This window comes from Candoia aspera, chromosome 9 (assembly GCF_035149785.1).
Source record: "Candoia aspera isolate rCanAsp1 chromosome 9, rCanAsp1.hap2, whole genome shotgun sequence".
NCBI lineage: Eukaryota > Metazoa > Chordata > Lepidosauria > Squamata > Boidae > Candoia > Candoia aspera.
In genome coordinates this window covers 18,232,747-18,304,835 of record NC_086161.1, presented here as the reverse complement: position 1 = coordinate 18,304,835, position 72,089 = coordinate 18,232,747, and positions in this window count along the sequence as shown.

Here is a 72,089-nt window from a genome sequence, read left to right as displayed (position 1 = left end):
GCCGAATCAGCTCAACCAAGAGAGCCCCCTCTCTCTTCTTCGATCCCAGCTCCTACTCGCTGCAGGTGACCAACCTGGAGCTTTTACAGCCTCTCTTATCTCCCCCCACCCCCAAAAGTCCTTCCCCGATCAGGGACCAATCGGGGGACGCGGTGGGCGGCCAATGAGAAGCGATGCTCATTCAAGCACAGGACGCCTGGAACTCCGTAGGAAGAATATTTTCCAACCCATTAAAAGGACCTCTCCAAACGGAATCTAAAACCAAACAGACAGGCACACACGCACACGCACGTTAATTTTCAGTAATGTAAAAGAGAGAGCCGGAGTTTAGGGAGTTGGGTTCAAACGGTAGTCTATGCGTGTTCAAACTTCGTGCATTAGCTTCTGAATAAACCTGGGTTTACTCATGCACACCAGAAAATAGCAAGGAAAGGTGCAATCTTTTGTAAAAAGCATATGTGTTCTGAACAGGTGAAAATGGTAGGGGTTTAATAAGTACTCCCCCCCATATTAGGATGAAATTGGGGAATAAAGGCAATCCCATAAACAGGTATGGATGAAGGCAGCTTCCCATAAATCTTTAGGATCAGTGTTACTATCCTCTTCCTTTACACTCCCACTTTTATAAGTGATACAAATATATGTTAAATATCACTGTTTCCTACCCTGTTTCTAAGGGTGACAGGATTTATGAATAGCTTCCTTTGGGATGTTGGAAACTTAACAAATAGTTTCCCAGTGAAAATATTGGGTTGAAGCACTCTGGGGAGCTCCAGAGTCTTTTCAGTTTGGTGGACATTAGCCTGGTAGATACATGACCAGTGTCTGATGATTAGCAATTGATGGGGAGGTTGACAGTCATACCCTTTAGATCAGTGTTTCTCAACCTTGGCAACCTGAAGATGTGTGGACTTCAACTCCCAGAATTCAGTGCAATTTGACAATAACACACTATGCTGGCTAGGGAATTCTGGGAGATGAATTCTGGGAGATGAACATCTTCAAGTTGGCAAGGTTGAGACACACTGCTGTAGATGTTTGGATAGAGCTCCTGGAATCACTTGCCATTGCCTACACTGGCTTGGGTTAATGGGAGTTGAGATCCAAAACATCAGGAGGGCATTTCATTTCTTGTCTCTGATGTGGACAGTTCCCCCTTGCTATTCAGCCCATGATAGCCATTCATTTTCCTTGAGCAAACTATTTCTTCATATTGCAGTGATCTGTCAATGAACATGTATATGTGGAATGTGAGAACAGAATCCACAAAGATATATATTCTTTTCCCTAGAAGATACAGCGTGGTCATTCTTTTTGTGGTAACACATCTGTAGTGGCCTATGAACCATGACTTGATTTTGCAGACATCAAGTGGAAGCAGGTATGTATGAAGCAGCCTTGTGTTACTTCCCACAAAGAACTGATCTGCATGCTACAGCTCCTATATTTAGGCTGCCCTAAATATTTGTGTGCAGAGGCAGCTCAGTTCCATGGAGAAACTTCCTACCAACAATAAGTACTACTGGAAGCTAATCTACAAAGTCAGGGGAAGGATTTTTGCTCAGGAGTGCAACAAATATAATGGATGTACTATGTCCTGGGCTCAATCTCTGGCTAGGGAGCTGGAAAAGATCACTGTATGGAACCCTAAAAAACTGCTGCAGACAGTGCTAAACTAGATGGACAAATTAAGAACAGAAGACATCAAAAGAACCTTGCTAGGTCAAGCCAAGGATTCATTTAGTACCTAGTAGACAACCACAATGGGACATTCAGAATGCCCACAGGTGTCAGCAAGATAAGCAAGACTTTCTTGATACGAAGTAACTTCTCACATTCCCCTTATTAATGATTACCTTCCCCAGCCATGATCCTCCATAAGTTTTGGACACAATACCCATCATCCCTAGTCCTTGTCTGAAGATGTTTGCTAAGGGGGATGGCTGAGGGGGGATAGGCAGGTTGAGGAATGCTATATTAAGCAAAGTTTATGTTCAGGTGGAAAGAAAACATGTATGACTATCACCAGCCCTTGTTCCTCTTTCACTGTTGAGCTCTAAAGATTTGTAGCAAATTCCATTTGTAGCAGCAGGCTTTCCTAAATCAAAAATATGGATGTGCTATATCCAATATATGACTTAGTTGTATTCTTTACAATTGCAATATTCATGTAATTGTTCCAACCCAAGAGTGGAGAAGAGAGTAATGAAGGATCTGACTAAACCATATATAGTTCTTTTAAAAAAGTAATTATGTAGAGCAATGATCCTCTTTATTGCATGGGTAGAGTATAGTAAAGACTACATTTAGGAGAAATGAACCAACTTTGTGGACACCTGTTTGTAAGGCCAGTTGCTCAAGGCTTCTTTTCTTGGTACTGGTAAGGATGATCTCAGGAGAGCTTGAGGTAGACAGGGTTCTGCAAAGCTGTGTGGACAGATTGGTGTATCAGGCATGAAGAAGTCTGTATAAATCATCTGACAGATTAATAGCTAGTAAATTACAAACAAATAGACAAACAACCTAAATTGGGAGGTAGGTGTGGCATCTCCATCCCAGCTTTATAGAAATTCCAGGGTGGGTAGAAGTGTCACACAGTTAGCTTTAGTGTTATTTCTTATTTAGTTTTCCTAGCAATGACAAGTTAATAAATTATCCCCTGCAATTTAGGAAGGAAGAAGGGTAAACCAATGAGAACCCCCTCCCTCCAGATGACAGTGATGAATAATATCTTCCAAGATGGAACAGTAGCATTTCCATTTTTGTAACCAAAACCATACTCTGCTTCTAACTCTGGTTATCCTATAGATACATAGAGATAAAACTACCATAACTGACACTCGACTTAATGTAGTAGGAGTCCCTGCTGGAGAAATGATGAAGACAGACCTTCTCACACACGGACTGGCCACCTCATCCCTAAATAAGTTCAGGAATCCCCTATTTATCTGAAGTTTAATGGAAGCTTCAATCATCTCTTTTGCTTCTTAGGGCCATGAAAAGGGGTCTAAAGGTCACATTTGGGGGCTACAGGATGACTATCCCCGCCTTTTAGACTAGGGGGTGACCATAGGTGTCCATCTGTAACCACAATGACACCAAAATGACAAAAGGGTATTGTAGGGTCATGACATGTCCACTCCTTTGTGCTGGCATCGTAATGTACACAAATATATAGGGGGTAGAGTTTCTATCTGAAGTCATGACACATGTTTTATACTTTGCCTCCTCCTTGTTCCCTTCCTGCAGATGTCTATGGGGTGACATTAATTAAAAGGCTTCTTGTAAAGGTGAAAAATTGAGTCTGCTGTCTTCCTAATTCCATCTCTGATCCATATCGAGCCATATTTTCTTAAAGACCATTTTAATAAATAAAAAGAAATGAGATGAACAGATTAAAGCATAAAATTAGATACTTCAGAACAAAGAAACCAGCAAATTAATGTGGAGATTTCTCCCCCAACCTATTTATTGGAGCCTTGGAGTTCTTGATGGATAATTTCCACATGCCATTAACAGCTGTGAAATTGGTGTCATTCTTAAAGGTTAAAATAAAAACCCAACTTCTCAGCTGAGCTGCCAAACATTTCTTTGTCAGATCACCAGTCAGAGAGTTCTGAATCAGTAATATTCTTTCATCCTTCCATTTAAGTGTATGGTACTTAGGCAGATGGTAGCACAAACACCACCTCTTGCTTTCTTTTTCCAAAACTATTTGGAAACTATTTTTCTCAATTTGGGGGAATAGTGTGTGTTGTCAGTAACATCACGCTTTGGATGTAATGGTCTTATTTGGGGGTCTTTGTGGACTTCAAAGTGTGGTAAGCTGGCTCTGGTGGGTTTAGGGGCCCTTCAATCTGGTGAATAGGGCCCTTCTGAACAATGGCCCCAAAATATGGATCTGAAGTCACCACGAGGTGTTTCCTCATGCTATGTCAGTTTCATCTAATGAAATTGCTGAAATTTGTCTTGCAATTTCTCAACAGTTTCTTCCCCTTTAAACAAGAACAAGAACTACCACCACAACAAAAACCTTGTTCTCAGAATGCTTGGTTCTGATAAATCTTGGTGGTTCTTTGAGATTTTTTAATCATTGGAAGGAGCAGTGAAAGCCACTCCTCAAACTGGAATGGTTGTTTTCTGTGATCCATCCATCCAACCATCCATCCATCCATCCATCCATCCATCCTTCTGAAGATTTCCTAGCCTCCCCACATCTCCCAATTTAAAAACTTCCTAGGAAGGAGATTTCTTATGCTGTCTGCTCCAACTTCAGACCATGGCCAAGTGGTCACTAAGTCAGAAACACCACATTCCACCCATGAGAATTTTACTGAACTTCTGCTTGGAAAGGATTCAGAAATACTCTTCCATCCAGCTAAATGAGAATTAGTTATAAAAAAGAAAAAGAAGCAGCAGCATTTTTTCTGCATGGCATTCATTTCATTCATTGCTGATTTTAGAATTTTTTTGGGTGGGAGGGCTAAATTTGAGCAAGCATAGATCTACTCGTCTCCGTTTCTGTTGCCCCCCGCAGACTCTTTCTCTAAAGGCAATCCACAGCCCCAGAATGTTAGCCCTTTAAGGTAGTCCAGACAAGAAGCACAGCTATGATTACTAGCTCTATCTTTATTGTCAGGTTACATGAACAGAATCTTGCAAGACTGAAAGTACTTCTCCCCTCCTTTCCTTTCACTCTCCGGAAAACTAGGGTGGGTCCCTTCTGAAATGCTTCCCACACCCTTTTTCCTTCTGTGGGCTGAGATATCCTTTACATGCCAGTTTTCCAGTCTGCGGCTCTTCCTCTTGTCACCCAAGGTCATTCCCACATACTGTTACACCCAGAAGGAGAGGGTAAGACATGCAGAGCAGATACATCCTTTTTCTAGGTGAACCAGTTATATAATAACATATAGCTGTGGGTGGATTCTAATGGACTCCTTTTTCTATATTTGGCGCTAAGGAATGAGCTAAGGACCTTGACTGGACTGAGAAGCATTGGAGATCAGAAAGAAAATGCTGAAGATTAGACTGCTCTTTGTGGGAAAGGTTGTCAAAGAGTGGCAGCTACACATGAGACTCCATGATTTCTTTCTCTCCATTCTTCTCTCTGTTAGTGGAGATAAAATATAGAAATTAATGCTAACCCAGATGCTAATCATCATAATAAAAGTTATGTAAAATATCCTAAGCTGGAAATGGGCATGGCCGATGATGCTGTGTGTCATGTGAGCTTGATTTGGAAGGGATGATTGGGAGATTGCAAAGGGTGGAATTGGTTCCTTTGGTCTCTGCAAGGCCCTGGACCCACCTGCCATCATACCTTTTTAAAAAATGGGTGAACCGTTTTGGCCTGTCCACTATAGAGTGTTCTGAAGGCTGCAAAACAGGTACAGAGGCATTATGTAATCTGTGAACCTCCCCTAGTACTAATATTTCAATTACTATTGAAATATTAGTTTTCATCACAAGCACACAATCTAATGGATATAATAGAAAAGGAAAAGAGAAAGAGAAAGAGGAGGGGAGAGAAAATCAAGCACTGGGACAGTGATTCCTTTTTTGGCCAATAGAAAGGGCCAAATCAATTTCAACAGGGCTTCATTTTGCAAGGAAGAGGTGTAGGAAATGGTTTATCTGTAGCTGCTGCTTCTCCAGTAAATGTCTGGAGCTGGTTTTCCCTGTGCTATGACACTGTATTGTTCTTGGGAAGCAGCAAGATTTATCCTTCCAGAGGCCTAGGGTCTGCTGGGCAAAGGATGAGTCCTAAAGTGTGCTGTCTTTTTGCTCCTCAGCTCCAAGGCAACATCAGAAATGTGACATGACTGATTAAATCTCATTTTCGTTTGATCATTTCCCTCTGTTTCCAAACCCAGGTTGTTATCTAGCCAAAACAGCACCTCTCTCATATAAGAGACTTGTGAAAATTCCAGTTTTTGCAGAAAGACACTGCTTTAGACAGCAACATGGCATTGCAGTATAGAAACCGTTTTTTAAAATCACCCAAATACTTGTTTCCCAAATATTTTAGGACATCATCCTTAAATTATTTTTTAACTAAATTAGCAATTCACCCAGCCCACCAGTTCATTGTTTCCACAGTAAATCTTTAAGAGTGGAAAGGGAAATCAAAAGTAGAATTTTCCAAAAGGACAAACACCATCTGAATCCTTCTCTCGCTATTCAATATGAAGATGGAAACACTCTTGAGACAGTGATTACAGAAATAATGGCAGAAGGTCACCATTGCAGGGTATGGCCAGAACAAAGATGGAACAATGCAGAAGATTTCTCAGAAAATAGTCTGAATATTCATAGCTAGAACTGGCTCGAAGTGCTTTGGAATATTTCTGAACAGGTTTTGAATAAATGACTTTTTTCCTATGTTGTATAGGAAGGCTGGGAACTTGGCTGATGAGATTCAGACAAAGCAAGAAACTGAATGTTCAGTGTTCTCAGTGGGAGGATGAAGCGAATAGAAGGCCATCTTACTGATATCCAGGGGACCTAGAAATAGATAACTTGAGTTGGATTATTGCTGCCATTGGTGCTATTCATACTTAGATTTATTAAAGCTAAAAAGATGAGTTCTCCTTGGAGCTGAACTTGACTTCTGATTGCTTCAAGGACATACACAGGCAGTTTTCTTGGCTTGCCATTGTGTTCTTCTAGAACAGTTTTTGACTTCCCAGTCTAGCCTACAGCCTAACATTCCCTATAGTCTCCCATGCAAGGACCCACCGGGCCTGACCTTGCTTAGCCCCTCAGCTCAGATAGAGTCAGCCAGATGCTGCTTCAGAGTCTTATTAATGCTAAGTCATTATATCATTAATGATGGAATTATTACAGTATTAATAAGAATGCTCCTGGGTTCCTGCTACGTGAGATAATGCTCCTGGGCTAATCCTGTCCAGTGCATATTAGCAAGCCAGCTGGAACTGGAACAGCAAAATGCCATGATGTGGCTCCATTTTAGAAAGTGGTGTTTTAAAGAAAGAAAGACTATAGCTGCAACCACTGTTTGCCTTCCTATAAACCCATCAGTCTCCTAAAACTTCATAGTTGCTTTTTTTCACTGAAAGTAAAAGACCAGAGAGAAATGGTAGGTTGTTTTTGGTGCAGTAAATTCTTTTGATTTATGCACAAACAAGCCCACACCCAGGGGTTTCAGATCTCATTAGGAGAGCCCAGTCCAAGATTCCATCAGGTGTTTTGATGGAATTGACTCTTTAAGTTGAATTGGGTCACCCTGTCAATTGACAGCATTGAATGAAATGAGAAATTTCAAATATTTTGACCCTTCTCTGTGTGTTTGCACAAACATCTTTTCTTCTGACTCAAGCCAACCGCAGTAATCAATGTGATTCAACCATTCAAAGGCACCAGATTAAACTTTTCAATGCAGGGTTTCAAGAGCAAAGCTTGACTGGAACGACATCCAAACCCTTTAGCTCCTCTTTCTTTTGCCTGCTTGGTGTGATGGGCAGCTTGTTCCCCTCTTCTGTGTAGGAAGTCCTGCTTCCAATGGTCCCTTGTTTTGATAACAGTTAAACATTTCATTATTATAAATTATTATTAAATTTATATTTTGCCTGACTCCCAACAAGTGGCCAGTCCAGTATCAGACTGTGCTTCTTGGATTACACGAGAACTAACTCTCACAGTAGGTGGCTTTAGCAGGACAGAAGGATGGTTAGAGGTCAAGTTCGTTGCATTTCAGATGAGATCTAGTTGATTAGTTGCTTCTGTATTTTTATGTGGCTGCATTTGCCTTGCCTGCTTTCCCTGTTTATACCACATTTCTGTAGCTGAGGTGAAGAAATTTGCAGCCTGGGTATGTGTGTTACATCTTCCTCCAGGGCCTGCTCCCTTGCTGTAAATATGGTGGAAGGAAAAGAGGTAGGTCTTCTAAAAGAAGGAGACATTTGGCTGTAATGGCTGCTACTTATATCTTCTGTCCTTACCAGTAATTTAGGGAGTCAGGCCAGGCTAACGCAAGTTGATCTTGCTCTAATTGAATGCCAAGTTGGTCTGTAATGAAAATAATAACATTTATAACAATTGAGAGCCAGTGTGTATAGTGGTGAAGGTGCTGGACTAGGAGAGGAAAGACCAGTTTCTAATCCCTCCTTAGCTATGGCAGCTCCGTGACAGACTCAAGGTCAGTCTCTCCTTCTCAGACCCATCCCCAGAATGGAGAAGTGGTGAAGATGGTGGACTATGATTGGGGAGACCTAGGTTCAACTCCCACCTACCCACCCCTCAGCACCAAAAACTCCCTGGGTGACTTTGATTCTTCTTTCTCAGTCCAATCTACTACACAGGATTGTTATTGAAAGAAAAAAAAAATAGGAGAAGAGAGTGATATGTACAGCACCTTGGGCTCCTGAATGAGCTCAAATCTAAGATATGTTTAAATATACATATTTTGTGATATCTGTATACTACTAAAACTCTTGCGTCTGTTTGATACTTTGTAACCTTTAACTGGGTGAAACGGTGCATCATAGGGCAACAATTTTTGAACCAAGGTACCTCAAATGGGCTAACTTACAGAATGTGTCCAAATTCTGGGACTCATGACTCCCTTGGAATAGAAATTTGGCAAATTTTATAAAACATTTCATGACATAAAAATTATCATAAAACATAATACAAAATGTGGTCAACTCCTGATGTTTGACTGCTATACAGTTCAACACTGGCTACTCTCAAGGCAGATACATCACTCCCTGAATTTTTAAGAATGTTTCCAGTACATTGGAAGCTCTACCATTGTTGAAGGCATTGAGGAACCTAGTAAGCAAATGTCTCTGAAACAGTGACCCAACAGGTCATGGGTTGTCTAGTAATAGATTAAAGGGCTGGGTTGTTATGCATTATGGCAAGGCACAGTGGAGACAGGGATTTGGGGTCATTTATCACAAGCCCACTTACTTCCAACCAACCATCCTTGCCTTTTTTTTTGCTGTCTGGCCCTAGCACATCATTGAAAAGCTGAGTGTGTGCTCTGGTTTGAAAAAGAAAAAAAGATGTCTTCATAATTTCAGGCAGTACTTTCAAGCAACAGCTGTGACCCAAGGTGGTCCTTCCCCAGTCCTTCTCCTCTATCCCCTGCTCGAATATCTTACCCAACTAGACTTCACACCAGATCCCCTGAGCAGATCGATTGATTAGATCAGACTTCATTTTGCTTAAAAGCATCAGAAGGTAAGCTGGGGAGGAGAGCAAGAAGGGACGATGAGGATAAGGGAAGCTCTCAAATGGTTGTTCTCTGATTGTACCTGGAATCCAAGGAAAAAATGATGATTATGTCAAAAATAATAAACCTCCAAAAGTCTAATTGCAGATCAGCCTATAGATAGTTTGTTTCTTATATTATGAAGTTCCTTGCAGGCAGAGGCCGGTGCTATTTATTTATTTTTATAAAAACCCTTCTGTAAAGTGGCTTACAGATGAAAATAAATATTACTGTTGTTGATCGCATAGTCAGCCAGATGTTTAGACTGGATTTGGCTTTCTTGTCTGCCTATCAAGACCTTCTCAAGGACCTGGGATAGGCAGATGTTGTTTAATAATATTAAAGGTATCATCACAGGATGCATTGTTGTTGTTGTTGTTGTTGTTGTCATTGTTGTTATATTTTGGTTGCGACAATAGGCATTGTCCAGTTTCTCAGCTAGTCTTTCACACATTCCAATTGTGTAAAATCTTTTCCAGGCTATTTAACTTTTGGATCTGAAGTTGCATCCATTTTCTCTCTCCATTTTCAATTAAGAGCTAGCCTCCAGGCTACCAGGCTGCTGATTCACTCCTCTACAGTTATACAGCCATTGGCTCATAATAAAGAGCTTGTATTAATGTGATTCCTTAAATGCTCTGAGCTACATCACAGCCACAGTGGTGATTTTGCTTCCAAAAATCAAAAAAGCTTATTCCTTTGAGCCTCCAAAAGTCCCTTGGATCCTCATCAGAGGAACTTCATCAGAGAGTTTGAAAAGGAAAAAGCCGGATGGTTATGCCTTGAAAGTGGGCAGAAGTACTGAGTGAAAACCCACTGAAGGCAACAGGATCCTTGCTACTATTAAGAATGTGGAATTTGAACTGCAAAAATTGCTTTTGGTCTGCAAGTAAGAGGGTAAAGGCATATGCCGGTGCTTGAGTTATAAAGAAAAATTGGGGGCTTATTGTAAAATCTCATCTTCTGGCTGGCTGATCTCCAGCCATCACTGCCATGAAGCAAATCATGGTCTTCGCAGTAACTGAGATAGCAGGAGAAATGCTAGGGGGACATTTGGCCCCTTCAAGCCCCACCTGAGTTACAAGGAAGTTTCCCATATATGGGTTGCAAAAACCTAGACCAGGGTTCCCCAAAGTGGTCAATATTGACCCCCAAGGGTCGATGGGACTATCTAAGGTTATTATTATTATTATTTGTAGCACTGTTAGTTAAAGTAGTATGAGGGTTGATGAACAATCTGAAAGTTCACAAAGGGGTCAATGAGCTGAAGAGTTTGGGGACCCTGATCTAGACAGATAATGGGTGGCAATAAAAATGCATAGAAAAATCTAACACTTTGCAATCATCTAGTATTTGCAGCCCAGTGATGACTACTAATTATAATGCAGTTGAGAACATAGGGAGATGCTATATTCTGAGTCAGAGCATTCGTTCATGAGTTGCCCTTGTTCAATACTGGCTAGCAGAAGTTCCAGAGGTTTAGGTTACAGTTTTTTCAGCCCTACCAGGATCTCTGGGGACTGAACTTCAGCAATAAATTGCCTGCCTATTGAGCTTTTGAATGGGTCCTGTAGGTTGACAGCATCTGTTCTGACCAGGAATTTCTACCTGGCATCCTTAATCCTATGGGTCATCACTATTGTCTGAAGCAGCCTTTCTCAACCTTTTGACCCTGGAGGAACCCTTGAAATATTTTTCAGGCCTCAGGGAACCCCTGCACATTCAGGCTCAAATATAGACCAGAAGTTACAAAATTATTATTTATTTTATTATTTAAATTTATATCACCGCCCAACTCCCCCAGTGGGGGACTCTGGGCAGTTTACAATAAAATAATGATAAAAACATGTCAACCTGAGTTACAATCTAAAAATATAAATAGAATAATAAATATAAAATCCAAGCGGAGATGGAACCACAATCAATAAGGGGTGCTATGGCACCAGCCACCCCCAGGTGGAGCTGTCACCCTCCCCATCCCAAGCAAGGAGGCAGAACCCGGTCTTCAATTTCTTCCGGAAGTCTGGGAGCGAGGAGACCGGTCTCAACTCCAGGGGCAAGATATTCCAAAATTGCATTTGTTTCATGGGTAGGCCTGCATTAACAGTGTCCTTAAACGAAAAATAAAGAATGAAACTTACCTCTTTAATGAGAAGTTGCCCGAATTTGAAATACTTTTTTTAAAAATTGTGATCTTCCAGGGAACCCCTAGTGACCTCTCGCGGAACTCTAGAGTGCCACGGAACCCTGGTTGAGAAACCCTGGTATGAGGAGTCTCTAAATTCATAATGACCTCATGTGAAGCCATAACCCCGCTTGATTGTTCTTACCAATTGAAGCGAATATTTGTAGCTCGAGGTTGAACTGCGGAGTCCTTGGTGCTGTCTGAGCCTTGTTATTTTCTTGTGGATGTTTCATTGCCAGACTAGGCCACATCTTCAGTGCCAGATTGTTCTTAGCTTAGCGCTGTGTTTGATTCCACTCACTGTGGTTGTTTGCTGTGTGTAAATCAAGCTATTGTGTTTTGTTCAACAAATGATATCTAAAAATCTTGTTTAATTTCACCATACTGTGAGTAAAGGAGTTTTTCCTTTTGTCTATCCATGAAGTTATTTCCAATCAACTGAATTGGATAATACTAATTTCTAGGATTACAGGCATAAAAACATACATATCATGTTATATTCCCTCTTGAGGTAAGCCACATTAGGCAAGGTATGCGAAAGGAGTATGATTAAAAAAAGAAAAGAAAATGCAGTTAAATCTAATTTATACCCCCATCATTTACCTTTCCATATTTTTCTTTTCTTGCAAACCAACTTTGCTTCTGCTCCTCACATACCACTTCATATATTGTATATTTGTTCTTTAAATCTCTCACCTTTCCCTTTCTGAGGATCTCGTCAACTCTTAAGGATTACCTTGTGGTGATAATACTAGCAAATGGTAGCTATTTTTGTGTTCCATGGATAACTGTCCAGTGGCATTGTTCAGGGTGACTTGGTCTCTCCTGGGGCAAGGAAGGGCTGGAAGAATGACTCCAAGGACATTGGGAAACCATTCTAGGTACCTGTTCGGTAAAATTGCTCAGAATCTCCCTAAGTTAGACTCTGGCTGTGCTGGTCTTTTGGAATTAACTGAGGCACAATCTAACATGGTTACCCGGAAAAAGTTTTGTACCTGTTAATCCTGAGGAAATGGCCAGGCTCCTCAGTGCTATGAGTACAGCAACCTATGTATTAGATCCATATTTTCTTGGTTGGTTAAGGCCTTTTGGGAGAGAACATATGCTTGGAATCCAGGTGGTGGTAAATCCATTCTTGAGGGAGGCAGTTCCCCTGGCTCTAAAAGAGTCAGTGGTCTGTCCCCTCCTCAAGAAGCCATCTAGGTATTTTGAAAAGGTTGTACTTGTAAGTGATTTTTGGTGAGTCTGGGAGGCCCTGGAATAAAGAAGGCAATGGCAAACCACTTCTGAAAAACCTTGCCAAGAGAACTGCAGGCCATTTCTGAGAATTGGACACGATGGAACGGATTTTTTTTAAAAAGGCATATATAAAGATATGGGTATGGATAGGAAATCACTCAGGGAAATAATAAAAAATTCAGGCAAACATTCAGGTATATAAACTGTGAGCTATAGTTCAATGGGGGGGCTCATAATTGGCAAAATGAGGAAATGCACTCTTTTTTCCTGCCCGAGTATGCTGATATATTCAGATGGATATAGATATCTTTGAATAAAGTGACTGTAATTAAAAAAAAAGTCAATAAAATAAGAATACCAGGGAGCTACAGACAAAGTGCCTTCCTGCTATGATGTTAAGTAATCAACTTTGCTAATATACCTATATACCGCCTGAAGTCCCCTTTTCGGGAGAGATGGGCGGTGATAGAAATTTGAAACATAAATAAATAAATAAATAAAATAATATATTCTGGATTAGATATTCATTAGGCTGTATCACAACCCTGGCAGAAAAAATGTCTTCCCTTTCTCAGAGTCTGGCAAACAGTCTCTTACTTCTCCGATAGCCTTCCTGAGAATTTGGCAAACCGAAGGAGAGGAAATGTGAGCTTCCTCAGGCATTGTCATCAACCTGAAAGCAGTTTGACTGTTGCAAGCAAGGGAAACTTTTTTCTCCGGCTCACTGGCTAGAAAGTCATGGAAAAAAGTTTGGGGTGGGGGGTCATATAATCCTTCCTTCCACCAGGCCAAGTCTATGTGCTTCCTACGGCTTTGTCCAATCAAAGTATTAAATATCACGAGCAACCGAGCTTCAAAATGCTTTGTTGTTTTTGTTTAGGCAAATCTTTTCAGGCATAGCCGTTTCTAAAGAGAGAGACGAGAGAGAGAGGCTGTAAGAAGAGAAACCAGGAATGTATGCCTCCTTCATGAGAGCTAGGAGAGTGATTATGCTTGTTCCTGCTTTGGATGATCTGATGCAACTGCCATCTTGAGAACTGGTAACACTAGGAAAGATCGAGGGCCCTTAGTGGGTTAGCCCTAGGCTTAGGCAATGAGGTGAAAACAGATAAAAGTGAGGACTTTCTTGGTCATCTATCAGGATTTCTGCTTTGCCCAACTTTTAGTTTTGCATTACTGCCCTGAATGAGAACAAACTGCTGAAGGCAGGAGTAGGATCCCCAGACCTGAGTTGGAAAATCTAGATGACCATTAGATGGCAGCAACCACCCCCTTACTGGCCTCTAGTGATTGCCCAGTTTATTGGTAGCCCTGCTTTGGTTGGCCTATGCCTGTGTGCATGTTTCCATAACTCCTTTGCTGATGGACAGCGATCACCACTCGGTGAGATTATTGCTTTCCTCCCTATGGTTTATTTAATTAAGGTTTAGACATGCATGTTTGCCCAATGGATCCACTGTCCCTGCTGCCCTATTTAACTCCCATGATTATATCAGAGTAGAAAGAAGTCTTTTGCCTTATGTGAAGCAACAATGTCTTTAACATCTGCATGTACATGAGCAGTGTTTGCATAAAGGGGAGCTGCGCAGAAGCCCACACTCTGACTGGGATCACATCTTGTACTAAGCTATGATTTGCCTAACCAAGGCTTGTTGAATAAACTACTGTTGGGTGGAGTCAACTCATCAGAAAGGCTGACTTCCTAGAACACAGTAAGACAAAGGCAAGTGAGTCACTTTACAGCTTAATGTATTGTACGAACTAGTTCTCATGAATCTGGGAAAAAGAATAGAGGCTATGAATTTTTGGTATTTCCATCCTGAAAAGGATGGGGTGCAAAAGAGGTGAAAAAATCTTGTGTCTGAGCCAGGACAGCTGTGCCAATGAAGAGGACAGCCTTGGGTTGATTAAGATAAGTTGCATACTTAAACATCTGGAGGGCACATAGTTGCATGCTTCCTGCCTGTTTGTAACTATGCCTATGAGCATAAATCCTTTTTTTTTTGTCCTCTCTGCTTACTCTTAAAGTAAGGTGCACAGCCAGATAATACTAAGGAGGACATATATTAGGAGTTTTTTGAGCCACAGAACATATGCTTTTTTATTGGTGGTGGTCCAACATTTGTTATGAAAATGAAAATTATGATTCATTAATACTAACCCTTATTCCACATGTCTTCAAGTCCTGATTTTCCTCTTTTCCCCTAACCATTAGCTACCACTTCTTCCCAGACTCAAAGACTGATTTGGAGAATCTTAACTCCCACATCCCCCCTTCACAGCCCAGTTAAGATTTATTCTTGGCTGTTGGCTAGAAACCCCAACACAGATGCTGTGTTGCAGTGGTATATGGGTGCAATTCACAGTCTACAGTATCTGTTAGTGAGCTGTAAATCCTTTGTCTCCTTCAAGAAGAGTCAACCATTTCAACCCTCTCAACTGTCAGATCATCTCAGGTGACACATTGTAAGAGTCGCATTCGCCTCTCTACTTTGGCTGCCAGAAAAGCTGATCCAAGAGTGAAGAAAAGAATGTGGAAAGCCATGTTGCCTTTTGCCAGCAGCTAGGTTGGCTTAGGTGGGAAAGAGCACTCAAATCTGCCACCAAAAATGACCCCTGTGGTTTGAGCTTTGGTGTCCTACCAGCAAGAGTCGACACTGAAGAATTAAGAAGTGGAGGAGGGCAGCCCAGCTGTCTGGCTCTCTTAAGCCAAGAGATCAGATGTTCTTTGTCAGCATTTCTGTGGCAAGTCGCCTTGTGCCACATTGCCTCAGGCCTAAGTTCCCTGGAAAGTTGCTGCTCTGCTCCAGATTAAAACCAGGTATTTCAGGTTGCACAGCCCACTATTCCCATGCTAACTTTTTTAGGATTACCCACCTCCCCCTACTCTTGCTCAGGATATTTTTACTGGTTGAATTATTCTCATTGATACAGTAAATCACAGGCAGGGAACCATTTTGGGGCCAAGGTTCATACTAGGCATTTCAGAGGATGTACTTAGGTTTGCACTCTCTAAATTGGGTGGGACTGGTAGAGTAGGTGTGGCCCTATTAATAATGGGCAGGGCTAGGAATTTTTTTTTAAATCCAAGAAATACTTGCCCTTCCTCCCATATTTTTAGTTGTTTCAACTGACTTCCTGCTTTATCCTATATTCTTTGGCCTTGGCTATGAGTTCTTTCTTGGCCTCAACATGATTTATAACTTCTACTTCTGCTTCATCTGCTCATTTGTATTATCTATTGCAGGGCTATCTGTAATGCCAGGTGAAAATTGTAGGAAATATATAGGAGAATTTGCAATGGATTATGTTTTCTAATGAAGATACAGTCTTTGTTACATCAGTCAGGTGCTGATCAATGCTTATTTCAAGCCTTATTACTCTACCTTCTGAAAACCCACAATTACTCTTGTTCTTCCATTTTTACTTCCATTCTTTCTTAGGTAAAACTTCTCATTCCTACCGTCTCAGAGATTGTGTTTCTTTTTGTGCAATTCTACCAGGGCTTGTGCATTTTGACACCTTCTGGTCATAAGATGGTGCTGGAGAGCAAATTGCAAAATTGTTCCAATTAGAGTCTTTCACTCTTCGTGAAATTCAGTCTTAAACTGGAGATAAGTGTTGTTGTTTTTTTTTAAGAGAAGCACACATTGGATAGCAAAAAGTCAAATTCCATGAGGCAAACATATGATCTTTCTTCCTTTTCCCTATCTTTTTCCCTGTCTTAGAATCGGAGTCCAATAGAAGTGTGCCAATCAGCTATGATATGAGTTGAGTCTTCTAGATGATTCAAATAGCTGAACTGATGCCATTTGAACTGTGGATTTGGTTTTCAAAACTGCATCATTTGACACATGGAATCTTCAGACTGGGTTGAACCCATTCAGAGTTTTGATCGGAAGGTCGGTGGTTCGAAACCACATGGCGGGGTGAGCTCCCGTTGCTCGTCCCAGCTCCTGCTCACCTAGCAGTTCGAAAACATGCAAATGTGAGTAGATCAATAGGTACCGCTTCGGCGGGAAGGTAACGGCGTTCCGAGTCGTCATGCTGGCCACATGACCCGGAAGTGTCTATGACAACGCCGGCTCCAAGGCTTAGAAACGGAGATGAGCACCGCCCCCTAGAGTCGGACACGACTGGACTTTACGTCAAGGGAAACCTTTACCTTTACCTAAAAGCCCTTCCAGATTGTTGAATCAATTCAATTCAGGGACTGAGTCAGAATCTTTAAATGGTTTAATCAAGTCAATTCAATTAGGAAATCTAATTAAATGGAACCTGGAATCCCCATTTTGAAGCTTTCAGCAGCTTTAGAATTAAATGATGTCATTTCATATCTGCATCCTGTGCTGGGTTCACACAACAAGCAAAACCCAAAAAATGGATTAACAGTACACAGTTTGGTACTATGCTCAGAAGAAAGACACTAAATTACGTTTTAATGATGTGATTTGTGTAACATGCTAAGACAGTAGCTGGCTTTCCCCCAACACACTGAACTACAGCCTATGCATAGCACATTTACCTAATTTACTATGCTGTGTGAACCCTGCCAGGGTGTTCTTGTTTATCCTATATCATTTCATGCCGTTGATTTCAGCGAGTGGCCCAGGTAGATTGATCAAACAGCCCATCCTTGTTTAATTCACTGGTTTGGGACTCCTTCACTTCTACGTGGAGATGTGCGAGACTGCAAAAGGTTTAACTACAATATTTCTGTTTCTAGACTGGCAGATAAACTCAGAATTACGACCCCTTCACTTTAAAGGCGACTGCAAAGGTCATGGATTGGGTTGACTACCCTTGGCAGCTTTTCTGAGTTGTGGAAACTGGGTGGGGTCTCAATTGACTCCAGCTCATGCATGCAAAGCATCAATCCAGCTCCTTCTAATTTTGAACTACCAAGAGTTTTCCAAAACTACCATGGAAACATTTGACACTTAAAAAATAGAGAAGGGACTGAAAGCTTGTTTGGAAATGTGGTCAGTGCTGATAGCATATTTGGACATACTTCTGTTTCTTTTTCTCTCTGTCCCCAAGAATTCTGGGGATCCACTGGGTGTTTCAGATAGGCATCGGATTTGGTGGGATTTGACGGCTGTGTAATAAAGAGAGAAGACTCTTTCACAACAGGAGCAATGCCTTCCTAGCATGTGCATTATTCCAGCTATCTGGCACAGTTGCTTATTCAACCTGGAATGAGCAAAGAGTGTTATTTACTTTTTATTTACATATTTATTGTTTTATTTATTAGGCATGTAGAAGAATTTTGCTGAAGGCAAATGGATTCTCTGTCCTTTTTATTTTAATCGAGTGTGGCAAGCAAAGGAAATAAAAGGTTTGAAGCCAAGTTCTTTGAGGATAGGGTAACACTATCGAATAGACAGTTCTGTGTAGGAGACAAACCCAAATACTGGTGACCATCCCGATATTGCCAAACAACCATCCACAATTTCAGCATGCTAAATGTGACTCTGACTGGCTAATAAAAATTAATGCAATAAATGAGAAACAACAAAAGCCAAACACTTAAAATGGTTGTTGAAGAAACTCTAACAAATATGGAATCAAGTACTCTCCTGAGTCCCACACCCAGGAAAACCACCAGATCTTAATGGCTTTCTGAAAGTCCAGCAGGGTTGGGGCCGACCTCAGCTTGGGTGATATGCAATTCCCAGGGGCTGACACCATGGCTGAAAAGGCCCACTTCCCAGGTCCCACTAGATGGTGTTCTCTAATAGACAGGACCCAGAGCATGTACCTTCTACCAAACCTGATGGGATGGGTAGAAACAATTGGAGTAAGTTAGTCCTTCAACATTTCCTAAGTTGGTTGGGGTAATGAGAATCAGAGGCTATGGCCATATAAAATACTTAATTTTGTTACTGAATTAGCCCATTTGCCTGGATCATTCAATACCCTGAACCATAAACTAACCAAACTGACTAGATCAGCATTCTGTGCTAAGACATCAAAACTAATCAGGTCAGCATTAACCAAGCTTAGCTAACTCGGTGAATGAAGCTGGTTGATCTCTAAGTTATCTCATTAAGTGTTTCAAGTGAACACCACCATGTTGAGCAACATCTGAAGGCCCATTAGTTTTCCATCCTTGCTCAGCATACTTTTTTAGGAATATGACCCTGCAGCAGAATTCCGCCTTGGGCTTGCTGGTATAGAACTAGCTTTTTATGGAGAGTTTATGTTATCTAGCAAGTAGTGCCATTTGATAATTTCAGACCAGTGTTCTCAAACCATGGTAACCTTCCAGTTGAAAATACTTTATTTCTCAGAATGTTAAGTAATGGCCATACTGGATGGGGAATTCTCAGAGCTGAGAACTCATTTGAATCATCCTAATCTTGTCTACAGGGATAAACATTCAGTCTGCATTTGGAAATAATGTTATATTTTGTTGCCAAAAAAGGGTATGTGTATGTGTGTATAAATAAAAGTAACATCTGGAAGTACGGTAGCTGGTAGCTGCTCCCTAATGATATATTGGGCATTTTTCTGTGCAATGCTCATATTTGACATGTTTGTGTTTGTGTGGCAATGAGTTGATCTCCATTGGTCTATGGGTCAAGGACTTCCATCCTGAAATGCTACCTTGGCTATACAACTGTACAAAAGAGAACTACATATCTTCTAATGAGTTAGTGTACAATTACATTATATTTAAATGTTCATATATAAGGAAAATTCCAGGGTTGGAAGAGTATTAGGTGAAGCCCATTTCTCTGCATACTTTTTGTACTTTTTGTACTGCTTTGTTGTTAGCTGTCCTGTGTGCATCAACTTTTCATGTTCCCATTAGACAATCGTACCTGGCTGTTATCCTAAGTTAAAATCCTGTTTTTCATTCAAGAATCCCACATCGTTAACCAACAAAAGAGGTCCTTTGGTAGCAAAGCTTCCAAAGATCTCCAGAAGAGCATGCCACTTCTTCTGTGAATCTGGTGCTGTATGGAAAAATCCAAACCAGCAGCTATGCATTCTAAAAGGGAGCCTCAGCTACAAGTAGATAAATATTGTACGATGAAAAGATGTGTGTTAAATGAACATATATTAGCCAAGGGCAGAAAAAGTTGTCTGCATTTTTTACCTCAAGAGAATGGAAATTCTTCACAATTTCTTTCCAAGGAGAGGAGAATATTGGTAAAATTCTCAGGAAAGGAGTGTTTATTCTAGCCCTTACTTAGTGATGAGGTGGCCAAGGGATGAATGTGAATATCCTGTCTCTCATTGTACAGTCATCTCTCTAGCAATCTACAGCTGCAGCATCTACAGGATCTCACTCATTCTGATGACAGCAGCATCACAGCATCACACTGCAAGCTCTGCCCGTTGGGAGGTGTGTGCAATGCTATAACAGAGATAGCAAAGGGCTGGAGCAATGCAACAATACTGCTTTCAGCAGGCTGACCCCCTGTGCTGACAACACTGGTTTATGACCCCATAATTCCCCCACACTTCCATACATCTAAGGAAAGATATTGGGAGGGACCTTCTCCTGAAGGGTATGTGTGTGGGTGTGGGCCTTCTTGTTTTGCCTTCATTCAGACTTCATTAAATCCCAAGGCAAGACATGTTTCGGATTTGGGAGGTGTGGGCAGCCAAGGAGACTATTGCATTAATTGCGTTATTTCATTTTTATTTACTGCAGTTTATATGCCACTCAGTCCCATCCCCCCAGGCTCCATATGGAACAAGCAGTACAAAGAATGCAATAAAAACCATAACCTAACAATTATAACACAAGTTTCACAAAACAGCTAATAGTAGTAATGACAAAAACAACTTCCTGTTCGTTATCACAATGGGGAACACCATTCTCCATAACAACAGATCTCCTGCAGGGTGGGAAGGGAACCCAATGGGGCCTCAATCTTTCCAAAAGAGCCAAGTCTTAGTGGCTTTGCTAAAAGCCAACAGGACTGCTGCTGCTCTGACCGTAGGTGGAGCACTATTCCAAAGGAGTTAGGGTTAACATGAACCACGCTCCAGAGTAGCCTAACCCTAACCTTTCACCACCAGCAGCAATAAAATTAGCTGAAGAACACCATCAAGATAAATCTGAAAGAGAGTCTCAGGCATCCTGCAGGAGAAGAAAATTTTTGAGGAATTACAGTGCAAATTTCTGCATAGCATTTCTCTGGTAGCAATAGTACATTTGAAACTCATGTGTATAAAAGGAACTAGAATTATCCTCAGGGAGAAATCTGTAAGGGAATTATCCTATATCATGCGTGCAAATCATGCATGTTGTTTGGGGAAATAATACCTGGATTTGCAAGAATTGGAAGGGGGGGGGGAATTATGTTTTACACTTTTATTAAAAAAAGAATCTTATATTCAGCAGCCGTTTGCACAGCAAAATATAAAAAGCTGGTCCAGATTACCTTATTGCAGCTCTCATTAGTTTCAATAGGGTTGTACCATTTGGCAATGAGTAAATTTTGCCTCAATCCCACCACAGTTCTCCCCACGGCCAGCATCTGGAGTCCATGTGCTTCTTCTAATTGTACCCAGCCTTGAGTATTTGCACTCCTCCTCTGTCTATGTGCCATGTGCCGCTGTTTTCCAACTCTCAAGCGTGCCTAAATTATAAAACAAAGTTGCCTTTTCTCAGTGGTGCATAAAGCAGTTATTTATAGGCTTAAAAAACAACAAACCAAAGATGGTTATTTATTGCACAAAGACAGTGGAAAATTCTTTTGCTGGGGTAATTCCACAAAGGGTGGTGGGTTGGGGTTTTGTTTTGTTTTTTGGCTTCAATTAGTCTCATCATCTTTTATTCATTAAGACCTTAAGTTTAATTGATGTGAGTGTGTCGAGAAGACAGTCTCTCTTCTAACCAATGTCAGTGCACCAGATCTACTGCCGCCTTCACCTCTGAAATATTGATTAAACAAACAAAACAAGCCCAGCTAAGCTTGCCTTTTGTGATGCCCCAAGCCTTCCGCTGCAAACACTAGCTGATTTTGAATCAAAGACTGGAGCTGTGGATTTGTGGGTGTGTGGATTTGTGGGTGGCTGTGCCAATTACAGAGTGGGATGAATATTGTATGGTGGAAAGATGTCTGTCATCTTGTCTCTCTCTGTGTGTCTGTGTGTGTCTCTGTGTGTGTGTGTCTGTGTGAGGCAGAAGAATTCTCTTGCATTTTTTTCTGCTACCAATTCTCATCCACTCCAATGGAAGGAAACTTGGTCTCGTTTTTTCCCAAAGGAGAAGAGAATTTTGGTGAAATCTTCATAAATGGATAGTTGTGTGCAGGTAGTCCTCGCTTAACGACCACAATTGAGACCGGAATTTTGGTTGCTAAGTGAAGCAGTCATTAAGCTAATCCAACCCAATTTTATGACCTTTTTTGTGGCAGCCATTAAACGAATCACCATGGGCGTTAAGTGAATCACTGTGGGCGTTAAGTGAATCACGTGGTTCCCCATTGATTTTGCTTGCCAGAAGCCAGCTGGGAAGGTAGAAAATGGCGATCACATGACTACGGGACGCTGTAACGGTCATAAATGCAAACTGGTTGCCAAGCACCGAAATCATGATCATGTGACCGCAGGGATGCTGTGATGGTTTAAGTGTGAGGACTGGTCATAAGTGGGTTTTTCCAGCACTGTCATAAGTCTGAACCATCACTAAATGAATGGTTGTTAAGTGAGGTCTACCTGTATTTGCACGTATTTAATGATGAGGGGGCCAACAGGTAAATGAGAATATCGTCATTTCACTGCACAGTCTTTCCCTGCAGTGTGCAGCCTATCTGTCTCCCACACTTCTGTTATATTTCAGGGGAAGACATTAGAAAAGAATTTCTTTTATGGAGCTTTTTCAGACTGGGAAATGGGAGCAGCCAGGGAGGCTTCGAAGTGATGGAAAGTTGCATAATGAAAAATATTCCCCAGCAGTAGACACCTCTGCTGCCCCCAACATCTCCAGAGAAATTCTCAAGGACACTGGGAATAAAGTAGGAGTAGGAAACGGTTGGGAAATTTCAAAACAGATTGGGTTTAGTATTAATCAGCATTTGTTTAATTGGATAGCCATTGTCACACAGGGCCCTTTTGAACAAAGAAAGGGAACTCTGCAATGTATGAAAGTGGTTTCAACACGAAAGTAGCTCCAGAGTGGTTTACAAAATGAAAGTGGTTCCAAAATTTACAATGATTAAACTCTAAACATTCCTAGAGTCTTTATAGAGGTAAATTTAAGTAGTTTCAAAATTAGCCACAACCATAGCTAAGGAGGCAGCAGAGCAGACTGAAAACCAGAACTGGCAAGCAGGTAGACAGTCTCTAATATCTGTAATTTACCTTCCACAGGTAGAGCTTGAAGCATTTGAGTTCTTGGCTCTTTGTTAGCAGCAAAGCATCATCTTGTTGAAATGCTAAATTGTAATCAGAAAACGGAGAAATTTGCTCTTTACCTAGCTTTGATTTTTTTTTTTTATTCTGCCAGATTGGCAATCCACATTTGACTGTATCATCATTGGGCAGCTTCCTGAAGCAGGCAATTATATTGAGGAATTTCCTACTCTTCAGTAATTCCTCCAATGCCTTTGTATGCCTAACTCAGAGCTCTTCCTCATGGCTGTCTTCATGGGCATTCCTCCAGTTCTTGAGTCAGCAGAAAACGATGCTGGCATAATCGGTGCAGCCCTGATAGCTGAACTCTGTTTCAGTAACTAGACTGGAAAAGGTGCTGTCCTTTAATGCAGAACAAGTGAATGAATAACTTTATCGATTAGTCAAATGACCATATCAGAAAGTTGGGCATCAGCTGCTATAAGATATAAGATATAAAATATTTTAGCACAAAACTGCTAAAATACAGTAAAATTAGCTAAAATATACTATGGTAAGATAAAATACAATAAAATATGGTAGGGTGAAATAGCTTCAGCAAAGGATCGTTACCTTGTCGTGGTGCTGGAGCTTGAGCACCTCAATGATGCCATGAGCTAAACTGTGAAGGGCCACCCAAGACGGGAAGGTCATGACAGAGAGGTCAGACTAAATGCGATCCCTGGGGAAGGTAATGGCAACCCACCTCAGTATTCTTGCCGTGAAAACTAAATGGATCAGTACAACCAGAGATATGTCGGTATACCATCGGAAGATGAGACCCCCAGGTCGGAAGATGGTCAAAATGCTACTGGGGAGGAACAGAGGATGAGCTCAACTAGCCCCAGACGTGATGACGCAGCTAGCTCAAAGCCGAAAGGACGGTTAGCGGCCAACGGTGCTGGTGGTGAACGGCGAATCCGATGTTCTAAGGATCAACACACCATTGGAACCTGGAATGTAAGATCTATGAGCCAGGGCAAATTGGGTGTGGTTATTGGTGAGATCTCAAGATTCAAGATAGACATTTTGGGCGTCAGTGAACTGAAATGGACTGGAATGGGCCACTTCACATCAAATGACCACCAGATCTACTACTGTGGACAAGAGGACCACAGAAGAAATGGAGTAGCCTTCATAATTAATAGTAAAGTGGCTAAAGCAGTGCTTGGATACAATCCAAAAAACGATAGAATGATCTCAATTCGAATTCAGGGCAAGCCATCTAACATCACAGTGATCCAAATATACGCCCCAACCACAGATGCTGAAGAAGCTGAAGTAGAGCAGTTCTATGAGGATCTGCAGCACCTACTGGATGACACGCCTAAAAGAGATGTTATTTTCATCACGGGAGACTGGAATGCTAAGGTGGGCAGTCAAATGACACCTGGAATTACAGGTAAGCATGGCCTGGGAGAACAAAATGAAGCAGGACACAGGCTGATAGAATTTTGCCAAGACAACTCAATGTGCATAACAAACACCCTCTTCCAGCAACCTAAGAGACAGTTTATACATGGACTTCACCAGATGAACAACACCAAAATCAGATTGACTACATCCTTTGCTGCCAAAGGTGGCGGACATCTATACAGTCGGTAAAAACAAGACCTGGAGCTGACTGTAGTTCTGATCACGAACTTCTTCTTGCACAATTTCGGATCAGACTAAAGAGATTAGGGAAGACCCACAGATCAGCTAGATATGAGCTCACTAATATTCCTAAGGAATATGCAGTGGAGGTGAAGAATAGATTTAAGGGATTGGACTTAGTAGATAGGGTCCTGGAAGAACTATGAACAGAAGTCCGCAACATTGTTCAGGAGGTGGCAACAAAATACATCCCAAAGAAAGAGAAAACCAAGAAGGCAAAATGGCTGTCTGCTGAGACACTAGAAGTAGCCCAAGAAAGAAGGAAAGCAAAAGGCAACAGTGATAGGGGGAGATATGCCCAATTAAATGCAAAATTCCAGAGGTTAGCCAGAAGAGATAAGGAATTATTTTTAAACAAGCAATGCGCGGAAGTGGAAGAAGACAATAGAATAGGAAGGACAAGAGACCTCTTCCAGAAAATTAGAAACATTGGAGGTAAATTCCAGGCCAAAATGGGTATGATCAAAAACAAAGATGGCAAGGACCTAACAGAAGAAGAAGAGATCAAGAAAAGGTGACAAGAATATACAGAAGACCTGTATAGGAAGGATAACAATATCAGGGATAGCTTTGATGGTGTGGTCAGTGAGCTAGAGCCAGACACCCGGAGAGTGAGGTTGAATGGGCCTTAAGAAGCATTGCTAATAACAAGGCAGCAGGAGATGACGGCATCCCAGCTGAACTGTTCAAAATCTTGCGACATGATGTGGCCAAGGTAATGCATGCTATATGCCAGCAAATTTGGAAAACACAAGAATGGCCATCAGATTGGAAAAAATCAACTTATATCCCCATACCAAAAAAGGGAAACACTAAAGAATGTTCAAACTATCCAACAGTGGCACTGATTTCACATGCCAGTAAGGTAATGCTCAAGATCCTGCAAGGTAGACTTCAGCAATTCATGGAGCGAGAATTGCCAGATGTACAAGCTGGGTTTAGAAAAGGCAGAGGAACTAGGGACCAAATGGCCAATATCCACTGGATAATGGAAAAAGCCAGGGAGTTTCAGAAAAACATCTGAACATTCTGTTTTATTGACTATTCTAAACCCTTTGACTGTGTGGATCATAACAAATTGTGGCAAGTTCTTAGTGGTATGGGGATACCAAGTCATCTTGTATGCCTCCTGAAGAATCTGTATAACGACCAAGCAGCAACAGTAAGAACAGACCACGGAACAACCGACAGGTTTAAGATTGGGAAAGGAGTATGGCAGGGCTGTATACTCTCACCCCACCTATTCAACTTGTATGCAGAACACATCATGCGACATGCTGGGCTTGAGGAATCCAAGGCTGGAGTTAAAATCACTGGAAGAAACATTAACAATCTCAGATATGCAGATGATACCACTTTGATGGCTGAAAGCAAAGAGGAACTGAGGAGCCTTATGATGAAGGTGAAAGAAGAAAGTGCAAAAGCTGGCTTGCAGCTAAACCTCAAAAAAACCAAGATTATGGCAACCAGCTTGATTGATAACTGGCAAATAGAGGGAGAAAATGTAGAAGCAGTGAAAGACTTTGTATTTCTAGGTGCAAAGATTACTGCAGATGCTGACTGCAGTCAGGAAATCAGAAGACGCTTAATCCTTGGGAGAAGAGCAATGACCAATCTCGATAAAATAGTTAAGAGCAGAGACATCACACTGACAACAAAGGTCCGCATAGTTAAAGCGATGGTGTTCCCCATAGTAACATATGGCTGCGAGAGCTGGACCATAAGGAAGGCTGAGCGAAGGAAGATCGATGCTTTTGAACTGTGGTGTTGGAGGAGAATTCTGAGAGTGCCTTGGACTGCAAGAAGATCAAACCAGTCCATCCTCCAGGAAATTAAGCCAGACTGCTCACTTGAGGGAATTATATTAAAGGCCAAACTGAAATACTTTGGCCACATAATGAGAAGACAGGACACCCTGGAGAAGATGCTGATGCTAGGGAGAGTGGAGGGCAAAAGGAAGAGGGGCCGACCAAGGGCAAGGTAGATGGATGATATTCTAGAGGTGACGGACTCGTCCCTGGGGGAGCTGGGGGTGTTGACAACCGACAGGAAGCTCTGGCGTGGGCTGGTCCATGAAGTCACGAAGAGTCGGAAGCGACTGAACGAATAAACAACAAAAAAAACAAGGGTGAAATAGAGATAAAACTGTAAGATAAAATGCAAGATGTAATAAAACAAGTAATAACATACAGAAACATTGTGAGTTTAGATGCATTCATCACCTTTACATGCCACCCCAATGCGTTCTATGAATTGCGTTCTCAGTTGGACAGCCCTAACTAGAAACTTAACAGTTCTATTGACCACAGATGTATTTGTGCCCTGGAGGAAGTAACATAGTCTTTTGTTACGGTCCCAGTATGTGGTTCTGTCAATTAATGTCTGAAGGTACTGAGCCCTTGCTGGGGCATATAGTTGGCAGTTAAATAGGACATGTGCAATGCCTTCTACTTCGGATGCTCAACAAACACATGTCCTCTCAAGGTAAGGCACTTGGTGGAATCATCTGTATTTGACCATAGAATCTAGTTGCTCAAATCTTGCTCTAGTAAGAGCTATCCTATGGTATTGAGTCAGACAGTGAAGGACAGTGATTGGTGGATTACCATGGCTGTGTTTCTCCTCTCACAGTGTCACCAGCTGGTAAGAAATCAAAACGGTTAACTCTTCTCTTGAACAGGTAGTGGGGCAGGTTTAGGGTGATTGTGGGTGGGTGCCTGAGACAAAGGCTTTAGCCAGCTTTCAAGTTGCCTGAGTGACAGGTTGCTCATGTAGTGATGTTCCACACCAGTGACCTATCAAACATATGCCACATGCTCTTCTGGAACAATACGTCAACCTAGCAAGATCATGAAAGCAAGAACTATGCAGACTTTGCTGAGGTGTTTTGAATGCAAATCTCAGGGTAAATACAGGATCTCGAAAACTGCAAAGGGACTTCCCAACCTCATTTGTAATGAATTCATTAAAATGGAGTCTCTCTGAAAAAATTTGAAATGCTTCTTTCAAGGTTTCTAGCCACCTGGGCTGAGTTGCTGTTTGCAAGAGAAGCTGCCAACAGACAGCCCTTCTGTCTCTTGATTGCTTAGGTCTACTCTCCTTTCCATTACTTTCCCGGTCTCCCCACAATCTCTCACATAATGCTGGAATTCATGTCTCAAAATAGCTGAGCTGTCAGGTTGCCTGCATACAGTAGAGGAGGGGTGCAGATTTAATTGGGAAGAAGCTCTCTACCAGCACCCTGGAAGAGCTCCCTCCTGCTTCATTCCATGTACCATCAGCCTGTCAGCTAGACTATCTTCGCAGATAGATTTACTGCTCTTCCAGAAATGCACCAGACGCTTGTTCAGAACTAATGCAAGGAGCAGGTTGCTGGCTCCATGAAATTGTTGCAGGGAACATTGGGATCTCTCTTTCTCACCTTACTCCACTCCCCTCAGCTGGGCCTTTGACCAGTCACTGGGGAGAAAAGGAAAACAGCTGAAACTCTTCATCAATTTTACTCCAACTTCCAAATCAATAAGTGGTGGCAGGGAATAGCAATGTTGGTGGAGAGCGCCCAGAAGCAGCATACGGTGTATGAAAAATGATTTTGGGATAGACAAATGATACCACCCACCACAAAGAATAAAACCAGTAGGAAGTACATGAAACCTTTTGTTGGAAGAAGCCGTGGGAAGCCTATAATGTGCTCTTCTGGGACAGAACCAGCCGCACGTAGCTCACAGAACATGCATTTCTTTACTGGTTTAAATTGAGCTCCTTTGCAGCAGAGGACTGGTAGTCTCCTGAGAGTGGGGTTGACCTTGGTCAACCAGGAGGACATACAACAACTGAATGCAAACATTCGGCATCAACAAAAATGGGAAAACGAAGGTGTCTCAGTCATGATTATCAACAAACAGAGGAAAACTACAAGGGGAAGAAAGTGAGAAATCAAAGAAAAATTTTAAGGAAAGACTACTTAAGAGCAATTGCCGAAGAAATCTAATAGAGGCGAAGGAGGTTAAAAGAAGACAGAAAGCCTCTTCTGCAACAAATGGGATTATAGAATGTAAAACAAACATACATACAAACAACAGAAGAAGAGAGGGGATGCATTTAGGAGCCAAGTCTACTTGCAAGTGAGATATGAGAAACCAGGTGTCAAATAGGGAAACATCACATACTTTGGGCACATGACACAAGTGGATTAGAAAAAGCAATTATCCCTGGCAATGTTGAGGGACATAGAAGAAAGGTGAGGCACTGCAGATAATGTGGATGGATGTGATAAGGCAGATTCCTGGAATGTCCTTAAAAGACCTACAATATATTGCTGGAGATGCATCAAGATGGTGGCCATTTATCCCTACAGACATCAGGGGTCACACCTGACCTGACAGCACCTTACTAATCAGAACAACTCAAAACAAATGCACTCAAGAAAGCTTAACACTGGCGCTTCTTCTGCTGTTACTTTGAGGTAATTCCACAAACATTGGTGGAATTTGTAGTTAAAGACTGTGGAAGGTTCCTTCTGATTTCTCTGCTCCCCCTTGCAACATGCCTCCCCTGATGCTTGTTATGTGGTGGATCTTGAAGAAACAGTGACATATCTAGCAACTGAGCAGAAGGAAGCTTTGTCCCTAGACACTCCACAACTGTGACAGGGAGGAATCAGGCAGTTGGATCAATGAACATATAAGATGTGGGCAGATACAATTTAAACTTGTTTGTTTAAACTGTATTTTTTAATTGCTTAGGTTTAGCTTTGCAGAAGAGCCAGTCTGGTGAAGGCACTGGACTAGAAACTGGGAGGCTGTGAGTTCTGGTCCTGCTTTGGGCACAAAGCAAGTTGGGTGACCTTGGGCCAGCCCCTCTCTCAGCCCTAGGAAGAAGGCAATGGCAAACCACTTCTGCAAAACCTTGCCAAGGAAAATGCAGAGACTTGTCCAGGCAGTCTCTGAGAATTGGACATGATTGCATGGATTAAAAAAAAAAGCTTTGCAGAAGACAGGGAGAGAATAAATGAATAATTCTTTTCGTACAAATGGGAGCCTTTGTGTGGCTCAGAGAGCTCTGAGTGAAACAACCAAGCCAGCTTTCAGGATCTACCATACCACTTCTTCAAGAAGGTAGCTAACATCCTGCGCCCGCGAAGCATGCTTTCCTAAATTCTGAAAACACTGGGATTCCCAGAAGCTTGTTGATTTCTTCCTTTCTTATATTTTGACTATATAAGCCTAGGCATTTGAAGAATGAGGATAATAGAATCCAGCAATGGTAGGCAATTTTTCCACAGCCTGAGTACGGACGATGCTTTATTTTTTCAGTCTTTCATTGATTCAAAGGACCGCAGTGGGTGGACTCACATAACACAGGAGAACTGATTTTTCTGAGTTTTTCAAATACACTTATTTCTCCCCCCACCTCTTCATTTTGGAAGGAAAGAGGGTTAAAGGTTACTTTAACACTTCAGGCTTTCTCCTTTTTGGGGCATCCTCCCAAACAAATTTCAGGGTTATAATCCCTCATCATTTGTATTTATTAAGATCGCCAGTGGTATTTATGTTAAGTCTGGTATTTTTTATTTCCTGAAAACAAAGACCATGCTTTGCAATATGTTTGTTTCACACTCAGTTTAAGTAAAATGTTCCCTTTTTAAAAAAAAGTCAGATTAGGGAAGGATGATACACAAAGGGAGATGTCACCAGGCACGTTGGTGACTGTAGCATAGAGATTTGGATGTGATATCCCATAATTGCTCTTCATAGATTCCACTATGGCATCATGGCAAAACTTCCTCCTGAATGTTGGCCCAGAGGCTAAATAGTGGCCACCAGCAACTTAGGAGATTCACAGATGAGGGCCTTAAGTTTTTTAAGCCTTTGCCAGTAATCAGCCTCGGTGTTCTGATAAAATCTCCCCCCCACACTTCCTCTTCCTGACATTGAAATCAAAAGCCAGGAGGTTGCAGAGTGAATTCTGCTTCTCAGCCTCTTGGGATGGCAGTTCACATTTGTCTCCTGCTTCCTTTCATGGCAGGCCTGAAGAAAAGGAGGGAGAGGTTCTCCATGGAGAATTCAATTCGGCAGAATTACGTCCGCTTCCAAGCTCTCTCCCACGCACTGACTGCATTGCCGGTGGCTCCCAGCCCAATCTCTGTGCAGGCCTACTTTCGGGTTGGCTTTGATAAGCGCCCCTGTGTAATCAGCAAAGCAACCGTTAGCCAGCTCTGGTACAGTATGATTTCCCTTTGCGGCTTCTTCAATCATGTTTATAATTAAGGCAAGACTCTTCGCGATGCCAAAGGCTACAGGGAAGTGGGGGGAGTTATAAGTCATAGGAAAATGACTTGCTTTCAAGATTTGACAGTTTTTTTTCTTATTTTTCTAGCCCAGAAATTTGATTTTCCCTTTCCTTTAGCACTGGGCTTTGGATCTAAGTAGATTTTAACACCACAGAAAGTGAAAAATTGTAGAAGATACACCCGGGCAACAGGAAGGAAGATGCTGCTTCAGGCTAAGATTAGAAACTGCATTCTGACAAAAAGAGATGGAATTTTGTCACAACATGACAGAGTAAAGAGACCCTGTGCCCACGAAGCATGCTTTCCTAGGCTCTCCAAAGTCTGTTGGCAAGAGGTGGGAAAAGTCATGCAGGGGGTTGACTGAACTTTGCAGGGATCAGAGGACCAACATAAGGACATGCTGGCTGGAATCAAATATAATGTTAAGCCATGTCTTGTTTTAAATGTGATTTGTTGAATAAGCCACCAAATGTTCAGCCAGTAATGAAATATCATGCCTGGTTTTCAAGCACAGTGTCTGAGTTCACAGAACATGTGAAATCAAAACCAAACCATGTAATGATAATGTAATGTGTGAGCCTGGCCACTGTTTATTCTGATTAAAATCTTTCCCATCGCTGGTCCTTTTAACTCAACTTGGGGTGCCACAAGTTTTTAGAGCGTTTTCTAAAGTTTTTATTGATTTTATTTTCAGTTTGGGATGTTTTGCTGGTTTACTGTTTTGTACACCGCCCAGCGTTGTTGTTATGATACGGGCAGCTATAGAAAATTTTAAAAATAAAATAAAAATAAAAAAAATAAACTTGCCATGAATTGAGTCTGGGATTTTTGTTTGTTTGTTTAAAAGCTCAACGAATCAATGGTGATCTTTTCTCCTACTAATTGTTAAGGGCTAAAGTACCCCACCCAAGAGAGTAGTACAGTAAGGGAAGTGATGAAATTTGCTAAGTCCTATACAAGCAAGCCCAGTTGTGTCTCCTGAACCAGCCTGATGTTTTGTGAGTTTAGTGATGTGGTTTGCAATTTTAGAAAAATGCAGAAAAATGCACATACCGAGGAAAAATTACACATAAGCATACATATTTATTCATTTATTTATTTTCAAATTTATATAGCTGCCCATCTCACAAACAAGCAACGATATACGTATATTAGAGAAAGGACTGAACATTCCCAAGAAAAATTGATTGTAAAAAAATGTGGATAAGAGGACAAGTGTTTGTTAAAATCGGTATAAGGAGAAATCGGAACAAATATGTGTTTCCAGGCGGAAAAAAGAGTGCAGTCAGCTGGTTGATTAGGAAAAAAAATTGAGAAATTGAACAAGGCTGAAACTGACACATCAACCAGCCTGTGTCTTGGCAATCACTTCTGGGCAGAACTTGGAGCAGATGGTCTTGGTGACCATCTTTCTATTACTGGCCTCCTTCTTTTCCTTGCAGTCTTGATTGCTGAATTGTTTATCATTTCCTTCTGGATCCTATCTAGACAAGGGCCAAGATGGAGAACTCATAGTGAGAGAAAGATGCTGCATGCTTTTTTTTCACTCCTTGTATGATCAGAGATGAAGAACAATCACAAGAAGGAGGAGAAGGAGCACAATCAGCAGACCCTGAATTTTAGCAGTACGATCTGGCCCTCAAGACTGCTCAGTGGTGTCCACAAGGTATAGCCAAAAAAGTCAAGATGACAGCCATGGCAGTGTGGTTGAAGTTCCATCTGTTTTTTGTTTGCGTCACATGCCTGAAGGTAGAGGAGCTGGACCTATGTGAATACAAGTGATACACACCATATTATTCATCTGATGGGCGGTGTGCCTTCTCCTATTCATGCCGTTCACTTCATACGGAACTACACATGAGTGGTCCTGTGTGCACTGCATTTCATTATCCCCATTCCCTTTTTTGGTCCTAACCTCAAACTTTTTGCAATGCCTTTAAAAGCAATGAAATAGCTACCCTTACAGTTGCCAACTGTTTCTGAATGGCAGGAGTGCAGCACAGAGAAAGCAACGGGCATGATGATAAAACATGGACGAATCCACATCTTGGTCTACTCTTTATTCCGTGGATACTGGGCATAATGATTAATCCAGCTCTTGTTGACAAGGTGGTTACTTATATAAACTATAGGAATGGCAATAATTCCATTTTGCTCAAATCTGCATATTCAGGGAGTCTTAAAATGTAGGCGTATAAGTGTTTCTTTTTAAAAATGCAGTGCACAAACTATTTTTAGTGACAAGGTCAAGTTGCTAACAAATATTGATGAGAAACTGACATACAATGGAATATTGGATTCCTATGATTTAGGCTTTGGCCACATAATGAGAAGACAGGACACCCTGGAGAAGATGCTGATGCTAGGGAGAGTGGAGGGCAAAAGGAAGAGGGGCCGACCAAGGGCAAGGTGGATGGATGATATTCTAGAGGTGACGGACTCGTCCCTGGGGGACCTGGGGGTGTTGATGACCAACAGGAAGCTCTGGTGTGGGCTGGTCCATGAAGACATGAAGAGTCGGAAGTGACTAAACGAATAAACAACATGATTTAGGCAAAGCCTCATGTGGTGCAGAGTGGTAGGCGGCAGTATTGCAACCAAAACTCTCCTCATGACCTGAGTTCGGTCCCAGCGGAAGCTGGATTTTCTCTGGGTAGCTGGCTCAGGTCAACTCGGCCTTCCATCCTTCTGAGGTTGGTAAAATGAGTACCCAGCTTGCGTGCTGGGGAAGGTGACAACTGGGGAAGGCAATGGCAAATCACCCCACTATAGTCTGCCAAGAAAACGTCGTGAAAGTGGCATCCCCCCAAAGGGTCAGACATGACTCGGTGCTTGCACAGGGGACCTTTCACCTTCACATGATATAGGCAGGGTCATGTATAATCTTTCAGAGATTTAAGAAAACTAAAGAAATATGCACGGAGTGTAAGAAAATGAAAAAGAATAAGAAAGTAGGCATGTCTTCTTTTCATTTATCGAACAGACAAGGACCAGGATCTTTCTGAACTTCCCTAACCACAGGAAGGACGAGGTTAGAATTCATAAGGGAGAAATGAAGGCTCTCACTCAGTTCAGTCCTGCAGTGAGTAATAAATGTGTCAGCTAGTGAAATATGGTTTAACATCAGCTTCCCCTTTTGCACCTGCTTCAGGATATGCCTAGATCATTTCATCAGAATTAAATTTACTGAATTAAATTTACTGAATTCAACCAACTGAAAATTTACAGATCTTTAGCTTCAGTAATAGATGTGCAGATCAGTCTGGATTTGGCCCATTTTATTATCTTTGTTACTAGGGGAGTATTCTGGTCTGGCTTTTTAAAATAGCTTTTAAAATAGTCTATTAATTTTGGTCTCTATGCACCTCATCTGCAGCTCGTGAAAGCTTAGGCCCCTTAATACAATTTGTTAGCCAGAAAAAGTGCTTCCAGATGACTCCTGATTTTTTGCTAACGTGGATTAACACAGCTCTCCTCCTACACTGTTTGTTCTTTGCAACTTTCTACTGGGGAGGAACAGAGGATGAGCTCAACTAGTCCCAGACGTGATGACGCAGCTAGCTCAAAGCCGAAAGGACGGCTAGCGGCCAACGGTGCTGGTGGTGAATGGCGAATCCGGTGTTCTAAGGATCAACACACCATTGGAACCTGGAATGTAAGATCTATGAGCCAGGGCAAATTGGATGTGGTTATTGGTGAGATGTCAAGATTAAAGATAGACATTCTGGGCGTCAGTGAACTGAAATGGACTGGAATGGGCCACTTCACATCAAATGACCACCAGATCTACTACTGTGGACAAGAGGACCACAGAAGAAATGGAGTAGCCTTCATAATTAATAGTAAAGTGGCTAAAGCAGTGCTTGGATACAACCCAAAAAATGACAGAATGATCTCAATTCGAATTCAGGGCAAGCCATCTAACATCACAGTGATCCAAATATACGCCCCAACCACAAATGCTGAAGAAGCTGAAGTAGAGCAGTTCTATGAGGATCTGCAGCACCTACTGGACAACACGCCTAAAAGAGATGTTATTTTCATCACGGGAGACTGGAATGCTAAGGTGGGGAGTCAAATGACACCTCGAATTACAGGTAAGTATGGCCTGGGAGAATAAAATGAAGCAGGACATAGGCTGATAGAATTTTGCCAAGACAATTCACTCTGCATAACAAACACTCTCTTCCAACAACCTAAGAGACGGCTTTATACATGGACTTCACCAGATGGACAACACTGAAATCAGATTGATTACATCCTTTGAAGCCAAAGGTGGCAGACATCTGTACAGTCGGTAAAAACAAGGCCTGGAGCTGACTGTAGTTCAGATCACGAACTTCTTGCACAATTTAGGATCAGACTCAAGAGATTAGGGAAGACCCACAGATCAGCTAGATATGAGCTCACTAATATTCCTAAGGAATATGCAGTGGAGATGAAGAATAGATTTAAGGGACTGGACTTAGTAGATAGGGTCCCGGAAGAACTCTGGACAGAAGTTCACAACATTGTTCAGGAGGCAGCAACAAAATACATCCCAAAGAAAGAGAAAACCAAGAAGGCAAAATGGCTGTCTGCTGAGACACTAGAAGTAGCCCAAGAAAGAAGGAAAGCAAAAGGCAACAGTGATAGGGGGAGATATGCCCAATTAAATGCAAAATTCCAGAGGTTAGCCAGAAGAGATAAGGAATTATTTTTAAACAAGCAATGCGCGGAAGTGGAAGAAGACAATAGAATAGGAAGAACAAGAGACCTCTTCCAGAAAATTAGAAACATTGGAGGTAAATTCCAGGCCAAAATGGGTATGATCAAAAACAAAGATGGCAAGGACCTAACAGAAGAAGAAGAGATCAAGAAAAGGTGACAAGAATATACAGAAGACCTGTATAGGAAGGATAACAATATCGGGGATAGCTTTGACGGTGTGGTCAGTGAGCTAGAGCCAGACATCCTGAAGAGTGAGGTTGAGTGGGCCTTAAGAAGCATTGCTAATAACAAGGCAGCAGGAGACGACGGCATCCCAGCTGAACTGTTCAAAATCTTGCAAGATGATGCTGTCAAGGTAATGCATGCTATATGCCAGCAAATTTGGAAAACACAAGAATGGCCATCAGATTGGAAAAAATCAACTTATATCCCCATACCAAAAAAGGGAAACACTAAAGAATGTTCAAACTATCCAACAGTGGAACTCATTTCACATGCCAGTAAGGTAATGCTCAAGATCCTGCAAGGTAGACTTCAGCAGTTCATGGAGCGAGAATTGCCAGATGTACAAGCTGGGTTTAGAAAAGGCAGAGGAACTAGAGACCAAATTGCCAATATCCGCTGGATAATGGAAAAAGCCAGGGAGTTTCAGAAAAACATCTATTTCTGTTTTATTGACTATTCTAAAGCCTTTGACTGTGTGGACCATAACAAATTGTGGCAAGTTCTTAGTGGTATGGGGATACCAAGTCATCTTGTATGCCTCCTGAAGAATCTGTATAATGACCAAGTAGCAACAGTAAGAACAGACCACGGAACAACGGACTGGTTTAAGATTGGGAAAGGAGTACGGCAGGGCTGTATACTCTCACCCTACCTATTCAACTTGCATGCAGAACACATCATGCGACAAGCTGGCCTTGAGGAATCCAAGGCTGGAGTTAAAATCTCTGGAAGAAACATTAACAATCTCAGATATGCAGATGATACCACTTTGATGGCTGAAAGTGAAGAGGAACTGAGGAGCTTTATGATGAAGGTGAAAGAAGAAAGTGCAAAAGCTGGTTTGCAGCTAAACCTCAAAAAAACCAAGATTATGGCAACCAGCTTGATTGATAACTGGCAAATAGAGGGAGAAAATGTAGAAGCAGTGAAAGACTTTGTATTTCTAGGTGCAAAGATTACTGCAGATGCTGACTGCAGTCAGGAAATCAGAAGATGCTTAATCCTTGGGAGAAGAGCAATGAGAAATCTCGATAAAATAGTTAAGAGCAGAGACATCACACTGACAACAAAGGCCCGCATAGTTAAAGCAATGGTGTTCCCTGTAGTAACATATGGCTGCGAGAGCTGGACCATAAGGAAGGCTGAGTGAAGGAAGATCGATGCTTTTGAACTGTGGTGTTGGAGGAAAATTCTGAGAGTGCCTTGGACTGCAAGAAGATCAAACCAGTCCATCCTCCAGGAAATAAAGCCAGACTGCTCACTTGAGGGAATGATATTAAAGGCAAAACTGAAATACTTTGGCCACATAATGAGAAGACAGGACACCCTGGAGAAGATGCTGATGCTAGGGAGAGTGGAAGGCAAAAGGAAGAGGGGCCGACCAAGGGCAAGATGGATGGATGATATTCTAGAGGTGATGGACTCGTCCCTGGGGGAGCTGGGGGTGTTGACGACCGACAGGAAGCTCTGGCGTGGGCTGGTCCATGAAGTCACGAAGAGTCGGAAGCGACTAAACAAATAAACAACAAAAAAACCATACAAGAAAATAAAGATAATAAAGAAAAATAATAAATAGTGAAAAAAGAAAAGAAAAGAAGAAAGAAAGAAAGAAAGAGAGAGAGAGAGAAAAGAAAGATGGTAAAGAAGCAGCTTCCAATCTTCTTGACAGCGGTTATAGATACATTTATATTTTGCCCTTTCTCTCTAAAGTTACATCATAATTTCCTTCTTTCCATACCCTTTCTAATCTCCAATCCCATAAATCCCAAGTTCATTTTTCTCTTTTTTCAGCAAAAAGTTCATAAGGGCTTTCCAGTCACTACTAAATGTAATTGTTGATCTTTCTCTAATCAAACAAGTTAATTTTGCCATCTCTGCTAGTTCTGTCAGATTCTCCAACCATTCCTCCATTGTGGGTATTTCAGTCTTTCCATGTTTGCACATGTAATCGTTTTGCAGCAGGAATCACATAGAAAAATAATCTTCCATGGTTCTATTCTGATTGACTGTCTATTAATCCCAGCAAGAAATGTTCTGGTTCCAGCTGAATGTTGATCTTTAAAATTCTTTGTATCATTATGTGAATTTGAACCCAAAAATTTCTGGCTTTTTTACAAGTCCACCAGGCAAGATAAAATGACCCTTCATGTTGTCCACCTTTCCAACGTAAGTTGGAAGTACCTTTACATACTCTATAAAATTTTTCTGGAGTCACATATCAACAGTACATCATTTTATAAAAATTCTCTTTTAAGTTACAATATAATGTAAATTTCAGTCCTTTGAACCACATATTTCTCCACTGTTCCATCAATATATTATGTCTAAAGTTCTTAGGCCATTTTATCATACAGTCTTTTACTTGTTCTTCTTTCATTTCAAAATTCAGTAAAAGTTTATACATTTCAGCAATTCCATATTCATCCTTGGTACATAGTTCAACTTCAAATTCTGTCTTATGCTGCTCAATTCCAAATGTCCTATTATCTACCTTAAACCTTCTTCTTAAGTGTGCATACAGAAACATTGAAAACTAAATCCCTCTGCAGCCAGTTGCTCTTTTGATTTCATCTTATATTCTCTAACAACTCTCAATAAGTTAACCATTTTTCTTTACCTACTGTTTCTTTCCTGTAAAATGCTTCTTGTGCTGAGATCCATAAAGGTATTTTCTGGCACAGACTGAGTTTATATCTATTCCATATTCTCAGTATGGCCCTTCTAATATAATGACACTTAAAATCTACATTAACCTTAACTTTGTCATACCATAGAAAACCATGCCATCTGAATCTCAGATCATGCTCTTCTAATTCTAAAATTCTTTTATTTCTCAGCAAAACCCAGTTTCATCCAGACTAAGCAGCAGGCTGCAAAATAAAATTTCAAATCAGGCAGTCCCAATCCTCCTCATTCCTTTGCATCTTGAAGTATTTTATATTTAATTCTTGGTTTTTTTTCTTGCCATACAAACTTAGATTTATCTTTCTGCCATTATTTAAATGGTACATCAGTGGTCAGAATAGGTATTGTTTGAAACAAAAACATAATCCTTGGCAAAACATTCATTTTTATCACAGAAATTCTCCCCAACAATGACATTTGTAATTTCTCCCTTCTTCTCATGTCCATCTTGATTTCATTGCATGTCTTAACATAATTATTCTGGTATAACATACAATTCCTATTAGTCATAGTGATATCCAAGTATTTCACTTTTTTCTCAATCTTAAAACCAGTTTTTTTTCCCATCAATTCCATCAATGCTTTTCAATGTTGTAGTCTTTGTTAACATCTTCATCTTTTGTTCATTAATTTTAAAGCCAGCTAATACACTAAAGTCCAGAGTAAAGTCAATGTTTTTGGAGTGGCTTTGTTCATGAGATTCTTCTCTTCTTATTTCTGTCTTCTCCCACGTTACTGTAACATCACATAGTTAACATAGTTGTGGGTGCATGATTTTTTCTCTCTGATATAATAGTTTGATATAATTTCTTTTTCTTTTGAATAATCAGAGCAGTTGGCAGGCAGGCAGGTGCTTGTGGAATGTGGTAAAGTCTCCCTTGACTCAAACTCAGCTCCTGGTAATTACTTGGCAACAATACAGAAGTGATTTTCATTACCTCCTTCTGGGATGTAATTTGTGATTTCCAAGTTTAGCTTCAGCCCTGGGATTCCCTGGAAATCTCCCAGCTAAGTGCAAGTTAGGTTCAGTCCTGTTTAATGTGAGCCCAAACTGGTTAGCCAGGAGCTCCCCTCTGCATAGAATAAGGAAAGTCTACACAGTGCTTCAGATTTGTTCTAAACTGACCCTTTGGAGTATGAACTATTGCAAATATAGCATAGTTTTAGAATGGTCTTTCGTGTTCCAAAGCATTTTTTTTCAGAACTACTTCTGAAGTGATGCTCAGTTTTTGTGATAAGGAGGGACAATTCCAACAGCTCTTAGCAACCAATTCTTTATGATGATAGCTTGAATTGTGCACAGTTAAAGCTGTCATTGTATGAACATCCCTAAGAGATGGTGCTTATTGTGTCTGTTCCCCCCACTCCTCTTTCCCAATATCTTTAAAATTATAATGGGGGATTCAAAGATTGTCTTATTCCTGATTTTTGAAAACCATCCCAAGAGTCTTCCCCATTTTTTCAGCTGAAGAGCAGGGCAAGACTGCTTCAAATGATGCAAAGGTTTACACGTGAATTAAAACCTATGTTCTAAAGTTGATTTTGTCTGTTTTAAAAAATGAATCTCAGAATACATTCAGGAATGATTTCTGAGCTGGCAACTGTTGTGGTTAACTGCTGGGAGTTTTTGGAGTTTTCAGTGGTATCTGAGGCATCAACAGCAAACTGATGGGATGTGTGGAATGACCTTATGGACTTGTATCTTGACATCTGACACAAATACCCAAGTAGTGAGTTTTGTATTAAGATGGTATATTGCACATTTTGCGACTTGCCCCACCTGAAAAAAACGGTGGGAAGCACACACAGTTGACTAAATAAAGACAAGGTTCCAGGATATAAGACAACTGCAAAGACTGTTATATACCTAAGTCCTGATTCACTTAATTAGAGATATTTGAATCAAATAAATTCACCACGATTGAATCCCTCCAGCATTCTTAGGATGGCTCCATACAGTTGTTGGCATAGGCTAACTTTCCCCTGGTAGTCTGGTAATCTTCCAGACTACTACAAAAACTTTCTGAATTCACCATGTCTGGCAATCCAAAGCTCAGTTTGAAAAAGGACTGTTGTTCCACCCCACTCGCCCCAGCCTCTTTGGTCCTCACTCATCTCAAATCACAAACCTTTTGGTTTTGGATTTTCCTAGCAACAGAAAATTACCCTGCTTATGCAGTTCTCCAATATCTACCAATTGATGGATCAAGCTCTTTGAAATGAAACACTTAATTTGGTGGAACATAAAGCAGGAAGGGGCTAAGGGATACATTCCATTTAATGAAAACTTTTAATAAGGACATTCTCCCTTTGCTGGCTTGGGTTACCATATAAAGCAAATTCATTCCCCATTAAATTGAAATGGTTTCTTCTCCCTAAAGAATCATTTGGTTCTTGCTGTATATCTCATTGATATGGGGGAGGGAAGAAGAGAAAATAGCCATGACAAATCAAGTTCTTTTACTTAAGGAGCATGAATAGGCTGAAATCTTTGTCTTGAAATTATCTCTAGGTTGCAGTACCAATGGGGCATTCCTGAAGTAAATGACTTGAGGATTGGAGCATTTATATTAGTCAATCTATAAAAAGCAGTATTTAGAGCAGCTAAAACTGTATTTTACGAGCCAATAATAAATCCTTCTGAAGAAAGGCCATAAAAACTTCAAGGTCACCAATTTTTATATCAGGTGATAATCCTGAGATCCAAACCATTTCTGGATACAAAACTAGTATCTCTCACCCCTTTGAGAGATTTATCATCATGGCAAGGACATCCATTTCTATAGTCATTATGTTAAATGGTTTCAATCTGCCCTCCTCCCTCCTGCAAATTTGAAATTTTACTCTCTTTCCATACAGTCCGTGTTGCTTCCAGATGCAGTGATCTAAGACCCATTGTAATTTTGTTTTGATTGATGATGAGACAATGATGGTAGAAAGAAAGTTTCTGAAATAGAAAGCCTTTCCCCACTTGACCTAACCAGAATACAAGCATGCCCTGGCAATATCTTTTTTCAGCCATGTCACCATGACATTGCCTTTATCTTATTCCAACCCATGAGCAAGACAGGCTTCAGTTATGCTGCTCTACTGGTGTTAAAATAGTATCTCCCCCTTATTCTGACACCATCCAAAAACAGCACAAGATGCATAAAATCTTCTAGGGCTTATGTTTCTTCCCTTGCTTGGAGGGAAGTCAAGGGAAAAGATATTGGATAAGAATCAGCAAGAGCAATAGCATATTCTATGCCAGTATTTTTCTGCCAGCTCAAGGAAAGGTGGAGAACAATGGGGAAAGGCCCATAATTGGGCATCCTTTCACTCCATTCAGCTAATTTGAATTGTCTTCTCCTAAGCTGCTATTTGGGAGAAAAATCCATGATTTTTTCCCATACTGCATCATCTTGGGCAAATAATGCTTCTGATATGGGAATTAAATTGGAGAAGTGTAGAAGGGAAAAAATGTTGTTCTTCCCATCACTGTAGAAGTTGCCCAGTCTGGTACCCAAACTTTGCTTTTACCTAAATATTCTGGGTAATAAAGTAATATATCTCAACCATCTCTTTTGGCAACAGGTACAATTAATCATGCGAGACAAATCATACTTCCCTGCTTTGGCTGGAATATCACAAGATGTGCCAAACTTTGTATGATATTAGCAATGCCACCTGTGAAATCTTGCAACATCTCAGTTGAAAACATGAACATGTTTTGAGTTTTGATCATCTTGAGGCCATTAAAAATTATTCACCTTTTATAAATCATTTGGGCTTCTATGGATACACAGCTAATAGGAAGAATGGTAACAAATCTACCAGTGTCACCTTTAGTTTCGGATGGTGACAACTCTTGATGGTTTGACTGGAATTGGCAAGTGTATTGTTCATACTACTTAATAATTCTTGCTAACTAGACTGGGTACTTGTTTAAAACTTAAATGACTGGGGAAATAATAGAAATCAATATAATTCAGTGGAAGCATTTAGAGAGAGGCAGAAAATCAATTTGCTTGCTGTAATTATACCACCAGGGCTAGAGGCTCTTAAAAATATAAATAGCAGTCAAAGCTAATACAGGTTGTGTCCTCAGCTGCTATATAACTCTATTGCTTACGTGTAGATTATACTCAACCAAAGAGCAGAACAAGAACATCTAGGAACACAGAGGGAAAATGTTTTACAATCTGAAAATAAATGAATAAATAACAATTAATTAAATGAACAAGCAACACTGGAGCAAATATGATCTGAAGCATATTTCTTGAGAGAGAAATCTCAGTGCCTGCATTCACACATTAAACTAAATCAGTTAAATGCCCAGAGGCTTCATCCACAGAACATGCTAACCACATTGCTATAAACCTTGGTTGGGTGTGTGTGTGTGTGTGTGTGTGTGTATTTTATTTTATTTTAGCCTTAGTGTGTTCTGCAGTGTATTGTAGAAAACTAGAAAATGATTCAGTACCCAGGTTAAGCGTGTTGTATGAAAGGAGTCAATAAGTTCAGAATAGGCTTATTTTTGAACAAGTGCACTTCTGATCATAGCTTCACTGAAAGGTCATAATCAAGCAGACAAGTATACTTGGAGCCTAAATTCAGGGCTAAGACATAAGGCTCTAGTTCTAAGCATATTTATTAAGGGAGTAGTATTTATTAAGTAGTATTAAGGAAGGCCTAAGAATCAGTCTGGTGTAGTGGTTTAAGGGACCAGGCTAGAACCCAGGAGAACGTGAGATCTAGTCCTGCCTTTGGCATGAAACCAGCTGGGCGACTTTGGGTCAGTCACTCTCATTCAGCTCTGGGAAGAAGAAGGCCAGGGCAAACATTTCCAAACAAAATTGCCAAGAAAACTGCAGAGACTTATCCAGGCAGTTGCCAAGAGTCAAGACTAACTCAAAGGTGTGCGTGCGCACATACACACACACACACATGCACAGACAGACACACACAGACACAAAAATAAAAAAAGGAAGGTACACACAGGGTTCCTTGCAGAAAGAAATACCCCAGTTCAATCCTTGGTATCTCAGGTCTAAAAGGTAAGAAGGAAAGATGTCTTCCTGAAACCAGGCAGAGCAGTTTTCAATCAAAATAAATCAGGGTGACTATCTTGGTCTTCTCCAGGTGTTTGCAACCTCAGCTCCTATCAGTTCCTATACAGCCATCATGTCCAGAGGCAAGAGATTATGGGAATTTAACTGATACAGCAGCTAAAAGTCACAAATAATAAGTCAACAGGAAAATAAGAAGTAGGGAAAGAATATTGACTAAAAATCCTGTCTGAAAAGAAATGAATTTATATCCAGTTTATAACCAAATTCAGAAGGGATCCTTGACTCTGATGGATTTGTACCGGCAGCTAGTTCCACAATTTAGAAGTCATCTTAACAAGGTTTCAAAGCTGGTTCTCAAAGATTCTGAAACAGTTGTAGATGAAAAAGGTATCTCCTCATATAGTGGGCATAAAGAATGTTAAAGATAAATAAAAAATCTGGAAGACTGCAATGACAAACTATTTCTGTATTACTGAAGAAAACATAGGCAGGTCCATGTAGTCACACCAGGAAATTTGAAGTTTTTGGAGTCCATTTATGGGGGAGAGGGAGGGAGGAGGTGATGGACGTTCTGTATCCAGGTGTTGCTACACTGCTTACCTTTGCAGTTAGAGATTCTGTTGGAGTTCTCTGAATGGGATTCACAGATGAAGGGTTCCTGAATAGCAGGGTTATTTCTGACCTTCCTTTTTGGATTGGAAAGTTGGAAGTGAAATTAGCATACTGTAGGAATACTGGAAACAAGTTAGTGTGGGCCTCTTCAGGTGTTACACCCTTGAGATAAAGAGGGAAGAGAAGTCTTTTGAAGTATATGGCAGACGTGGCTAGGGGTAGCAGGAGGGCCAGAGGTCATAAAATATTGTACATGTAAGTGCCAGTGGGAAGGACTTTTAGTGACAGAGGTGTGGCCTACAGCCTGTCTCCATTCTTCATTTTGAATTGGAAGTCTGCATAATTACCCGTAAAACCTAGCAAATTTTAACCTGGGGAGTAGGAGTTGACTCCAGAGCAAACATTTGTCAAATACTCCAAATGGTTGCCACATGTTCCTATAGGCAGGAATGTAACTGAGCTGCTTTTCAAAATAAGCACTTCGCAGACAATGGTTGCCTCCAGCTCCATGTTGTCTCTCCGGGGATCAATCCTTTCACTATTTGGGAGGATGAAATCTGAGAGCTTTTAAATTACCCTAGGATAAATATTTAAGGTAAAAGTAGAATGCATGCACATTTTTCATGTTTGTGACCTTGTTTATTTATATGGGTGAGAGCCTGTCAGGAGGAACATGGCAGTTTGGGCCTTTTAAAAGAAACATCAGTGCTTGGAAGAGTACAAAGAAACAAGCCTTAGCTCAGGCAACTCATGGCCATCTTGCTTATCACTGTGGCTAAGCCAAGTTGCAAAAAGCAGGTAATTGAACATGAGCTTTTCTCAAAGGCTGGGCTTTGCATTACTGGTCTATCTAGGCATCTGTTTTTTGCACCAAGTGTGGAGCACATTTGTGATGGATTCATGAGACAGATATTTTTTAGATACTAGGGCTGTGTGTATTTTGAAAACGAGGCCCACACTTCTCTGCTATTCACTAAAGTAGTAAATGGTGCATGTCTTTTTTCAAGTTAGTCTAAAAAAAAAAAGGTCTGGGTGCTTTGATGGATGGATTGATTATTAGACTTATACCTGCCAGAATGGGCATGCATACAGAGAATATTGGCAGTTTACATACATCCATAAACATAAAATTAAACATCCATGCTATTAAAGAAACTTGATTACACATAAAACACATAATCCAAAGAAAAACAATCAAATTATACCTCAAAAGACTCTCCAAAATAATTCCATTTTTGATAGCTTAGGGAAAGCCAAAAATGTGGTAGATGGTTGAATTTCTGGAGGGATGATATTTCAAGGTGTAGGTGCACCAACCAGAAAAGAACACCTATGAGTTTCCAACTTCCTCCAAGAGTTTTGCTTGGCAAGTCCAAACTGGTTGGTAAAGGTGGTCCTGCAAGTGCTCTGGGGCCAAGCCAGGTTAAAGGGTTAAAATTAGGCCTTTCAACTTCACTTGGAAGCTGAAAGGAAGCCAATCCAGGGCCCAAAGCACAGAGGTATTCTGCTTATGTTGGCAACGACCAGGCTATGGCACTCTGGATCAATTGAAACTCATGAATTACAGTATAAGGTCCTCATGCTCCAGGCAGTGCTGTAACTGGTGTACCAGGAGGACCTGGGCAGGAGTTCTCCTGGCCATGGCTTCAACCTGAGCACCCAGCAGTAGTTGCAAGCCAAGGAGTCCCCTCTCCCCTCCCCCACCCAAATCACAGACTTAGTTCTTCAGGGACAATACTTCCTCCTCAAAAGGCAACAGTGGAAACATCAAAGGGCCTCAGTGATGAAGCAGTACTTCTGTCTTACTTGGATTCAACTTAAATTTCTTCTTTATCCCATCCATACCTTTCCTTGCAACTTCCAGACAGTGAGTCACAACATCTTTAACGTGAACATTAAATCAGTCATATCTATTTTCAGGCTCACATAGAAACCTGAAAAAGATGTGTCTCCTTTAATGAAGTCTGGAACACTTCTTCTGAATCATTTTCAGAATGTGTGCAGCCCAATTAGATATGACCACATGGAGGAGTCTGACCTGACACAGGCTTGTTCTTCACCCTTACATGGGGACTAACAACCTTTTTCTTTTTTCTTTGTGTGTGTATGTGTGTGTGTGTATGTATAACAACTAAAAGATGTCATAAAGATATTAAGTTTTCCAGGCCTCCACAAAAAGTTTTCTAAGCCCCTGATTTTGTGAGTTTTTGCAACGGGGTGATCCAAAATATTATGGGACATCTCAGCTATCTGAAATCTCAGACACCTTTATTTGCTATAAGATTTCATATTTTCCTATTATGTTTCCTGCATATGTAGCTTATCTTTTGTGTTTGTGTGTGTGGGGAGGTGATCAGACGGGATGGTGTATATATATATAAATGTGTGTGGGTGCATCCAAAGTATTCTTAGTTCATGTATCCCCAGCATGTGCCTCAGCAGAAGGGAATCCCATTTAGCCTAGACTTCTCTCTGGCCTTTTTCCTTTCTTCCTTTTCAAAGTTCTCTGAAATTGGAGAACGCTGTGTTTTGGATAGAACCTATCATGGAACATATTTTCCACAGGCTCTATTCCCCTTAAGGTCAGGATATTTAGGGTTACCATATCTGGGCTGCAAAAGTCCTAATAGTCACCAGATGGCAACACAAGACAGAAAAATCTCTAGCTCCTTGCTGTCACCTAAAGGTTGTTGGGGTTATTGCAAGTTTGTTACAGTGATACTATGCCTATATGAGGAATTGACTTATTAAGCCCTTTCCTTATTGCTTAAAATGCCTTTAATGCACCCAGGACCTGTCTGTTTAAATCCCTTCTATTTAAAGTTCTTGCAGTTGGCTCCTATTTATTCAAATAAAATTTGCAATTTTCCACAGTCAGCTGCTGGTTTTTCTGCCTTACAAAATATGGAGCTGTTTACTGCGTAGGATTTATGTGGTGTAAGACAAGTAGAGCAGTCACCATGCAATCCAAGGGTTTTAATTTGCAGGAGATGATGGATGGGAATCAGGGAAGCTTCAGAAACATTTGCAAACTGACCATTCCAGATCAGAACATTGGGCTGTTTGCTCAGAACTCTCACAGTGCACGTTAAATAGTGGTGTCCCCCATGTTCGATTTTTCGAAAAGGTGGTAAACTCGTTTCTGGACTGTATCATTCCAGACAGCAAGTAGAACTGCATGACATTAATATTCCAGGCATAAGAGTTGGGGCAGAATCTTACTGTACATGTTGCCATTTTTCAGATCTTCTTTTGTCATATTTTAAATGTTATCATTCCTTCCTCTTCCCCCAGGGACAGTCCTGCAATGAGACATAAACACAATTGCCCCAAGCATCAGATGTTTGTGTGTATCTTTCAGCAAGTGCATTACAAAAGGGTGAATATGCCAGCATTAGTTTCTCACCTTCTCGTATTTTAGAATCTGTCAAGTTGAGTCAATGAGCTTAACAGCAGTTTTTGGTTCAAGGTTGTACTAAAATTTGCATACGTTTTGATGCTCACTTCTCTAAATGTATGCATTTTGATTTGCAGTGTTACTCAAATGTACAGTTTTGCCCAAGAGTTCTTCCTAAGGCAGTGCATTCTTCTTCATTATTTGCATTTTTGTACAGCTTTTTCTTACAGTACTGTCTTTTGAATGGATGTGATGTGTTGCAAAATTCAGAATGAGTTTTGAATGCTAAGCAAGCTTTCATTCAGTACCTTGTTTTCAGAAATGGAAAATTAGATGAGTTCATATGCAAATGCAAATGAATTTATCTCCCATCCTTAATGATGGGTCAGGGCCATTTGACTTGTCCCACATCTCCTAAATTCATTTGCTAAATGTTTGCTGTTCTCTAGACATTCCAGATTACCACTCTAGTCACCTGCAGTCGAAGGACATTTGGGATAATGGGGGTGGTGGGGATAATCCAGCATATGTGGACGGTGCAAGGAAAGATACATTGGAGTAAGATTCCATGGTAATTTCATTAGCTTCTGCATGTTGAAACAGAGGGAAGAAATTGCCAGCTTAAACCACAGCCTTGGGCCAGCCCTGTTTCCCTCAACCCAACCCATCTTCCCTTGCTTCTTCTGCTCGTTCCTTCTTCTTTGACATTTGTTTTAGGTCTCTTGAATCTTTTGGTGCATCTCCTCTTCCCCCTTTACTGCCATTGTACAGCTGGAACATCTGCTTTTGTTACAGCCACAGATCACTGTCTGCTGACTCTAATGAAGTGCTGGATCTTCCTTTGCATATATATGAACCACACACATGCACAAGTGATTACATTTAGCATTGTTAAATTGCTGAATGTAGTTTATCTATGGAGAGGGGAGAATTGGAGAATTCTGATGGAACTGTCCTCCAATATCTCTGCCCCAAAATTTGGTGGACAATATTGAAGGATTAGCTGTGCCCAGATTTTTAATTCTCAGGGTCCATTAGATCATAGCATTGTCTTTTGACACGGGTGTAGACTTTCATTTTCATTCCTTACTAATTTCTTTAGTGGCCAGTGTGTACAATATTAGTGAGACTATTGTGACCACAGTTACAGCAACTCTGGAAATGAAGAACAGCAAAGGAATGATTAAAATGTCATCTTTCACATATAAAACATTCCCAAGATTATTCTGGTTTGTTTAGTTTCAGTCTACTGTTAGCTTGTTCTTTATGTAAGTAGATTTTATCCCAGTAAGTGTTTAAAGTTAAAGGCTAACATTTGAGAAATCAGTAGAAGGCTGGATAGATCAATTTTTACTTTCCCAGACTCCAAAAAAGTGTTCATATTTTTTATTTATTTTTCTCATGAAATACATTGCAACAGCTCTTTAACTATGCCCATGCTTTAACTTTTATTTGGCAATGCATAATAATATAAATACAACATTATATAAAAGTGTAAATCCTCCTTCCTCCCTCCCTCCCTCCCTCCCTCACTTCCTTCCTTCCTTCCTTCCTTCCTTCCTTCCTTCCTTCCTTCCTTCCTTCCTTCCTTCCTTCCTTCCTTCCTTCCTTCTTTTTGCAGAGTCATGCTATAAAACATGCTTGAGGGAAAGCATTTAACTCCATTTCTACGTTTTGGATGGAAGAAGCTTCTTTGATATTATTTTCCTCCATGAAGCATTTTATGAGAAAGTTTATTTGATTATCTTAGATGAGATTTCCAAAGACATATAAAAAGACTATCAGAAAACTCTCTATTTAACTGGAACAATAAACACTGCTTCATGGACAGAGAGTATAATAAAAAAAGTTTAAGTCAAGTAATGAGTGACAATTGTAAAATGGGGTGTTGGGGTGGTGACATTGAAGCTTGAGAGAACAAGATATCATTTCAGTTTTAAAATGAAAAGGAATTCTTATAGCAATAAAAACTCTGTGGGCTTAGTCCAAAATATTGTCTTCTTGAAGATGACAAGGGTAACTCATGCCCTTAAAAAGTTCTCAGATATTCCAAAGAAGATTTTAATAACAGCTTCATTTTATCTGTTCTTATTTTCTGGAAAATGCTTCCTGTCCCCATAGTTTTGGTGTCTGGACACTTACGTTAGAAATATATTGATAAGAAGTACTAAAACTGGGAAGGGCAGTCATTTTGTGACCAAAGGCTCTACTTTTTCACAGGGGGAAGAAATTATTTTCTGGTTCTAGTGGCCATAATGTCATAGTGTCATGCCAATACATGGTGCTGATTTAAAAGGTTTTCTGGAGCTATGTTCTTCTCCCCTCCTCCTCCTCCATCTTAGATGTGCTCATCTTATCCAAAGACTTCAGAAGATTGCAGGAAATTGTGCCACTGGTCTTTAATTATTTATAGATGAATTTCAGGAGATTTAGGACTGGAAGCAGCCTGCAGGCCATGAGCTGCCTATCCTTGTGTGAAAGGATCGTAAATGAGAAGGTCCAAATTCATGTTTTTCAATTAATGATATTGTGTAGTTATTAAGATTTTGCAACACTTGATTTCAGGATAACCACCAGTTTAGAAGGAAAATGCCCTGGAACATAGCTTAGGATTGCAATCTTCATGCCTATCTTTTGTGATGATGATCATTCACATAGGCTTTCTCATTCAATCACATTTCTCTCCTCTTTCTCATTACAGCTCATTTTCTTCTCCAGCTAACTTTCCACAACTTATGCTGAATTTACTCAAGACAAAAGCAGGATTTGGGAGGGGGAATGGGAGAAAAACAACTTTTTCTTTTCATGGATGTAGAACATTAGCTCCATGCCCCACAGATGGAATGGAAGAAGGACCTGCAGATAAGTCAGTAAACTTCCTGGGATCTCTCACCCATTGAAATGGGTGGCATATAAAGTTATGAATACTGGAATACCAATAAGAAGATACAAACATTTTCAACTAATCTGATTGAGTTTAATCTCATATCTGCAAGATTTAGATAACAATATGGTTGGTTATCTAGAAATGCTTTAAGAAAATTTGTAATAAAGCACATTGATCCTGAAATGAGTTGAAGAAAAGGTATCAGTTGTTAGGGAGTGAATGATTCTGAATCTTGAAACATGCCTCCAGTATATTATCTTGTCCTATAACTCTTGAATTTCTGATTTATGACCTTTAAAGGGAGGAGAAATTAGCAATAAAAAGTCTGCTAGAAACAATATCCAATTCCTATCTTCTGGATTTGTTCTGGTTTTTATTGTCATGCATACTAATGCATTAGAACTGCTATAGTCTTATTTGAATTATATTAACATTCTCTATTGTTTAGAGCTTGCATTGTGTAGCTTCTAAACCAATGAGCAATGGGCTAGAAGGAATTTGGGATATCTCTTGAACACGCAGCGTGACTTTGAATTAACAACTTTGTCTTGGTCTATGCTTTTTACAATAGTGAAATAATAATTCTGCTCCTCCTTACAGAGGTATTGCAAGGGTATTATTATTTATTTAATTTTTACCCCACCTTTATTATTTTTTTTATAAATAACTCAAGGCGGTGAACATACCTAATACTCCTTCCTCTTCCTATTTTCTCCAAAACAACAACCCTGTCAGGTGAGTTGGGCTGTCATGAGATGGCATCTTGCAACCCTTTTGACCATCCAGAGTATTATTTGTAAATATTGATTGATATTTATATAAAATATTACACATTTTATAAATATTCCAATCCATGGGAAATGATATCTGTGAATCAGGAGGCTTCATATGTGCTGGGTGAGAAAGCAAATCTTTATTTGGACATCCTGATTACTAATAAAATGAGTCTGTCCGATTGAACCCATAAGAAAGAAGAGAAAAGAAAAGAAAAGAAAGAAAAAAGGAGAAAAGGTACAGCACAAAGACTAAGAGACAGTCACAGGGGTAGTTCTCCACAGTGTGAGGTTTTTCAGTAGCCATTCACTCAGAACTAAATGTGTGCTACATTCCTAGAGGGTTCTAAATCTATGCACACATGGATGCCCTGTATACACAGGTGACAATTTCATCATGAAGTATGGTCTGAATCTGCCCACTATGGTTTGCCATGAATTGTTGTAAATAGGAGAAGTATGAAAGAGTTCTCTGATCCAGATTCTGAAACAATTTTAGGCCAGGGATGGACAGACTTGAATCTGAATTTCTGCAAGATGCAGTGAGAAAAGGGAGCATCCAAGCCACAGCAAAGTAGATTATTATTTTTTAAATAAAAACCAATGGTTCCAGATTGATCCCTGCACAAATCATCTTGCAGGTGAGCCAACATCTGATAAAATAAAATAATAAAATATAAAATAAAATAATTTGGACATTAGAAGATATTACAAACTGTGGTTTCAGTCATTCAGGAGAAAAGGCCACCTTTCCAAAGCTCAGAGTTAAAATGAAAAGGATTAATTGTAGCACAGTCGTTTCATATATTTGTGTTTTCTTTGCACTTATTTCTGGCAGTTTCCCTACAGTGATGTTAGGGCTGCAGTTTCTCAGTTCCCAGCCTCCATGGCTGACCAAGTTAAGGAAAGCTGATTTAATATACTTAAGAAGTGTCACTATTATCCTTGATCTCTGCTACTGAATTGGCATGAAGGGAGGGGGGAAGAAAACTTTGGTGGTTCCTCTGGGTTAGGCTCACCCACTTTATGGAAAATAGAGAATTTAATTCCTTTGTTTGAACTTCAGTAGGCAGAATATGTTCATTTGGAATAAATTAAATTCTGGCATGGTGGAAGTTATTCCATAACAATGGAGTTAGGAACAGAAAACAGCTACTTCTACATAGTATCATCATTAAGCATCTAGATTTTGCCTGACGGTTGTTCCATAGAATGGGAGAACCAATAGTTAAAACTAAGGATAAGCCAAATGTGTTCCAAAGATAACACTTGGTTCAAAAATAACATGGTAGTATCCTACCAGAGGTTGTACTGCCACTGCTTTTCCCCATAGCTGAATTGAAGTGCACTCTATCTACCCTTGGAATGGCAGGAAATGACAGTGTCAGGAAATTGGCCATCCCATTGCTGATTCCTCTTTTATCTCTATTGCCTCTCTCCCAGTCACTACAAATCTGACTTCCCTTCAAGGTAATGGGGAGAAAATTTAACATTTTACATACTCTGAGGTTGCCCTTGAATGGTGTCAAAATAAATGATAAAAGACTACAGCTAAGGATGACTTAAGCTTGTTCCTGTCATGAGTTGGGGACGAGATAAAGGCAATGCCATGGGAGCATAGCAGAAAAACAATATTGCCAGGGCATATATGTGCCACACTTAAGTGCAAATGGGGAAAGGCATTCTATTTCTTTTCTTTAGCATTCAGACAAAAATTATAATAGGAACCAGTGTAAAAGCATCCTGATGATAAGATCTGTACAACAGCAGCAGAGTCGACATTGAGAAGTAGCGGGTTCTCAATCTTTGGAGGCTTTTAAGAAGTGATGGAGTAGCCACCTCTTGAGGATGTCTTGATTAGTTTTCCTGGACATTGCAAGGAATTGGATGAGATGATCTTTGTGGTTCCTTCCAGCTCCACAATTCTATGATTCTATGATCCTTTGTCCTCTCTACCCTGTCATAGCTGCTAAACTATGGCATCAAAACATAACATTTTAGAGATTTTATATCATTAATAAATAAAGAGCACGAGAGTTGGATTAGTGGCAGGGAGGGAGAGAAACCCAAATTTAAAGGCTCAATGAACCACTGGCTGAACTTTGACCAGCCACCTCTGAGTTCTGGGAAACAACCAGCTTTTCTGTTTAGTCCATCACAGAGCCAAAATGTGTAAATGTAATTCTGCTTTCTCTCTTCCTCTTTGGAGAGAGATGTTCACTAAACTTCCCTAGCAGATTCCCAGGAAAAGTTAACAGCATGGTTGGAAGAGAGGAAGGGGCAGGAAATGGATGTGTGCAAATGGAGAGGAAGATTCCTAGATGTTGGAAGCAGGCATGAATACCACCGAGGAGCCAAAATACTGGGTTGAGAGGGATGTATGTGAGAAGCTTAAACTGTATTTGGAAATGCAGAAAGCATTAAGAGCTAATGCAAAGGCAGGAAGCCTGTGGCATTCCAAAGTTTGCAAATGAGACCTCCAAGCATTTCTCACCATTGGCCACACTGATGTACGTACAATACGCCATTCAGCATTATCTGGAGTAATGCAGGTTGTCTAACAAAAACTCTGCCTTAAACTGAGCTGATCTCCTGTGTTTGTCCTGCTAATTTTCTTGCCAACAATATGAAAAAGGGTTGTTGTTGCCTTCTTCCAGCATTTTTTAAAAAGTTCTAATTTAGTCTATAATTCAGGATTTCTGGTAGCCTCCTATGGAAGAAGTGTTTGATGCTACTTAAGGTTTTTAAGACCATCCAGAGTCAGGCACTATGCAATGCACCTAAAAAGGAGCCAGAGCTTTAATTGCACCATTGTGGCTGCCATCTTGATGTTTTTGACCATGCCCTGTGGACACCCCTGCTAGTCTTTATCTCTTCCACTGCAGGGATAGCAGAGCTGGATCTCACTGTGGTCTGAGCTGATCTCTTTCGGAGGGTTCTCAAAATTAGGCCAGCCACTGAACTTGGTCCTCAAGTTATAGGTCACCAACATGTGCTATCTTCAGCAAAGGATCGTTACCTTGTCGTGGTGCTGGAGCTTGAGCACCTCAATGATGCCATGAGCTAAACCGTGAAGGGCCACCCAAGACGGGAAGGTCATGACAGAGAGGTCAGACTAAATGCGATCCCTGGGGAAGGTAATGGCAACCCACCCCAGTATTCTTGCCGTGAAAACTAAATGGATCAGTACAACCAGAGATATGTCGGTATACCATCGGAAGGTGAGACCCCCAGGTCGGAAGATGGTCAAAATGCTACTGGGGAGGAACAGAGGATGAGCTCAACTAGCCCCAGACGTGATGACGCAGCTAGCTCAAAGCCGAAAGGACGGCTAGCGGCCGACGGTGCTGGTGGTGAACGGCGAATCCGATGTTCTAAGGATCAACACACCATTGGAACCTGGAATGTAAGATCTATGAGCCAGGGCAAATTGGATGTGGTTATTGGTGAGATGTCAAGATTAAAGATAGACATTCTGGGCGTCAGTGAACTGAAATGGACTGGAATGGGCCACTTCACATCAAATGACCACCAGATCTACTACTGTGGACAAGAGGACCACAGAAGAAATGGAGTAGCCTTCATAATTAATAGTAAAGTGGCTAAAGCAGTGCTTGGATACAACCCAAAAAACGACAGAATGATCTCAATTCGAATTCAGGGCAAGCCATCTAACATCACAGTGATCCAAATATACGCCCCAACCACAAATGCTGAAGAAGCTGAAGTAGAGCAGTTCTATGAGGATCTGCAGCACCTACTGGACAACACGCCTAAAAGAGATGTTATTTTCATCACAGGAGACTGGAATGCTAAGGTGGGCAGTCAAATGACACCTCGAATTACAGGTAAGTATGGCCTGGGAGAACAAAATGAAGCAGGACATAGGCTGATAGAATCTTGCCAAGACAATTCACTCTGCATAACAAACACTCTCTTCCAACAACCTAAGAGACGGCTTTATACATGGACTTCACCAGATGGACAACACCGAAATCAGATTGATTACATCCTTTGCAGCCAAAGGTGGCGGACATCTGTACAGTCAGTAAAAACAAGGCCTGGAGCTGACTGTAGTTCGGATCACGAACTTCTTCTTGCACAATTTAGGATCAGACTAAAGAGATTAGGGAAGACCCACAGATCAGCTAGATATGAGCTCACTAATATTCCTAAGGAATATGCAGTGGAGGTGAAGAATAGATTTAAGGGACTGGACTTAGTAGATAGGGTCCCGGAAGAACTCTGGACAGAAGTTGGCAGCATTGTTCAGGAGGCAGCAACAAAATACATCCCAAAGAAAGAGAAAACCAAGAAGGCAAAATGGCTGTCTGCTGAGACACTAGAAGTAGCCCAAGAAAGAAGGAAAGCAAAAGGCAACAGTGATAGGGGGATATATGCCCAATTAAATGCAAAATTCCAGAGGTTAGCCAGAAGAGATAAGGAATTATTTTTAAACAAGCAATGCGCGGAAGTGGAAGAAGACAATAGAATAGGAAGGACAAGAGACCTCTTCCAGAAAATTAGAAACATTGGAGGTAAATTCCAAGCAAAAATGGGTATGATCAAAAACAAAGATGGCAAGGACCTAACAGAAGAAGAAGAGATCAAGAAAAGGTGGCAAGAATATACAGAAGACCTGTATAGGAAGGATAACAATATCGGGGATAGCTTTGACGGTGTGGTCAGTGAGCTAGAGCCAGACATCCTGAAGAGTGAGGTTGAGTGGGCCTTAAGAAGCATTGCTAATAACAAGGCAACAGGAGACGACGGCATCCCAGCTGAACTGTTCAAAATCTTGCAAGATGATGCTGTCAAGGTAATGCATGCTATATGCCAGCAAATTTGGAAAACACAAGAATGGCCATCAGACTGGAAAAAATCAACTTATATCCCCATACCAAAAAAGGGAAACACTAAAGAATGTTCAAACTATCGAACAGTGGCACTCATTTCACATGCCAGTAAGGTAATGCTCAAGATCCTGCAAGGTAGACTTCAGCAGTTCATGGAGCGAGAATTGCCAGATGTACAAGCTGGGTTTAGAAAAGGCAGAGGAACTAGAGACCAAATTGCCAATATCCGCTGGATAATGGAAAAAGCCAGGGAGTTTCAGAAAAACATCTATTTCTGTTTTATTGACTATTCTAAAGCCTTTGACTGTGTGGACCATAACAAATTGTGGCAAGTTCTTAGTGGTATGGGGATACCAAGTCATCTTGTCTGCCTCCTGAAGAATCTGTATAACGACCAAGTAGCAACAGTAAGAACAGACCACGGAACAACGGACTGGTTTACGATTGGGAAAGGAGTACGGCAGGGCTGTATCCTCTCACCCTACCTATTCAACTTGTATGCAGAACACATCATGCGACAAGCTGGCCTTGAGGAATCCAAGGCTGGAGTTAAAATCTCTGGAAGAAACATTAACAATCTCAGATATGCAGATGATACCACTTTGATGGCTGAAAGCGAAGAGGAACTGAGGAGCCTTATGATGAAGGTGAAAGAAGAAAGTGCAAAAGCTGGTTTGCAGCTAAACCTCAAAAAAACCAAGATTATGGCAACCAGCTTGATTGATAACTGGCAAATAGAGGGAGAAAATGTAGAAGCAGTGAAAGACTTTGTATTCCTAGGTGCGAAGATTACTGCAGATGCTGACTGCAGTCAGGAAATCAGAAGACGCTTAATCCTTGGAAGAAGAGCAATGAGAAATCTCGATAAAATAGTTAAGAGCAGAGACATCACACTGACAACAAAGGCCCGCATAGTTAAAGCAATGGTGTTCCCCGTAGTAACATATGGCTGCGAGAGCTGGACCATAAGGAAGGCTGAGCGAAGGAAGATCGATGCTTTTGAACTGTGGTGTTGGAGGAAAATTCTGAGAGTGCCTTGGACTGCACGAAGATCAAACCAGTCCATCCTCCAGGAAATAAAGCCAGACTGCTCACTTGAGGGAATGATATTAAAGGCCAAACTGAAATACTTTGGCCACATAATGAGAAGACAGGACACCCTGGAGAAGATGCTGATGCTCAGGAGAGTGGAGGGCAAAAGGAAGAGGGGCCGACCAAGGGCAAGGTGGATGGATGATATTCTAGAGGTGACGGACTCGTCCCTGAGGGAGCTGGGGGTGTTGACGACCGACAGGAAGCTCTGGCGTGGGCTGGTCCATGAAGTCACGAAGAGTCGGAAGTGACTAAACGAATAAACAACAAACAACAAACATGTGCTATAAAGGGTATTTCCCCTACAACCTCATTGATTATGGGAATCAAAGTTTGCCATGTGATCAGATGGTACAATCAAAGAACAGTGTTAGATTGTGGTGCATTTGGAGTAGGGTTGTGACACTTTTGGGTGGCCAGGGAGAACAAAGGCTGTGTTGGACATAGAAATGTTGCACAGAGGGTAGGCAAGGCTTACATTTTCTGTCCCTCCACCCACCCCTGCCTGTTTGGAGGAAATTTTCTTTTGCTTTTTTTTAAAAAAATGAACAATATTAAACCTCTTTTAGTATCTACATTACATTTTTTATATAGTTCCCACCTGTTGTTGAAATCAATCTATTTCTCTCTGTCTGTCCATCCATCCATCCATCCATCCATCCATCCACAATCACCAGAGTCCAAAACAAACTGTTCTATTGATTGTTGGTAATTATGGTTAGACAGAGCAGAAATGTGGGTAGGGGTGTGTGTGTGTGTGTGTGTGTATCTACTATCTCTCTAGCCCTAGCCCTAGCCCTACCCCTTTCTATCTTTCTATCTATCTTTATCTATCTTTCTATCTTTCTATCTTTATCTATCTTTCTATCTGGAACTGTCATCCTTCATTCTACACACTCCCTTCCTTCCTGACAATTTTAGTAGCTTGATTTTGAAAAGCTGGAGAAAATCCCAACTGTGAGCAAAACTGGTGGGTGGTTGACTCCAGTGAGTCACAGGAAGCCCCTGTGTTCTAGAGGCTTATTATATTCCAGAGCTTCTCTGAAATGCTGAGTAATCCTTTGCTGATATTTGTTTGAATTTTTTTAGAAAAGAAACAGTGCTATTTTTATGACACCATACCTCAAAGCTAATAATGCTGTTGAAGCTTGTCTTTTTTTTAATAAAAAAATTACATCCCATCTTCTTGCTTTGCTTTATTGTTATTTGATGTGTGAAATAACAATAACAATAGCAGCAAACCTGCAATTAAAACCAATGAGAGTTTAAGCTTCAGGATGAACATCATCATTGTATAGATGATGTTGTATAGAACCTTGTGAAAAATCCATATGTTCGTCCAGGCAATGTTGCCACTGAATGAGTAGCCTGATATCCTGGGACCCAAACATATCTTTCTGGAAACAAACATGATGACTTGTCCAGGCAGATATATAGAGCTGGATTTGGTTTGGAATTCTTCTTATGTAAACACTGGAGATGCTCACTAAGATGGAAGAAATGGCTTCAGAGGCTGTCACTTTTAGTAAATTGCTTATCAAGTGAAGTTTGTAGGTGCAGCTAGATGATGGAACCATATCATATTCTTGACATGTGTACAGTGTGGGTTGCATCCAAGGTACAAAATAAAGAGAAAAGTTGAGCCTGGAGGTCACCTTGAGAAAGAAGGAAGTAATTGGACATACACATGGAGGGGAGGAGAAGGGTGGGGTAAGATAACTCAGAGACTCTTTGTGGGCATCTTTCTTTTATTGACAATGTTTTTACATTCATGTTTTAATTAAAATTTTAATGCCATTGTGAATTGTATTTCCTAGTGAAGAGATCTGTGTGAGAGCTTTCAGCTGGGAGTTGATTCTGAAGGTGGAAAATTTTCTGGGCAATAACATAGGAAAAAGAAGAACTTAAATGCAGTTATGAGTGAATGTTGTCCTTCACATATATGAGAACATCATAACAGACACCTTCTGACTATAAAATCAGATAAACAGAAAACAGGAGTAGGGTATGATAAAAAAAAAGGAAAAAGAACATTCCAGTACTCAGTCACATTTTCCTATTCCTGCATGTTACAAGATGACACATTTTAATCTGTTTAAGGCCTCCAGTGCCACCATTGTTATGTGAATGGAAGGAACATATGGCCAAATAGTCGCCCCCCATACTTAATTTGGTCCTAAAAGGTCCGCATAGTTAAAGCAATTGTATCCCCCATAGTAACATATGGCTGCGAGAGCTGGACCATAAGGAAGGCAGAGAGAAGGAAGATAGATGCTTTGGAACTGTGGTGTTAGAGGAAAATTCTGGGAGTGCCTTGGACTGCAAGAAGATCAAACCAGTCCACACTCCAGGAAATAAAGCCAGACTGCTCACTTGAGGGAATGGTATTAAAGGCAAAACTGAAATACTTTGGCCACATAATGAGAAGACAGGACACCCTGGAGAAGATGCTGATGCTAGGGAGAGTGGAAGGCAAAAGGAAGAGGGGCCAACCAAGGGCAAGATGGATAGATGGTATTGTAGAGGTGACAGACTCATCCCTGGGGGAGCTGGGGGTGTTGATGACTGACAGGAAGCTCTGGCGTGGGCTGGTCCATGAAGTCACGAAGAGTTGGAAGCAATTGAACAAATAAACAACACAAGATTTATAAATATTTCAACAATTGGTTATGGTGAAATTGAGAAATTATTTCTTCAGATTGCCTGTGTAAGAGATTTCCAATACTAGTGGCAAAAATGCATTTTTGTTGTTTTGGAGAAGGAAAACACAGCTTCTGCCAAATTGTCTCCTTCTGAGTTGGTTCAGAGGTCCATGAGTCAAGGGCATTCTTGAAGGAGGGAAGAGACATCTCAACCCACTTTCACAGTTGCATAACTGCCTCTTCAAATATGCTCCATATTCTTCAGAGACATTGAACTACAGAGAGACTTGTTATGTGTTCTGCTGATGGGATTTTCCCATCTGTGTTTAGACTCTGACCAGATGTGCCACCATCTGGATCACATGACATGATGTGTCAAAAGAAGAGGGGTCATTTATGTTTATGGGCTTAAAAATAACTCACATTCCACCCTGATGTTCTTTGAAACCAATGAGCTTTTTGTGCAGCCAACCTCCCACTGAGTTTGGTGATGGTTTTGCAATGTCACTGAGATGGTTGTCAAGAATGTCACCACAGCACAGTCACCCTAAACCCTTGGTATAAAAGCATGGTAGAACCAAAATGAAATATATAATTGGCATTCCATCTCACCAGTGCTTTTCCACATTGGTTCACACTAAAACACAAGCTAAATTCAAAATTGTTGGAAAGATTGTTAGTGTTATAGGTAAGTGTGATGATGGGCTTATGCTTCCCAGTATGGAAAAATTATGGCTAGGGGATAAGATCATGGGAATTCTATGCTCCTAATACGGTATTTTGGGTCATCACTGGAAACTCTGGTGATAAAAGAAACAATGAAGTTCTGTTGATTTTAGGCAGCATAGACTGCTGTCCTTCTGCTTGATTGTATTAACTGCTCACCAGGGGTATCCATACTGTATGGTAAACAATGTCAAGATGGTGACCTTGATAGTGTGATGCAAGCCCTACCTATTTTATTTTATTTTATTTTATTTTATTTATTTTTTGTGCCTTCAAGACATTTTTCGACTCCTGGCAACTGCCTGGGCAGGTCCCTGAAGTTTTCTTAGCAAGGTTTTTCAGAAGTGGTTTGCCATTGCCTCCTTCCTAGGGCTGAGAGAGAGGGATCAGCCCAAGGTCACCTAACTTGCTTTGTGCCCAAGGCAGGACCAGAACTCACAGCCTCCCAGTTTCTAGCCTGATGCCTTAACTACTGTGCCAAGCTGGCTCCAGTATATCTCCAATATCTGCCTATAAATAAGGTAGAGTTTTGATTGCACTGTCATGGCGACCATCTTGATCATAATTTTTGACCTTGATCTGTGGCCACTGTTGTTGCTCACCTTCCTAAAACTCTTCAAGCTGCATTGGAAATCTACCACTTTTTCACTGGAGGGAGGGGAATCTGTGAACTGATTCTCTCTCAGGCAAAATCCAATAGCTCTCCAATGGGAAGCAAATTATGGGGAAGACTGCAGACATGCAGTTTTTCTTCTCTTCCTTTCAGTGGCCCTGGAAAAACAGAGAAACTGTCACTGGGGGAACGGAACAGAATAAAACCTGAGACTGTAGAACAGAAATGTAATTACAACAGGCAAAAAAAAATCTGGTAACCTGTGTGACAAAAAGCAAGCTTTACCATTGCTAATCAAATGGATATTTTATAAAGTACCTATTGTAGCTCAATGCTATTAAACACTCCCTTTTGCACAGATGTGTGCATGCACACACACACAAAAATACTGATCTGGGCTTGGAGCGAAAACATAAAGACAATACTGATAATCTGATTGAAAATACTTCCAATTCATGCTCCAATTATTATTCCTAATGTAATATACCCAACTGCAATTCTGATATTCATTTTAATATGTACAATAATGTCCCTATGGAAACCAGAACCTTCATCTCTCTCTTCCCTCCTTCCTCCTTTCCTCCCCCCTCCTCCCCCATCCCATCCCGATGTGACCTGGGCAAGATTTAGACAATAATTCGAGTGAACCAAAAACATTTCTGTATGAGATGGCACAACTTGTCTTTTAGTTTTTGGGGTCTGGGATGGGGTGAGGGTGGGGATTAACTTCCCAAATCCTATCTCCATACAGTCCTGCTCACTCCACAGACCCCTAAAGCTTGTTGGCCATATGTGCCTGCAGGCTGCAGCCTTTCCTGTCTTAACAGATCATGATTTCCTCATTGGAGATAAGGAGACCAATAATCCACATATACATAAATTTTAGTCAAAGAAAGCATTATTAATAGAATTATCCTGTAACTTGCAGGAATCTTAGCAGTATAATATCGTATTAAAACTTCCTGTTGGAAGGATGTTTTAATGCATAGGATTAAATAAAACGACTTTTGTTTGCATAAATCTTCCTTAGATAACTGGGGGGAATCTTGATTTGAACAGGTAAATTGCCTCTGTAGCATGAAGCTCAGAGTAATTTCACCATCCTTACCCAGGATTCAATAAACTGACCCAGGATTTAATAAACAGGATTCAATAAACTCCTGTGAGAACAAAACCAATTTCTCCAGGAAACTGCAAAAATTCATCCGTGCATGTACAGGGAACATCTACCAATATAATTATGGCAGAACAAGATATATTCTTTACCACAGGCAGAAGAATGCCTTGCTATTGGGGTTTTAAATGATAATGATCAAATTAGCTCAAGTGATTTCTGACATTTTTCACCTGTGGTTTGGCAACCAAATGTGACTGGGTTGTTTTTGATAAAACTGAAATGTCCCCCTCCAGGGAAGACAGCACTACAGACCTTTAGCATGAGATCTAGAACCTAAATCTCAACTTTATGAAAATCTAGAACCCAAGCTCTACTTTTGAGAAAGTCTAGATCCCTGTGGACCACAAGTTCTTGAAGTAACTTATACTTTTGGATTGAAAATTATAATGGTAAAGAAACTATGAAAATGTTCTGTTCTTTTTTTAAAGTAAGATTTTTGAAAATTCCTTTAGACTCATATGTACCTCAGTGTTAGCTTAAGGAGAAGAAGATTGTCAAATTATGGTCTGTGTGTGTGTGTGGGGGGGGTTGGGGGCAAAGGATAAAAGGAAACCTCTGTGGGTTTTGAAGCTTGGTCAGCTTTGGTCCAGCCAAGTTGGACTGCAGCTGTATAAAAAAAGAAGTTGCTGTTTTAAGTTCCTGCTAATATATGATTTCATTGCAAAAATCAAATAGGAGAGTAAGAAAGGATGTGCATCTGAGATGAGGAAGGGTTAATATGATTGTATATTCTGGACTATAGTCAGTCTAGGTCATGGGAACGCTTAGACATCTGTCTGAATCATCACAGTATGTCTCAGGGAGAGATCATAACTCACTAGTGAGGACTTGTTTTATTTGCAAGGGGACCAAGCTTGTATCTCCACATGGGAAATAGGACACAGAAAGATGGTTGCCTGAGACATCAGAACTGGCCGACCTTCTCCAACTAGGTGCCTTCCACGTGCTATTGGTCTGCAAATCCAATCATCATGGGCAATGGTCAGGGATGGGTGGATGATGGGCTTCCAGTTCCATACCCTTGGGGTATTCAGATTGAAGAAGGTGCAGTAAGGAAGAAAGTTTGCAACAGCTAGTATTGGACTAGAATGATAAAAATATTTGTCTAGATCAGTATTTCTCAACCTCAGCAACTTTGAAATGTGTGGACTTCAGCTCCCAGAATTCCCCATCCAATCTCATCTGGAGCATAAGACCAGACTTAGGAATGCTGAGTTAGTCCAGTTACTGAAAAATAAATAATTTTGCAATCTTACATACTATTTAGCTGGGGTAAACCCCAAGTGCATCCTAAGAACTATCTCAGAATGAACAAGTATAAGGTTATATTGTACTCAGAATGATTTATCTTTCTTGGGGCTAATTTAAAATGTATTCATTTGGATAGTATTTATTCTTTGATAAAGGTGACTTTTCTCTCTCTCCTGAAAGAACAGGGTATATTCCTGACATAAAACTCTGAGTTTAGTGGCAGAATCTCATTTCAAAAACTAAATGGGGAGTGAGGGATAGAGAGAGAAATCTTCAGCCAAAATTAAAACTGCATCTCATAATAGAATCTAATAACTGAATGAGGTGTTGTAGGACATCTTATTTACTCTTCTCTAAGTTGGGGTGACCTTCAGCTCTTCTGGACTTCATCTCCCATTACCACAGGAACTAAAATCTAACACATGGGGAAGAGTGCATGTTTGCTTTATGTAGGAAAATCAGAGTTAGAGTATCCTCAGGAAATGATTGGTCAAGATCTCCAGTGGCAGACAGCTTGCCACATTTCTTGGTCGAGTGTCAAACTGTTCTTGCCATTCAACACTTTACTAGCATGGTAAAGTCCAATGTGTATCCTATTTTTAATATCATTCTAACATTTGCCTGGCTTTCTCTATAAATAGCGATATTAGTGTAAAGTCACTTGATGGCCACTTCAGTAGGTGCTGAATCCTAGTGAAAGAGATAAATGGGAGGAAATGTATAAATGAGAAGATTATTGTCAATTTGTTATCAATGGCTCTTCCATCTATATTAACAGCCTTTGTAATGAAGGATTTTTTGTTACTAATTTAGATAGTGTTTGACGATATGGCAAAAATGATCTTCCCACAACACCAATTATATCAGAAAGCCATTTCGTGGCAATTTTCTCTAAAGAAGAAATTCACTTTCTAGGCTGACTGAATACTCAAAAAAGAATTGCTCTATTTCTTTGGGTCTTGAGTCCCTAGAAAACCTAATGAATGGTAATAGAAAAAGCCAATGTGGACTTGTAGTGGTTAATGTGCTGGCAAGATAAGGGAGATCCAGGATCAAATCCCTATTCAATAATGGAGCTTACTGGATATCTTTCTTGTCACTGTTATTCCTTGCCTAACCTACTTCCCAAGATTGTTGTTAAGAATGAAGGTGGAGGGACAGGGGGAGAACTCTTTAGGGCTTTTTGAGTGCTTTGGAAAAAACTGCAGATGCTTATGTGTAATAAAGAAACAAAACTCTTAAAATCTATTTAATTTTGTTTTATAAAGGAACTGAGTCTCTTCTGATTAGTACGGCACAATAGCATTCACTTAATAGACCAACTTGGTCTTGTTCTGTTTCAGCTGCTACATGAGAACTGAGAAGGCCATACTCATAGAAACTCCCCAGGTGACCTTGGGTCTCTTTCAACCCAATCTATTTCAAGGGTTGAGGAAAGATGGAAAGAGGACATGAATGCATGCATGAACTCCTGAAGGAAATGTGGAATAGAAATCTAATGAATAAATAAACTAAAACACATCCTGAAGATACATGCTTTTCAAAAGTTACTTTTGGGCAGTTTGATGCACCTTAAATAGAAGGTTTTGATACAAGAGGATATAGCAGGAAGTGGAAAAATCTAGTTGAAGCGTTCACTTCCTTTTTTAAAAAAAAGAATTTTATTAGATTTAAAGCAAAGATAAAAACTACAAAAAAGTAAAACAAACTACAAAAAGAAAAAAAAACTAAAAAGGTGTGAAAACAAAAGAAGAATTTTTTTTTAAAGATTACATAAAAAGGTGACTTCCGACTTCTAACAGCAAAAATATACAGCAATTTCCATAATCAATCCCTTACTCTGTATCAAACCAAACTCACATATAAATCATTCCATTAGCTATATAAAAATCACTAAATGCAATTGTTCCCTCCCCTTATATTAAAATAAAAGAAAATATGTAAACCTCCTGATCAGCTTCCCCCCAAATACATTTATTTAATTATTTCCTTCCTAATACTATTCTATACATTTGTGTCCACTATAATAAAGATCAAACTAAAAAGCATATAAATTGTCTGCTCTTATAATTAATAATACTACAACTATAACAATCTTAATCATATTAAACCTGAAACCAAGCATTTGTTAGTACGCCTTATTAATCTTAATCCAAATCCTTGAAAAGAAATGAAGTCAAACAAGCCTTAAAAACAATCCAGATAAACATTCTTAAATTCTTATTCCACTTCAAAGTAAACCAAAGCATTTACATATCTCCATAGCACACCCTATAGTACATTTTTCAAAAAAAAAAAAAAAGCAGACAGCCCAGCTGCCCCCCTTAAAAACTCCAAGTTCTCAGCAGAAAACCTCCCATAGATAGCAACCTCTTCTTTCCTATAACATTCCACCAAAATAGTTTGCAATTCGATCTGTCCCTTTAATTCCTTCAACTCCACAATCTGATCGTCATCTGGCAGTTCAACAGAAGCTTCAGTCTTGCTGTCAGTAGAAACATTTCAATTTCTATTCGTTGTTGGGCTCTTCAGCTTCTTCCATGACATCCCCAGCCAGAAGACACATTTTAGAGCTGATGTTTTCTACAATGTCCTGAATATCTTGCATAATAACTTGACAGGAATCAGACAAAATCTGTTTAAGCTCACAATGGACCTCTGAGAAAGTCTGCTTGAAATCTTCCATGTCTCAGGCAGTAGATTATGGTATCCCCTAGGTACTTAACTAGCAAAAGTAGGAGTTAATGGAAAATTTCCAAAAGATGATTACACAAGTGGAAGTATGCTAACAAGCAGCTCCCCAGAAAAAGTGGCAGCAGAAAGCTGAAGATTCAAAACAGCAGATTCAACATGTAGGAAAATATTAAATTCTTCAAATTCAGTGCAAAAATAATAGCAGGGAGGCAATTATTTATTCTCAATCCACCCTAGTATTTGGATGGGAAACAAGGCAAAACTTAAAAATACATTTTTTTAAAAAAATTAATCCCCAAAATAATGATAAGCGCCAAGAGAGCCCGCTTCTCCTTGCTGTAGAAAGCCCCTCTTAGGGTACATAAACTTAAAAAATACATAAATCGGGTGATTTAGAAATGGGGTGGCTGGTCTCAGTGTCCCTTTATGGCTACAGCGTGGCTTGGAAGTGGTGACGTCCCAGCCTCCTGTCTTCTCATACCAGATTAGCGCGAATGCTGTTTGCAATCCTCTGGCTGCAAGGCATAGTTCTGGAGGACAGATGGGATGATTCTGAGTGATTTCTGTCCATGAAAACACTCCAGGGCTTCAGGAAAAGCCTGTCTGAGCCCAAAAAAACCCTGCCACATTGTCAGTTCTGCCTGCAGAGCCCGTGGGCACAGCTGTTCAGTCCGCCATGTCCCCACCGGAAGTTGAAGCATCCACTTCCTGATACCCCCCTCCCTTACCTTTCCCTACACTTTTCCAGTCTACCCCTTGCTACATATCTAGCGGTTACAACAATAATTAATTTTCAAAATTCTGTATTGCAATTTAACTCATCCTAAAGGATCTAGCTTTGTTTCTCCCCCACTGCCCAGAAAACAGAATACAAAGAAATTCATCCAACTTTCTGATAACAAATGTATTGTTTAATCAGCAATATGACATGTTACTTTATTTTATTTTTCTTTATACAATGACTTCTTCCATTTGTTCTCTCACTATTCTGGGGGACTTAAGAGAAAGATGCTGAAGTGTATCTCTGCTCAGGTTCAGGTTTGATGATGCAAAACCCTACTCGTTATGTCTTCAGGTTTGGGAAGACTAATTTGCACTGTCCTGGAAAGAGGAGGGAAGAAAAAACTTTTCTAAACCCTGAATTAGTCAGACCACACATAACTTCCTCTTCACTGCTGATGTAAATGAACATACTGTGGATTTTAATGTAATAACAGTGGTATGGGTGATGAGTGCCAGAACCAGCTTTTCTGCACTTGAGTAAGACAAAGGAAGACGCTAATCATCAAAAACTCATTTCCCCTCATGTTCTTTGTTCAGCCCAAGAAGTAAGATTGACACAAAAGCTTTGATAAAAATCAGAGAAAATACTTTGAATGCAGTGCAATGCAAAACAAGTCAGCCATGAATACATTTATTTATTTATTTATTTATTTTTCAAATTTAATTACCGCCCATCTCCCCCAAAAGAGGGACTCTTTTGCAATACATATTGCAATGATTCCGTGAACCCCCCCCAAAACAAATTACACTACAGCACAGATGGGAGCACCTGTCTTCCTTTGGCCCAAAAGCTGAATGAAAAACCCATTTGTTTCTTATATGAAAAAGGGAGGGAGGGAGGGAGAGAGAGAGAGAGAATGAGATTTCATCAAGGAAACCACTGCAAAGTGGTTATTGTTTCTGAATTGTTTTTAAAAAATCTGTTTTAAAAAATCCAGGGAACTGAAATAGTGCCCTTGTAATGTAGACCTCAAAATACAGAGCTTTATACTGTGCAATGGATCCTTATTCAAACCAATCAAGGTTATTCACTAATTAGCACATGCACAGCCCCCTCCCCATTTGCTCAGATCAGCCAATGAGTCTAACCTAGAAATTTTGTTTCCAACTGAGGAAGATCACTCGCCCTACCATGGCTTATCAGAGCAAGACTTTTTCTTGAGTGACCATGGGGCATCAGAAGCATAGCTGAGGCAGGTAAATAATCCAAAGCTAAAGAAAACAGAAGAAGAACTTCAAGATCAGACGTGAAGGATATAGTCAAGATGGGCTGGTGTTCAGTTTCTGGAGCAAGTGACTAAAAGGGCGAGGAGGTAATCTGTACCAATCAAAGAGAATATCCATAGCTCAGGGTTGAGCACAGCAGTATACAATACCCTCATCAAGGAACTACCAACTCAGACAAACAATCAAGCAGTAAACAGCCTAATCAAGGAACTTCCAAGGAGAGAACAACACCCACACAAACACAGGCAGGGCAAGCTACTGTATATAAACTGAGAGCACGGCCCACTCCCTTTTTGCACTGAAGATGTTGCCTAGTCAGGCAATGAAATGTCTGCAAGAAAACAACAAGGTTCAGAGAGTACCACAGACTCCACAGAGATGATCTGTCTAGCATCCTTGCTAAGCAAATTGCTTGGACTGGGGAAGAAGCAGGCATGCTCCTTATATAATGAACATTCTTATATAAAGCAATGAGGAAAGGCTGTCTCTACCATCAGGCAGGGTGAACAAGACACCTTATTGCTTTAGATGCTGGGGGATATGAAGTAGAGTCGGAGGTATGCACCAAGGAAATTACTCTGCACCCACGTCACTATTATGGTTATGCCTTGTATTACAAAATACCATAGATCTTTCATCGTTTTACCCCTTCCTTCACATTTGACCGACAATTTGGTGGGGCTCATGGGCCCATACCTAAAGCCAGGGCATGAAGTTGTGCACCACTGCTGGTGCTTGTGGGCTTGCATGAACTGGATCCCCCCCCCCATTTTGGGAGGTGTTTTTGAGAAAAGACAGGTCCTCCCTTGTGGATTCTTGTCCCTACCCATGGTGTCTGCTTTTAATTAATGAGGATTTTTGGGTTGCATGCAGAAGTCTTGCCCATTAACCAACCCATGGAGCCCATTCAAAGCTGTTAACTTTCAGAGTCAGCCATAAAAATTAGTGGCATTCATAAAGTTTTAATCTCCCTGAGCATAGCGGGGGCCCTGAACAAAAAGGAAAATGTTGCTCTTTGCAAAATGCAAGAATGTGGAGGGGAGATGGGGACAGGGAAAGAATGGGATTCATTTTCTCTCCAGCACAGTAGAGGGGGTCCTGAAGTAGCTTTGATCCCTTTTCATATTCTGTGTGGACCAGAGCCCTTGCAGAGTATGACAGTAAGAATCTATAAACTTAGTCAAAAGCTGGTGAATTGCAGCAGTAATTTCTCTGTGTGCTGACTTAAACAGTTACTGGGTTTATACATGAGGTTAAACCATCATGTAGATAGTTTTGATTTTTGCTTAGCGTGATGTGCACACCAGGGAATTCAACATGTTCTGTTTCAGGGAGGTCAACCGTCTCCCCAAGCCTCTAAGCAAGGCAGAGATATTAAAGACAAAAAATGCTTAAAGGCAGAGGGAAACAGATTAAGAATTAGCCAAACAAGATAACGTTGTTTTGCTCACTCTCTAAATGGTCTTGTTTATCATGCCACACTTAAAACTTACAATGGCTTAGAGCAGCCTTTCTCAACCTTCTGTCTCTGGAGGAACCCTTGAAATATTTTTTCAGGCCTCGGGCAACCCCTGCCCATTCAGGCTCAAAGATAGGCCAGAGGTTACAAAAGTATTACATTTGCTTCATGTGTCGATCTGTATGTATGCATTAACAGTGTTCTTAAACTAAAAATAAAGAATAAAACTTACCTCTTTAAAGTGAAGTTGCCCGAATTTGAAATAATTTTTTAAATAAATTGTGATCTCCCAGGGAACCTCTAGTGACATCTCATGGAACCCGAGGTAGAGGGACAAATGCACAGTGTAGCCAGTTTATTAAAGACATTAATGCATTTAATCGACTGGCTTCTGTTACTACAACAGCAGATTTTTTGTGTGTGCATGTTTGTGTGTGAGGACTGGGAGCACAGCTTGTTGTTATAGTCAGTGTTAAAGGTAAAGGTAAAGGTTTCCCTTGACATTAAGTCCAGTCGTGTCTGACTCTAGGGGGCGGTCCTCATCTCCGTTTCAAAGCCGAAGAGCCGGCGCTTGTCGGTAGACACTTCCGTGGTCATGTGGCCGGCATGACTACACGGAACGCCGTTACCTGCCCGCTGAAGCGGTACCTATTAATCTACTCACATTTGCATGTTTTCGAACTGCGAGGTTGGCAGGAGCTGGTACTAGCAAGGGGAGCTCACCCCGTCACGCGGATTCAAACCGCCGACATTCCAGTTGGCAAGCTCAGCAGCTCAGCGGTTTAACCTGCAGTGCCACCATGTCCCTTTCATAGTCAGTGTTAGGAGATAACAAATATTAGTGTTAGGAGATAAATTACTCTTGATGCTCATTGAAAAGGAAGTCCTTAAGCCAGTCCAATAGATATACGATAGCTACAATATTTTTTACAGCTTCTAATGCTGGGAGATGAGAAATAATGATATGAACAAATGCTTAAACCTACTCATTACAGCTTACCTGCATGAACAACACCCAAAGATGTAATGTGGTTTGTCTGGTTTTAACTTAACCATTGTGGTTTTTAAAGCCATGGTTTATGGTTGATTGCAGGGATGGGCAAGGAGCAGCCTCAGGGCTCCATCTGGCCCAAGTCTCTTTTTTGTGGTGTTGGACCCCCCTCTCACCAGGATGGCTGAAAATAGACATTGCTTCCATCCATCTTTAGATGGGAAACAGATGAAACCTATACTATAAGCCCCAAAACACTCAGGCATAATTTAAAAAAACATGGAATATTTGTGGCTTGGGTCCTTGATAGCTCTGATCAGACCCAGGTAGAACTTGCCTGTCCTCTGTATCCTGGCCAAGAGGATAAGTTGAGAATCCCTCTATAAATGAATTTAAGAGGAGGGGGTTGCCCAGAAATAGGCTTTGACTTCAGAGTAAGCATGGCCCCCTCCCTGCTAACATTTCAGTAGGCAGTGAAAAATTCATTCTTTTCTAATGAATCTTCAGGAGGCATCTGTTTGGGGGTGGTAGAGCAGCATGATGCCTGAACTATGATATTTGAATGTTTTTATTGGTATAAAGCTTTCAGGAATCCATTGAGTACATAACAAATAAACAAATAGATTCTCCTTAATCCCCAATCTAAAGAGCTTCTGCACACTTTGTAGAGCTCTCCCAACATTAAAGTGAAACTCTTGTCCACCAAACGTTGCCTGGTTTAATATACTGTACACAATTTATTATTTCTTGGTAGAAAATTAAGATTGCTGCTCTTGGACAGAGGTGCATACTACTAACTGCAGCACCAGAGTGTGTCTACTGTATGTGTGATTTTGTTTAAAAGAAGCCACCCAATAGATGGCCCCTGTTCAAGGGGTGGGGCTGTGCTAGTCTCCCCTCCCCACTGTAATTTGAACATTCATCTAGGATTGGATTCAGCACCTGGTGTCACTTAGAAGTTTGACTTTCAATCCCCAAGAGGCCCAGCCTGCATTGCTGAGGGCAAGGGATCATGGAAGCATCAGTCCAGAATATCTGGAAGACAACTGATTGCCTACCCTTGGTCTAGGTTGTATCACTTATGGGTATTAACATGGGGTAAAAATAGAACAGTTTCAAAGCCAAGTGAGCATAGGCATCTTTGCTAGGTTGAGTGCTCTATTTAACGATGTAAAAAATGCAAAACAGTTTAAGGAATTCTTCAAAATACAGCCAAAGTGAAATACAAGGACATCTTTTTTTCCCCAAGGATTTTGTTCCCCAGAT